General features: G+C 46.3%; 1 pseudogene; it reads right to left on the reverse strand.

Annotated features, from left to right (window-relative positions):
* Positions 1-24487: 24487 nt before the first annotated feature.
* LOC147086904 (histone H1-like) lies at positions 24488-25144 on the reverse strand (annotated as a pseudogene).
* Positions 25145-72089: the final 46945 nt, after the last annotated feature.

The following is a 72089-nucleotide window of genomic DNA, read 5'->3' on the forward strand; positions in this document are numbered from 1 at the left end:
TGAAATGTTAACTCTGTTCCTATTTCTCGCCACAGATGCTGCCTGACCTGCTGAGTAATCCCAGGATTTGCTGTTTAAATTTCAGTTTCCATCATCCACTGTATTTAGCTATTGTGAACAATGTTATTTTGACTGAACAAGACCCAGGAACAATGTAAATATAGATTTCCTCTTAACTGATTAATGGAGCATTAATAGAAACAAGAACATTGTACTGATGCTTGAAAAATGCAGGAAGCCAATTTAAGAGAAACCATTATTAGTTTATTCAGAAAGACACACAAAATACTTTGTTTAAACTGATAATGTACAATTTCGATTTGGTGTAAATGTTTGAATTAGGTGATTAAAAATTGAGAGCACAATTAAAGTTGTTGCCTGCTATTTAATTGGGAAATAATTCAAGACTCTTCGTGATAACAGCAGTGATTAATTTTGTGCAGAATGTTTGAGAGTAAAAACATGGAAGCGAAATGTGTAAATTAACATCTTCATGTCAACATATTAGTAAATATTTCCAAGTCAGTCTGATTGGTTCTCTTGTCCAGGAAGAATGATGAATATGTATTTGTGTTAAATCATAGCTTTTCCTGTTTTTTGTTTTTAATTCAGTGACACAAATTGCGTATTTGTTTTCTGCACTTGTGAATAAGTGCTGCATTTCTGAAATGTTACATGGGATAGGGTGCTGGTTCAAAAAGACCACGTTAATTAATGGAAGCGATTGAAGTTAGAAATACATATACCCGTTTTTGCTCAATTATTTTTAATACTGTGAACTAAAGAACGACAGCACTTTATAATTGTTGGTTGTCTGGTTGCAATTTGATTAATATTCTAATCACATATCTGGACGTACAGCACGTCAGCACCATAGGAAAGCCGCTGCTCCTGCTGCTTGTGCAGCCATAGCTATATTGACATGAGGGATCTGCTAATACGTTGAAAAATTTAATATTAATACAACCTGCACGAATGGATATGCCTCACTCAGCTCAACTTGGGCTTTTGGATTGTTTGTCGATGTGTAACAGAGTGACGTTTCTGAAGTGTTAATTTATTATTCTGCAGTTCTTATATATCCCAGTCTTTTCTGACAAGTATTTATTTAAATAGAGTTTGTACATGATGAACTAAAAATTAATTAACTCTACCGTAAACAAACTTGCTGAATGGGCATGTAAATGACAAATACATTTCAATATGGGTAACTGTGAGGTGGTGCATTTCTGTAGCAGGAATGTGGAGCCTAGCTACTCCTTGGAAAATGGGGTAAAATTTAAGGGGGGAAATGTTGGTTGGTTAGCGCCTCTTGTTCGTGCCTGTGAAGGGCACTACCAGAGCACTAGCAACTTAGTTCCCAAGCGCAGTGATTTTAATGCCGCTCACGAAATTGACCTGTTGTTCTGTGGTGGCGCTAAACACTACTGCCACGTTCACCTGTGCCCGAAGACCATGAAGTCATGCGAATGTGCAGCGCCCCGGTAGCACCCCAGACCGGAAAATTATTATCGCCCCCTGAATTAGCCCCTGCCACTAGGAATGACAGGTAATGGGGAACGTTTTGAAGTTGGGAAGGAGCTGCAAGACCGCTATTTTTAGGAGTGTGGTTCCTGCTTTTGCTTGTCAGCAAAATTTTTGGCTTAAGCAGGTTGAGTGGGAGAGAGACGTCTGGAGAGATTTAACACTGTCCTAAGGAGTTCTGGTCCTGACCAATCGCTTTCATGTTCCTATTTCTCTGAGCTTCGTATTTACCACATTCAGAAGATTTTAAATGGGGGCTGCATTAACTTGGGTCGTCGTCCTCCAGCTTCACCTTCGGAGACAGCAGTGGCGCAGAGAGGGGCAAACATGGGCAGAGGGAGGAGGGCCACCAGGCCTCAGCACAGGAGACCTTACCCTACTAATGGATTCTGGGAGCAATTCTCCTATATCCATTTGTGTGAGGATCAGTGCTTCAGAATGCTGAGCTTCAGCAAGGCGGTGGTCACTGTGCTCCGCCACCTCCTGCAACCAGATCTGCAGCCTTAGCTCCGGGCCATGGGGTTTCTTTCAGCAGCAGTGAAGGTAACAGTGGCTCTGAATTTATATTCCAGCGGCTCCTTCCAGGCTTCAACTCGGGACATAGCGAATATCTTCCATTTTGCTGTCCATTGCTGCATCCGGGAGGTCACAAATGCACTCTACAAAAGCAGAAGGGAGGACATCTCCTTCCCCATGACCCGGGACAAACAGTGCGGACATGCATGTGACTTTGCTAGGATACGGGCTTCCCCATGGTTCAGCGCCCCATTCACTGCAGCCATGTGTCATTGGGGGCACCGCATGAGAATGCAGTGTTACAAACCTAAAGGGTTTCCACTCCCTGAATGTCCAGTTGGTGTGCCACCACAGACAGCGCTTCCTCTCCTTCAATGCCCGCTTTCCTAGCAACAGCCACGATGCTTTCATCCTGTGCCAGACTACTGTCGCAGACTTCTTCCAACCACCTCATCAACCTCGTGAACGGCTCCTCAGGGACAAGGGTTATCCACTCTGCACCTAGCTGATGTCACCGCTCCGAAACCCCAAAACTTCTGCTGAGCTCCAATACAATGCGAGCCATAGCACCACCAGGAACCTCATTGAAAAGACGATCGGTGTCTTGAAACAACGGTTCCGGTGTCTGGACTACTCTGGAGGAGCCCTGCAGTACTGTCCCGAGCGAATCTCGTTTTTCTTTGTAGTGTGCTGCGTGCTTCACAAACTTGCAATTATGAGGACCCAGCCATTGCCAATAGGGATCGGTGCAATACCTCAGGAGGAGGAAGAGGGAGAGGAGAAGGAGAACGAGGAGGTGGAGGATGAAGAGGAGGATCTGCAGCACCAACGTGTGAGGGAGGCACTCAATGTTGCCTCAGAAAGGACCGTCCTTGAAGGCCTGATAAGACACAACCTCTGACGAATGACGGAGAAGATGGCTTCTGGGATGAAGAAGCACATCATCGCAAGTATCCCACAGCCGCTATTGCCGGGCAAAGCTCCAATGAGTCAAATCAGCAAAGTTGTAAAGTTCCAATAAATGTTTTTATTTATATAAGTGTGGTGATTATTTTTGTTTTATAAGAAGCATTGTAATTGGTTGCCTGTTTTCCTGCCTTGAGATATATGCTGTAAACTTATTGGTTAGTTGATTCCATGTGACCTGTGGTGGCCATCTTAAATTCAGTTTTCGACAGTTTGGTTGAGACTGGGTGCTCAACATGTACTTGCTGGTTTTTTAAGGTTAATAAAGCCTAGCTTTTGAAAGGCAATCTACTCTTTATTTCAATTTATTAACCTTTTGCTATAATGGAATGAGATCTTCGACCGGAACGATTTAATGCTGACCCTAATTCTGCAGGAGTGGATGATCAATGGAAACATTGGTATCGTACATTTAAAAACTTTTTGGGAGTGTTGGATCAGCAATCTCTAAATAAGTTGGATATACTAATCAACTACATTGCTCCGGATGTGTATAAGTATATTTTGGACTGTGAAACTTATGAATTGGCTGTTGCTACGTTGGAAATTTTTTTTGTTAAACCCAAAAATGAGGTATTTGCACGTCACCTTTTATCTGCCCGTAGGCAGCAGGTGGGAGAATCCTTGGATGCTTATTTACAAGCACTCCAGCGCCTTGGTGCTAACTGTAATTATAAGGCCGTGTCTGCAGAAGAACATAGGGAAGAGTCGGTACGGGATGCATTTATTAATGGATTACTGTCTAGATCAATTCGTCAGCGGTTATTAGAAAATAAGATCTTGGATCTTAAGAGTGCTTTTGAGCAAGCCTCTACATTGGATTTGGCTCAGAGAAGTTCGGATTCTTATGCTCTTTTTGATTGGCCTGCGACCGTGGTTTCAGCAGTTCCGGATGAAAGGGAGTTATGTGGATTTAATAGGAGTGGTTTACCAGATTCCGAAACAGTTTCTACTTCGGCAGCTGTTGCCTCTAGGATTAAGATGTGTTATTTTTGCGGGAACGCCCGGCACCCCCGTCTGAAGTGCCTTGTCCGGGAGGCTGTGTGTAGTAAATCCGGCAAGGGAGGTCATTATGCACGTGTTTGCAAATCGGTTGCCTCCTCTGCGACCATTCAGCCTTTAGATAGGGCGTTTATTGCATCAGTTTCTGCCGCCTTTTCCCATGGCCTAAACAAAGCTATAGTTATGGCCCAAGTTAATGGGTTAGACGTGAAGGCCCTTATAGATACGGGCAGTACTGAGAGCTTTATAAGTCTTCAGTATGTGAGGGAGAAGCGTTTGAAAATTTCGCCTGTTTCCTATCAGGTGTGTATGGCTCAGATGACTCTCACCTCACAAGTAGCTGGTTGTTGCCTTGTGAAATTAATAATCCTAGGTAATATGTATACTGATATACGCCTATCCGTTCTGCCTAATCTCTGTGCGGACATTTTGATTGGTCATGATGTGCTTCAATTACAGGAGTCCCTCAGTCTTTCTTTCGGAGGAACTAAGCCACCTTTGTCTATTTGTTGATTAACTTCTTTATTCATTTCTCCATTATCACTTTTTTCCAACTTGATGCCGGACTGTAAGCCAATTGCTACCAAGTCAAGAAGGTATAGCAGTCAGGATAAAGAATTCATTAATTCTGAAGATCAACGTCTTTTATCGGAAGGAATCATTGAACCTAGTTTTTCGCCCTGGCTGGCACAGGTAGTTGTCACCACTAATGAGAGACATAAGAAGCGAATGGTGATAGATTACTCTCAAACTATTAACAGGTATAATCAAATGCCTAAGATTGATGAGCTTATCAATAAAATATCTCAATATAAGGTTTTTAGCACTATTGACCTAAAGAGTGCTTATCATCTGATTCCTATCGCTAAGAGGAACAAACCATATACGGCCTTTGAAGCTGGCGGAAAGCTGTACCAGTTTTGCCGAGTACCATTCGATGTTACTAACGGTGTCGCCTGTTTTCAACAGGCAATGGATGCTTTTATAAGTGATAACTCTCTCTCTGACACCTTCTCGTATTTAGATGACATCACGGTGTGTGGCAAATCAAGGGTGGAGCACGATTTTAATCTAGAAAGATTCCTTCAAGTTGCGGAAAAAGTTGGCTTAACTTTCAATAAAGAGTAGTGCATCTTTTCGACCACCGAGGTAAATTTACTGGGGTATATTATCTCGGGAAACAAGATTAAACCAGATCCAGAACGGCTGCGACCACTGATTGATTTACCTTGCCCTACTAATTATAAGGCCTTGCAACGAGTTGTTGGACTGTTTTCTTATTATTCTAATTGGATTGCAAACTTCTCGCAGAAGATCCGGCCCCTTATTCGGGTTGAGACATATCCTCTATCATGGGAGGCGAGGATGTGTTTTGATAATCTTAGAAAGGATATCCTTGGAGCAGTTGTGCATTCTATTGATGAGCAGGTTCCCTTTGTGATTGAGACGGATGCTTCCGATTTTGCAATTGGGGCTACCCTGAACCAAAATGGAAGACCGGTGGCCTTTTTCTCACGTACTCTGAGCAATAGTGAGCAGAGACATTCATCAATAGAGAAAGAGGCGTACGCAATAGTAGAAGCACTGCGTAAATGGAGACATTATTTATCTGGGCGACATTTTACGTTAGTAACTGACCAAAAATCTGTGTCCTTCATGTTTGATGTCAAACATTTCGGAAAGATTAAGAATGATAAAATAATGAGGTGGAGGATCGACTTGGCATGCTACCATTTCGATATAGTCTATCGTCCGGGGAAGGATAATGTTGCCGCTGATGCGCTGTCGAGGGCTTATTGTTCTGTGTTTCACGGAGCTACGCTTATTAATCTTCATAATGCTTTGTGCCATCCTGGTGTTACGAGGATGATACACTTCGTATGCAGTAAGAATTTGCCTTTTCAGTTGAAGACGTCAAGCGGATGACTTTGTCATGCTCTGTCTGCGCCCGGTATAAACCGAATTTCTTTAAGCCTCAACGAGCTCATCTTATAAAGGCTACTTCTCCCTTTGAACGCCTGAGCGTTGATTTTAAGGGGCCTCTTCCTTCAACGACTCAGAATCGATATATATTTACTGTTGTGGATGAGTTTTCAAGGTTCCCTTTTGCTTTTCCTTGTGCAGATGTATCAGCTGCTACAGTTATTAAATGTCTGACTCAACTTTTTGTCATCTTTGGGATGCCTGCGTATATCCATTCGGATCAGGGAAGTTCTTTTATGTCTTCCCAGTTGAAGGAATACCTCCAGAGTCGGGGAATTTCTACTAGCAGAACTACCCCGTATAATCACCAGGGTAATGGACATTGCGAACGATACAATGGGGTGATCTGGAAGGCAGTTATGTTGGCTTTGACATCCCGGACCTTAAGAATACACAGTGGGAAATGGTACTGCCTGATGCCCTGCATTCCATTATATCATTGCTTTCAACGGCTACTAATGTGACCCCCCATGAAAGGCTCTTCAACTATCCACGGAGATCCACTATGGGATATTCGGTACCTTCATGGCTTACTATGCAGGGACCTGTGCTGCTCCGACGCCATGTTAGACTGTCAAAGTATGATCCTTTAGTGGAGGAGGTGAAGCTATTGGAGGCAAATTCCCAATATGCTCACATTCGATTCCAAGATGGGAAAGAAAGTACGGTTTCAGTTAAAGACTTAGCTCCTTGTGGTGGCCAGCCCTCTCCTGAGGACATTAACAATAGCCATAATTTAGATAATGTTAATGTCGTCACAGATACTACGAACATTTCCAATCCTATTGCAGACACTTACAATTCTCTTAGTCTGCCTCTGATGGATGTTCATGACCCTCCCAGTCTACCTTCTAATTGGACTTCCAGTCCAGAAACCGTTGATAATCGGGATATTGATAGCCTCCCTGCAGAAGATGTTTCTGTGTCTCCTGGTGTGGGAGGGCAAGGAACTCCACCAAGGCTAAGAAGGTCGACACGAACAAGATATCCGGTCGACCGATTAAAAATGGACTTTAAAATAATTAATAATTTAATAGTAAAATTTTAAAATTGTTGAAGGCATTATACATGTATTGCTCTAGTCATAAATAACTAATTGTAAACTGTAAAGGCTACCTAGGTTGAATTATATTTTAAAAGGAGGGGCGAATGTGGTGATTATTCTTGTTTTATAAGAAGCATTGTAATTGGTTGCCTGTTTTCCTGCCTTAAGATATATGCTGTAAACTTATTGGTTAGTTGATTCCATGTGACCTGTGGTGGCCATCTTAAATTCAGTTTTCTACAGTTTGGTTGAGGCTGGGTGCTCAACATGTACTTGCTGGTTTTTTAAGGTTAATAAAGCCTAGCTTTTGAAAGGCAATCTACTCTTTATTTCAATAAGAAACTGTGCCTTATTTATTCAGGACAAACAATTAGAAACAAACAAAACAGTTCTTACTATAACCAAACTCGTTCAAGAGAAGCGTTGAAACAGTAAACCAATATATTCAGCTGAACATCAAAATTTCCCACAAACATACACCCCATTTATTACATAATGTTTAGTTTTCGGCTTTCGAGGCTGATCTCCATCCCTTGCACACTTCCATCCTTCCCACCCTACAGCTCCTCCGTAATGTGGCCCAGTGGCTGCAGCAAGGCTGGTGGAAGTCATCTGAATGTCAGATCCAGAGACTGCAGATGGCCTTGAAGGACGCCCTTGAACAGCTCTGGGCCTGGAGGGCTCGGCTGCAGACTGCACCAATACTGCATTGGCGGCAGCAGTTTGGGCTGGCTTTGTTACAAGCCGTGCCAAGTGCAATGGGGGAAGTGGCAGTGGTGGGATCAGGAATGCTGTCATTCTGAGAGAGGAGAGCTCCTTCCTGCTCCACCGACACACTGCCACTCCCGCGGGGCAGTACATCCGCATCTGGAGCAAACTGGGCACGCACAAATTGCTGGCCAAGTGGTATCATGAGATCCGCGGTGGATTGTTGCTGACACAAAGAGGATGACAGCAGTATGAGATTGGATAGCACCAGCCAATGACTGAATTGAAGCACTAAGCCATTGTGTTGCATCGGCCTGTGCTGCAATGGATCCTGCCACCTCACCAATTAAACGAGGCATGGGATCTGGCTGCCCACGTTCTCCCTGCAATTCAACCATCCTCTGCAACGAGGCAAGGACGGGTTCTAGGTTTGCACACAGAAGAAAGCTGCGCTGGTGGCGGACTCCTCAACGCTCCTAACCAGAGCATTCATGCTGTTGGGCACCCTTGCCAGTGCACCCATGAACTCCATGTCTATGTTCATTGCCTGCGTATTCATGGCCGCTATATCGAAGTCCAAATCTGAATCCTGTGAAGCAGAACTCGCACGTGCACTCACATAATAGGGAGGTGGACCACGAACTCCCAGCCCCCATGGCATTGCTGCAGCCTGCTGGAACCCAGCGCTTCACCCACATCAGATGCTCAGCCCCTGCTACCCTCCAGCGAATGTGAGGCCCCACTGTCGGAGGTGTCGCCTTTGGGAGATGCAGGCAGTGAGGCGCAGGCTTCCTCTTCCTCTTCCCCTGGTGCGTCGCTGCCACTGGCAGGCTGAGAGACAGGCTGGTCCGCTGGTGATTCACTATCTGAAAGCAGGAAGGTACAAGAGTTGCTTTAGTGTGAGGGCTGGGGGTCTGGCAGGAATAAAGGACTGGAGGCAGTTAGTTAGATTGAAAGTGTAAATGGCTGGTGTTGTGAAGGGGAGGTGGTATGAGAGAGGAGAGTAAGAGGATTAACAAGGAAAGAGTCTGATAGTGGCAGCAGTCAAACAACAACAACTGCAAAAGCACTAAAGTGACATCACAACCAGGGAGGGAGCTGATTGGCAAGAAGGATCTGGTGAGTATTTCTACAGTCTAGTCTTTGAAGTAAAAGTAAGGTCTCTAGTTTAGAGTAAGAAGTTTTTAAAGGGAAGTAAGCTGCCTAGTGTAATTATTATTTTTAAATTTAAAGGAAGTAAAGGGATCAAGTTAAGAGTAGGACATGGCAGGGCAGCTCGGCTGCGTGGAATGCTCCTCCTGTGCTGTGGGATGTCCGGGACACCTTCGGTGCCCAGAGTGAACGCATGTGCAGGAAGTGTCTCCAGCTGCAGCTACTCGAAATCCGCGTTTCGGAGCTGGAGCTGCGGCTGGAGTCACTCTGGAGCATCCGCAGAGCTGAGATCTTCGTGCATAGCAAGTTTAAGGAGGTTGTCACACCGCAAATAAAGGGTGCACAGGCAGACAGCGAATGGGTGACCGCCACACAGAGTAAAAGAACTAGGAAGGTAGTGCAGGAGTCCCCTGGGTCCATCTCCCTCTCCAACAGATATAAAGTTTTGGATATTGATGGGGGAGACGGGTTCTCAGGGGAATGAAGCAAGTGCCAAGTCCGTGGCACTACGAGTGGCTCAGCTGCACAGGAGGGGAAGAAAAAGGGGGGAGAGCAATAGTGATAGGTGATTCTATCGTTATGGGAAAAGATAGATGTTTCTGTGGCTGCAAACGTGACTCCAGGATGGTATGTTTCCTCCCTGGTGCCAGGGTCAAGGATGTTACTGAACGGCTGCAGGGCATTCTGAAGGGGGAGGGCGAACAGTCAGAAGTCATGGTTCACATTGGTACCAACGACATGGGTAGAATGAGGAATTAGGTCCTGCAACATGAATTTAGGGAGCTAGGTTGCAGATTATAAAGCAGGACCTCAAAGGTTGTAATCTCTGGATTACTCTTGTGCTCGTGAGTATAGGAATAGAAGGATAGAGCAGTGAATGCGTGGCTAAAGAGTTGGTGCAGGAGGGAGGGCTTTAGTTACCTGGATCACTGGGTCTGTTTCTGGGGAAGGTGGGACCTGTAAAAGTCGAATGGGTTGCACCTGAACCGGAACAGGAGAGTTTCTTGCGGGGAGGTTTGCAAGTGCTGTTGGGGGTTTTAAACTAAATTGGCAAGGGGATGAGATACGGAGTGGAGCTATAGTAGGGGGTGATGTACAGCCAAATTTAGAGGAAAAAGCAAGTCAGCCTGGAAGGCAGAGCAATTATGTAACGGCACAAGGGAGTATGGCAAGGCTGATTGGCATTTATTTTATTTCAAGAATTCTTGCGAGTAATGCATATGAATTGAAGATGCAGTTGAACACATGGGAGTATGATATTGTTGCTATCACAGAGAAATGTTTGAGGGAGGGGCAGCCCCAAACAGTCAGGGGGATATAGATCCATAGATATGTCGGCACATCTCAGAGAAATGTAGAAATAATAGGAGATTTCAACTTCCCCAATATTAACTGGAGTAGTCATAGTGTGAAAGGCTTAGAGGGTGTGGAATTCGTAAAGTACATCCAGGAGAGATTTTGTGTCAGCATGTAGAAAGTCGTACAAGTGAGGGTGCGGTACTGGACCTAATTGTAGCAAATGTAGCCGGGCAAGTGGTAGGAGTGTCAGTAGGAGAGTATTTTGGTGACAGTGACCAAAAATTGGTGAGATTTAAGGTAGTCATGGAAAAGGACAAAGGTGGACTGGAAATAAAGGTTCAAAATTGGGGAAGGCCGATTTTAATATGATTAGGCAGGATCTGGCAAAAGTGGACTGGGATCAGCAACCTGTAGGAAAATCCTCATCAGAGCATTGGGAGACTTTCAGATAGGAAATAGAGAGAGTACAACGCCAAAATGTTCCCGTAAAGTTCAAGGGTGGGACCAACAAGCCCAGGGAACCCTGGATGTCATGGGATATACAAGAATGGATTAGGAAAAAAAGGGAGGCTTTTGGCAGATACAAAGGACTAGACACAGTGGAAGCCCTCGAGGAGTATAGAAAGTGCAGGGGGGTACTTAAAACAGAAATTAAGTGAGCGAAGAGGGGGCATGAAAAAACACTTTGCGGCCAAATAAAGGAAAACCCCAAGGTGTTTTATAAGTATATTAAGGGCAAGAGAATAACCAGGGAAACAGTAGGGCACATTGGGGATCAAAGTGGCAATCTGTGTGTAGAGTGGCAAGATGTGGGTGAGGTTTTAAATGAATAATTTGCATCTGTGTTCACTATGGAGAAGGACGAAGTAGACATTGAAATCTGTGATATATTTGAACTAATTAGTGTTGAGAGGGAGGAGGTACTAACTGTTTTAGCTGGCTCAAGAGTGGATAAATCCCCAGAGGAGATTGCAGGGGCACTGACACATATATTCCGATCCTCTCTGACCACAGCGGAGGAGCCAGAGAACTGGAGGACAGCTAACATCGTACCACTATCCAGTAAGGTTAGTAGGGATGAACCAGGCAATTACAGGCCATTGAGCCTAACATCAGTGGTAGGCAAATTAGTGGAAAAATGTCTTAGGGACAGAAAAAGTCTCCACTTGGAGAGCCAAGGATTAATCGAGGATAGTCAGCATGGCTTTGTTACGGAGAGATCATGTCGAACAAATTTAATTGAATTTTCGAGAGGGTGACTAGTTGCATGGATGAGGGTAGTGCAATTGATGTCGTCTACATGGACCTCAGTAAGGCTTTTGACGAAATCCCGCATGGGACACTTGCAAAAAGATAAGGACCCATGGTCGACAGGGCAATTTGGCACATTGGATCCAAAATGTTCTTATTGGCAGGGGGCAGAGGGTGATGGACGAAAGTTGTTTTTGTGATTGGAAGCCTGTAGTGATCGGTACTGGGTCCTTTCCTGTTTGTAGTGAACATTAATGATTTATTAATGAATGTAGCAGGTATGATCAGCAATTTGGGAGATGACACGATAATTGGCGGAGTGGTAAATAGAGAGGAGCGAAGCCTTGGGCTTCAGGATAGACGGGTTGGTCAGATGGGCAGAACAGTGGCGAATGGAATTTAACCCTGAACAGTGAGAATTGATGCATTTAGGGAGGACTAACAAGCCAAGACAATATACAATGAATGGTAGGACCCTAGGAAGGACAGAGGATCAGAGGCACCTTGGTGTGCATGTGCATAGATCCCCGAAGGCAGCAGGACAGGTAGATTAGGTGGTAAAAAAAGCATATGGGATAGTTGCCTTCGTTAGCCGAGGCATAGAATATAAGAGCAGGGAGGTTTTGATGGATCTGCACAAAACGCTACTTAGGCCACAACTGGAATACCGTGTGCAGTTCTGCTCGCCAAACTATAGGAAGGATGTAATTGCATTGGAGAGGGTTCAGAGGAGATTCACCAGGATGTTACCTGGGCTGAAGTGCATCATCTATAAAGACAGACTTAACAGGCTGGGTTTGTTTTCCTTAGAGCTGATTGAGGTGTACAAAATTATGAGGTGCATGGATAGGGTAGATAGAAAGGAACGTTACCCCTTAGTAGAGGGGTCAATAACCAGGGGGAATAGTTTCAAGGTAAGGGGCAGGAAGTTTAGAGGGGTTTTGAGGGAAACCTTTTTCACCCAGAGAGTGGTTGGAATCTGGAACTCACTGCCTGAAAGGCTGGTAATGGCAGGAACCCTCACAACATTCACGAAGCATATAGATGAACACTTGAAACGCCATTGCATAAAAGGCTACGGGCCATGTGGTGGAAAATGAGATTAGAATAGATAGGGCCTGGTGGCGAGCGTGGACACGATGGATGGAAGGGTCCCTTTCTGTACTGTATAATTCTATGACTCTATGACTCTATCTATAGCACATTGTTGCTGTCGCCAAGGACGTCGACCTCACCACCGGCCGCAGCGCCCAATAACTGACTCGCAATGAGTCTGTGGACTATCCTCCCATCTGCTGTGTCTCTCCCTGGTTATGCGAAAGTTTGTCCAGCAAGAAAAAAGGACAACATGTGAGTGAGTGTGCAGCCATGAGTTTAGAAGATGTGGTTACCGTAGTTGAATAGCCGTTAATGTGTGCAAGGCGCAGGATGAGCATGTGAGGTTTATGAGATGGCTATCATTGTTGGATGAGCTTTTGGTATTTTGGGCATTTGGGTATTTACACCGTCTGTGCACAGAGTGAAGTTGGGATGGAGAGATGTACAGGTATTGAAGAGCAGAGACTCACCCTGACAACACGAGTGAGGTTGTTGAACATTTTACGACACTGTGTATGTGTCCTCGGCACCATTCTCCATGATAGCACATGCTGGGCTTCCTCCCTCCAGACTCTTTTAAACTCAAGGGGCAATGGCCACCTGCCTCTCGCTGGAGAGAGCACTGCCTGTCCCTGTTCAACTGCACCAACCAGAGCCAACAAAGCTGGTTGCTAAAGCGTCGAGCACTCTCCCTGGCCTCTGAGTAGCCATCACAATCGTTTCAGCAAACTCAATGAAGTTTGCTGACCGATATTCAACGCTGCAATCAGTAGGGTGTGGCTGTGCAGCAAGATGGACCGCCCTCTTTAATGACTGGACGGCAGCAGTGTGTCTGAGTTTCAGGGTAATATGCTTCGCCTGAGCTCAAGTAGCGTTCTGAGGTTACGGCTCGCTCCCCGATCGCTCCCGACATTAGCGCCCTAAGCGTGGTGTGCAGCGCTTGATTTAGCATGCAACTCTCCTCCAGGGGTGATGAACACGAATTCCACGGAAGAAAAGTCGCACTCTACTGAGCTTGTGGCCGTTCAGTATCAAAAAATTAGGGGGCACATTGTTGGGGAGGAGCTGAGGCTATTAGGTGAGGTGGGAAGGAGCTGAGGATATTAGCCGGGGTGGAAAGGAGCTGAGGATATTGGTGGGGTGGGGAGGAGCTGAGGATATTAGCCGGGGTGGAAAGGAGCTGAGGATATTGGTGGGGTGGGGAGGAGCTGAGGATATTAGGTGGGGTGGGGAAGAGCTGAGGTTAATAGGTGGGGGAGGAGCTGAGGACATTAGGTGGGGTGGGGAGGAGCTGAGGATATTAGGTGGGGTGGGGAGGAGCTGAGGTTAATAGGTGGGGGAGGAGCTGAGGACATTAGGTGGGGTGGGGAGGAGCTGAGGGTATTAGGTACGGTGGGGAGGAGCTGAGGATATTGGTGGGTTGTGGAGGAGCTGCGGATATTATGTGGGGCGGGGAGGAGCTCAGGATAATAGGTGCGTTGGGGAGGAGCCGAGGATATTAGGTGCAGTGGGGAGGAGCTGAGGATATTAGATGGGGTGGGGAGGAGCCGAGGATATTAGTGCAGTGGGGAGGGGCTGAGGATATTAGGTGGGGTGGGGAGAGGCTGACGATATTAGGTGGAGTGCGGAGGAGCTGAGGATATTAGGTGGGGTGGGGAGGAGCTGAGAATATTAGGTGGGTTGAGGGGGAGCTGAGGATATTAGGTGGTGTGGGGTGGAGCTGAGGATATTAGGTGGGGTGAGGGGGAGCTGAGGATGTTAGGTGGTGTGGGGAGGAGATGAGGATATTAGTTGGGGTGGGAAGGAGCTCAGAATATTATGTGCGGTGGGGAGTAGCTGAGGATATTAGGTGGGGTGAGGGGGAGCTGAGGATATTAGGTTTGGTGTGGAGTAGCTGAGGATATTAGTTGGGGTGGGGAGCATCTGAGGGTATTAGTTGATGTGGGAGGAGCTGAGGATATTAGGTGTGGTGGGAAGGAGCAGATGTTATTGGTGGGGTTGGGAGGAGTGGAGGATATTAGGTGGGGTGTGCAGGAGCTGTGGATATTAGATGGGGTGTGGAGGAGCTGAGGATATTATGTGTATTGGGCAGGATTTGAGTATATTAGTTGGGGTGGGGAGGAGCTGAGGATAATAGTTGGGGTGTAGAGGAGTTTAGGATGTTCGATGCATAAAGTCACAAAGAAAGGCTGAAGAAGACAGGGGAGCAGTTCTGCAATGTGAAATAAATAATATCTTCGCCAAATTCTTCGAATTGCAGTAGTACGAAGTGACAAACTAGGAATTTACTTTACAACAGATCCTCAGATATCTGGTCAAATTCCAAAACCACACAGTTGTAGATGGCTGCCTTTATTAATTATTATTGTTTTTTATTCAATAAACTGTTGCTTTGCTTCAAATATTGAACAGACATTTCTCACAATGACATCTCACAACAGACATTAGAAAACATACAGACGGCGCAGTTAAGTGGCAAGTGAACTTTAACATAGATGAATGCGAGGCGATTCACTTTGGTAGGAAAATAAAAGTATCATGAGGGAAGTGCGATTGATGTTGCGTATGTGGACTTTCAAAAGGCGTTTGAAAAAGAACCACATGACAGTCACAGTCATACAATTGTAGCCAATGGGATTAATGGGATAGGGCAGCAAGGATACCAAATTGGCTAATGGTCAGAAAGCAGAGAGTCGTGGTGACGGGTTGCTTTTCAGACTGGAGGGAAGGGAACAATGGTGTACCCCAGGGGTCGCTATTTCTGATATATTTCAAAGATCTAGAGTTGGGTATACAGGGCATATAAGCTCGGAAATGTAGCACACAATGAGGAGGATAGAAACAGACTCCAGGAGGACATAGACTGATTGGTCAACATGAACGCATAAAAATAGGAGCAGGAGTTCGCCATTTGGCCTTTCGATCCTGCTCCACCATTCAATTCGAACATGGCTGACCTTTGCTTAAAAAGCCAGTCATGTAACTACTGGTAACTGATCCTCATTCCTGCATATTAAGGTATCTCCTTACTCAGTTTATTGGCGTATTTTGCATCAACAGAATAAAATATAATTGGAGCCGAAAGCACGAACCTGAATGCCAAGCAAATTTGGCTGCGTCTTCACCCTTATTAACTGTTCCTCAGGCTGGAGGTTTTGAGATTTTCAAAGACGTTCCTGACATGATCCTACAATTCTCTGATGGCGTTTCTTTCCGAATCCAATCCCTTTGCTTAGAGCATAACCCGAACTCTGATTCAATTAGTCAGACACTTGGCAGATTCTATTTAACGCAGAGAATTGTGAAGTGAAAAATGAGAAGAGGCAATGTGTACTCAATGGTACAATTTTAAAGAGAGTGCAGGAACAGCGGGACCTAGGCATGTATGTACACTAATCCTTGAAAGCGGCCGGAAAAATTGAGAAGTATGTTAATAAAGCATACTGGGTCCTTTGCTTTATTAATTAGCAGTAGAGCACAAAACCAAGGAAGTTATGCTAAAACGTTATAAAGCACTGATTAGGCTTCAGCTGGAGTATTGTGTCCAATTCTGGGCTCCAAACTTTAGGAAAATGTCAAGGCTTTGGAGCGTGTGCAGAAGCGAAGCACTAGAATGGTACCAGGGATAAGCGACTTCAGTTATGTGGAGAGACTGGAGAAGCTGGGGTTGTTCTGATTAGAGCAGAGAAGGTTAAGAGGGGATTTGATAGAGGTGTCAAAAGAATAAATAGATTGAGTAGAGTAATTAAGGAGCAACTGTTTCCAGTGGCAGTGGGGTAGGTACCAGAGGGCACAGATTTAATGTGATTGGAAAAGAAAGAGAGACAACATGAGGAAGCTTTTGTTTTACACAGCGAGTTTTAGTGATATGGTATTCATTGCCAGAATGGGTGGTGGTAGCAGATACAATATTGGGCCAGTAATTCCGGTCCCAACACGTGAGTATGGACGGGGTACTCACGCGTGGGCCCATTGGAAGTGCCGGATTTCAGCATGCACAGCGCATGCGCGGGAAACCGGCATTTCCTCCAAGCAGTGCGGGGCATCTGGCCCTGCGCGCACGCGTTGAACTTCCTTCTTTTTGACAGCTTTGCCCATGTGCAAGGGCCTGAACTTTTTACACATATAAAAAGGAGGTGTAAAGACTGGATTCTTGAAGGTAAGTGGTCTATTATTTAAAATTATTACATTTTTTCCACAGCTTCATTGTTTTTAAGGACTTTACAGTAAGGTAAATTTATTTTTAGACCCGATTTCTTAAAAAAATATCTTTTTCAAAAATGTTATTAATTGGTTAAAATAGTTTTTTTAAATGATTTATAGTTTATTTAATTATTGGGATCTTTTTAAAATTTTATTTAAAGTTAAACTAGTCTTTTGGGTGCCCGTACTTTTCATGAGTTTGACAGTTCTTACTATCAAACTCATGAATGAAGTTTCCCCTCCCCTGATTGGCTGCACAGTGCTCAGTTGATCCCAGCCGGTACATCGCACTAACTATGCCGCTGGATCAGGCAAGCACATCGCGCCAACATCTGAACCGGGCCAGTGACAGGAATTCCAAGCAGGCCCAGGCTTCTGATGTCAGCGCACCGGGTGAGTGCACATCGGGGGATTGCATGCGCGGCAAGCACACAATCCTAATTTCTGGCCCAATAACTTTCAAAGGGGATTTTGGAAAAATACTTGAAACAAAACAAAATACTGGGGAAAGAGCAGAGGAGTGGAATAGTTCTACCAAAGAGAAGGCACATGTACGGTGGGCCGAATGGCCTCCATCTGTGCTGTATCGTTCTATAATCACCGATAACTTAGAAAATACGAAATGGAGCGTGGCAGAAGAACAAATGGCTCCAGGGCTACAGGTGAAAAAATAATTAAATACAGCACCACTGAACAGCAAATCAATTAAAATGCTAACAAGGCATTGGGGTTTATTTCTAAGGCGATAGAATTCAAAAGAAGTGAAGTTGGTCAATGTTGGGGAGTGGTGTTTCACAAGGATCGGTGTTGGGAAGACTTTTGTTCACCATTTACTTAAACAATTAGGACTGAGGAATCAGAAGTGCAATTTCAAACATTGTGGATGCCACCCAAATGGGGGTTTATACTTAATACAGAGAAGGACTGCGACAAAATACAGGAAGACGTTATTAAACTGGCAAAATGGGCGTGTAACTAGCAAATGAAACTCATATGGAGAAATATGAGGTAGTGCCTTTTATTAGGAAGAATACGGGGGTCACATACTCCTTGGAAAATCAGTTCCAAACGGGGTTGAGGGACAGAGGGATGTGAGGGTACAGTTACATAAATCACTGAAAGTTGCAGTGCAGATTGATATGGCCATAAATACAAAGAGAGCACTCGGGTTCAATTCTAGAGGGATAGAATTGTAAAGAATAGAAGTTATGATAAACTTGTATAGAACCTTGGTTGGACCACATTTGGTGCAATGTGTACAAAATTCGATAGATTCTGGACCAGTTCCCATGGATTGGAGGGTAGCTAATGTTACACCACTATTCAAAAAAGGTGGCAGAGAGAAAATGGGGAATTATAGACTGGTATGCCTGACATTGGTAGTGGTGAAAATGCTAGAGTCCATTATAAAAGATGTAATAGCAGAGCACTTGGAAAACAGTGACATGATCGGACAAAGTCAACATGGATTTACAAAAGGTAAATCATGCTTGACTAATGTACTGTAATTTTCTGAAGATGTAACTGGTAGAATAGATAAGGGAGAACCAGTGGGTGTGGTGTATTTGGACATTCAGGAGGCTTTTGATAAGGTCCCGCATAGACATTAGCGTGTTGATTTAAATCACAAGGGATTGGGGGCAAGGTACTGAATTGGATAGAGAACTGGTTGGCAGACAGGAAGCAAAGAGTTGGAATAAACGGGTCTTTATCTGAGTGACAGGCAGTGACTAGTGGGGTACCGCAGGGATCGGTCCTTGAGCCGCAGCTATTCACAATATATATTAATGATCTAGACGAGGGCACGAGATATAATATATCCAAGTTTGCAGATGACACAAACCTGGGTGGGCGTGTGTGCTGTGAGCAGGTTGCCGAGAAACTGCAGTACGATTTCGACTCGTTGGGTGATTTGGCAGATGCATGGCAGATACAGTATAATGTGGATAAATGAGAGGTTATCCACTTTGGTGACAAAATGGGAAGGCAGATTATTATCTGAACGGCAATAGATTGGGAGAAGGGGAAGTGCACCTTGGTGTCCTTGTGCACCAGTCCCTGAAGGTAAGCATGCAGGTGCAGCAGGCGTTTAAGAAGGCAAATGGTATGTTGGCCTTCGTAGCGAGAGGATTCGAGTACAGGAACAAGGATGTCTTGCTGCAGTTGTACAGGCCCTTGGTGAGACCACACCTTGAGTATTGTGTGCAGTTTTGGTCGCCTTATCTGAGGAAGGATAATCTTGCCATGGAGGGAGTGCAGCGAAGATTCACCAGACTGATACCTGGGATGGCAGAAATGACGTATGAGGAGAGATTGGGTCGATTGGGCTTTACTCGCTGGGGTTTAGAAGGCAGAGAGGGCATCTCATTGAAACTTATAAAATTCTAACAGGAATAGACAGACAAGGTGCAGGAAGGATGTCCCCGATGGCGGGGGACTCCAGAACCAGGGGTCACAGTCTAAAGATAAGGGGTAAGCCATTTTGGACAGAGATGAGGAGGAATTTCTTTACCCAGAAGGCGGTGAACCTGTGGAATTCTCTACCACAGAAGGCAGTTGAGGCCAATTCATTAAATATATTCAAGAAGGATTTAGATATATCTCTTAAGGCTAAAGGGATCAAGGGATATGGGGAGAAGGCAGGCACGGGGTACTGAGTTTGAATGATCAGCCATGATCTCATTGAATGGCAGAGCAGGCTCGAGGGGCTTAATGGCCGACTACTGCTCCTATCTTCTATGTTTCTATCGTCTTCATTTTATAAGAAGGACATACAGGGGCTGGTGAAGGTACAAACAGTATTTACTAGAATTAAACCAGAACTCAGAGTTTATATCTGTCAGAAAGACTGAACAGGCTGAGGCTGCTTTCATTAGGAAAGGGAAGACTGGGGGATAATCAGATAGTGTTCTTTGAGATTATGAAATACTTTGATAGTGTAGATTAGAGAAGATGTGTCCACTAGCAGGAGAGGGCAATACTTGGAGTCATAGATTTAACATATTCATTAATAAACCTAATAGGGAATTCAGGAGAAAGCTATTTACCAAATGAGTGGTCAGAATGTGTAAGTTGCTACCACGAGGAGCAGTTGATGCGAATAACACAGACACATTTAAAGGGGAGCGAGTCAAGCACATGAGGGGGAGAGGAATAGAACGAAATTTTACTGGTTTTGATTAAGGAGGGTGGATGGAGGCTCGTGTGGAGCATGGACACCAACATGGATATTTTCAGTCAAATGGCCTGTCTCCATGCTGTTAATATGTTGTAAATTGTATTAAACATGTATAGGACCCGGGTCAGGTCACATTTAGAGAACTGTGCATATTAATCGTCTCCATAATATAAAAAGGACATAGAAGAACTGGAGAAAGTGCAAATAATACTTACAACAATAACGTGTATTTATATAGCGCCTTCAACATAGTAAAATTACCCAAGCGATTCACAGGAGCGTCATTGAATAAAACCTGACCCTGAGCCACATAATGAAATATTAGGAAAGATGACCAAAAGCTTAGTCAAAGACTTAAGTTTTAAGTTTATTTATATTCATTGATGGGATGTGGGCGTCGCTGGCTAGGCCTGCATTTAGTGCCCATCCCTAATTGCCCTTGAGAAGATGGAGTGAGCCGCCTTCTTGAACCGCTGCAGTCCATAGGGTGTAGGTACGCCCACAATGCTGTTAGGAAGGGAGTTCCAGGATTTTGTCCCAGCGACAGTGAAGGAACGGCGATGCAGGTCCAAGTCAGGGTGGTGTGTGGCTTGGAGGGGAACTTGTAGGTGGTGATGTTCACATGCGTCTGCTGCCCTTGTCATTCTAAGTGGTAGAGGTCGCGGGTTTGGAAGGTGTTGTTGAAGGAGCTTTTGCGAGTTGATGCAGTGCATTTTGTAGATGGTACACACTGCAGCCACTATGCGCTGGTGGTGGAGGGAGTGAATGTTGAAGGTGGTGGATGGATGGCCAATCAAGCGGGCTGCTTTATCCTGAATGGTGTCGAGCTTCTTGAGTGTTGTTGGAGCTGCACTCATCCAGGCAAGTAAAGAGTATTCCATCACACTCCTGACTTGTGCCTTGTAGAAGGTGGAAAGGCTTTGGGGAGTCAGGAGGTGAGACACTCGCCGCAGAATTCCCAGCCTCTGGCGTGCTCTTGTAGCCACAGTAATTATATGGCTGGTCCAGTTCAGTTTCTGATCAATGGTAACCCCCAGAATGTTGATAGTGGGGGGTTCAGCAATGGTAATACCATTGAATGTCAAGGGGAGATGGTTAGAGTCTCGCTTGTTGGAGATGGTCATTTCCTGGCAGTTGTGTGGTGCGAATGTTACTTGCCACTTGGCAGCCCAAGTCTGAATGTTGTCCAGGTCTTGCTGCATATGGACAAGGACTGCATCAGTATCTGACGAGTCTCGAATGGTGCTGAACACTGTGCAATCATCAGTGAACATCCCCACTTCTGATCTTATGATGGAGGGAAGGTCATTGATGAAACAGCTGAAGATGGTTGGGCCTAGGACACTGCCCTGAGGAACTCCTGCAGTGATGTCATGTGATTGAGATGAATGACCTCCAACAACCACAGCCAACTTCCTTTGTGCTAGGTATGATTCCAACCAATGGAGAGTTTGCCCCTTGATTCCCATTGACTTCAGTTTTGCTAGTGCTCATGATGCCACTCTCGATAAAATGCTGCCTTGATGTCAAGGCAGTCACTCTCACCTCACCTCTTGAGTTCAGCTCTTTTGTCCATCTTTGGACCAAGGCTGTAATCAGGTCAGAAGCTGAGTGGCCCTGGTGGAACCCAAACTGGGCGTCAGTTAGCAGGTTATTGCTGAGTAAGTGCCGCTTGATAGCACTGTCGACGACACCTTCCATCACTTTTCTGATGACTGACAGTAGACTGATGGGACGGTAATTGGCTGGGTCGGATTTGTCCTGCTTTTTGTAGACAGGACATACTTGGGCAATTTTCCACATTGGCGGGTAGATGCCAGTGTTGTAGCTGTACTGGAACAACTTGGCTAGGGGCGCAGTTAGTTCTGGAGCACAAGTCTTCAGTACTATTGCCGGAATGTTTCAGGGCCCATAGCCTTTGCAGTATCCACTGTCTTCAGCCGTTTCTTGACATCACGTGGAGTGAATTGAATGGGCTGAAGACTGGCATTTGTGATGCTGGGGACCTCAGGAGGAGGCCGAGATGGATAATCCACTCGGCACTTCTGGCTGAAGATAGTTGCAAATGCTTCAGCCTTGTCTTTTGCACTCACGTGCTGGGCTCCACCATCACTGATGATGGGTGAAACTAGAACTGGGGGCATAGTCTTAGAATAAGGGGCTGCTCTTTCAAAACTGAGATGAGGAGGAACCACTTCACTCAGAGGGTGGCAGGTCCATGGAATATGCTGCCCCAAAAAGCTGTAGAAGCTACATCATTACATAAATTTAAAACAGAAATAGACAGTTTCCTAGAAGTAAAGGGAAAAAAGGGCTATGGGGAGCGGGCAGGAATTTGGACATGAGTCTAGGTTCTGATCGATCATGGCCCTGTGGGTAGCGGAGCGGGCCCAGGGGACGTGTAGCCTGATCCTGCTCCTATTTCGTGTGTCTAATTCTGTTAGATTCAGGAGATGGTTCTGTGATAGTAGATTGGCGGTTAGGATCATATCAGCCATGATCTTATTGAATGGCAGAGCAGGCTCGAGGGGCCGATTGGCCTACTCCTGCTCCTATTTCTTATGTTCTTATGTTCTTATTGAGAATGGGGATATTTCTGGGGCCTCCTCCTCCTGTTAAATGTTTAATTGATCACCACCACTCACGACTGGATGTGGCAGGACTGCAGAGCTTTGATTTGATCCGATGGTTGTGAGATCGCTTAAATCTGTCTATCGCATGTTGCTTCCATTGTTTGGCATGCAAGTAGTACTGTGTTGTTGCCTCACCAGATTGACACCTCATTTTTCGGTATGCCTGGTGCTGTTCCCGGCATGCTCTCCTGCACCCTTCGTTAAACCAGGGTTGATCTCCAGGCTTGATGGTAATGGTAGAGTGAGGGATATGCCGGGCCATGAGGTTGCAGATTGTGGTTGAATACAATTCTGCTGCTGCTGATGGCCCACAGCGCCTCATAGTAGCATCTTAAAGGAGTTGGTAGATTTAGAGAAGCAGAGAGGTTCAGGGAGGGTTTCCTGAGCTTAGTGCCCAGGCAGCTGAAAGCACAGCGGCCAATGGCGGAGCGGTTATAATCGGGGATGTGCAAAATTATAGATTTGGAGGAGAACGTAGAACTCGGGAGTGTTGAGTGGCTGGTGGAGCTTGCAGAGGTAGGGTGGGCGAGGCCATGTAGGGCTTTAAAGGCAAGGATGTAAATTAAAAAATGGTGGCATTGCCGGAACGGGTGTCACTGTAGCTCAGCGAGCACAGGGGTCGTGGTTTACGGGGATCTAGTGTGGGTTAGGTTATGGGCAGCTTTTGATGAGCCCAAGTTATGGAAGGTGGAAGATGGGAAGCCGGCCAGGAGAGAGTTGGTGTTCTCAAGTCTAGAGCTAACAAAGACATCGATGATGGTTTGAGCAGCAGATGAGCTGAGGCAGGGGCATAGTTCCGTGATGTTATGGAGGTGGAAGTGAGTCATCCTGGTGATGGAGTGAATATCTGGTCGGAAGATTATCCCGTGGTAAATACGACACCAAGGTTGCAAACAGCAAACTGCTGATGAGGAGAGGGATGGAGTCGATGGCTTGGCAATGGAGTTTGTGAAGTGTCAATAGCTTCGGTCTTACATATATTTCGCTGGATGGCACCAGAACTGAAAGTTTGCAGCTATCGGGAAAGATTAAACAGGTTGGGACTTTCTGCTATAGAAGAGAGGAGACTTAGATAAGGCCTGATAGAGATCTTGAAATTAGTGAATGGATTGGAAACGGTAGATGAGGAGAGAAAGCGCAGTGTGAGAGAGGCGGGGAGGGGAGGAGACAGACTGAGAGATTAAACAGGGAGAGCGGGAGGGAAGGAGACAACTTCAAGAGTGACAGACACAGCAGAGAGCGGCCTCTGATCTTCCACCACCACCTCCAGCTTTCTGTAACCGCCAATTTCAAACCGTTTATCGACTGTAGAACAGAAACACAGCGCTCCGCACAAACCCTTACAGACTCGGACTTCATATTCAAGGGTTTCCCGAAACCACAATCTTTTAAATAAGGTCCTGTTACAATTAACAATCAGTAATATTCCCGCCTATATACAGTCACTTCGATCACAAGTCGACCAGTCTCCTTCCATGTCAATCTCTGACCTTATTCCATCTCCCCACACTTCACCACACAGACGGGTTCAGCAGTTTACAAACACCTTATTCCAGCTGATTTGGAGAATCTCATGTGATGGGGTTTGAGTTGTGACGCGGGGTGTCTCCGCCAGAGTTACCGTCTCACAGAGACTCTCACCCTGAACCTGTGAACTGAAAATGACCCTGAACTGAGACTGGAGCCGAACACCCCCCAGTTAGAGTGAGGCCCGGCCCGGACATCCCATTCTCTCTGTGGGGGAGGGGTGGGTGCAGCGAATGTCAGCGAGTCACCAGGAAGCCGGGGTTCATTTGAAATTATTTCAATCTGGAATCTGAGCCCGGCCCCTGGACATGGATCATCTGATTCCGCGATCAGCTCTTTTTGGAAAGACGTGGGTGGCTCTGAAACGAGCCTTTGGGTTCAGATGTTTACAAGTTGTCCTTTTTACTTTCTTTTGCTCGCTGCTTTGGGAGACTTTGCTCATTTGGGCTTGGCCTTGGGTTTTTCCAACTTCTTGGCCGCCTACACCATTCCGCCTGTGGCCTTCTTGGGGCTCTTGGGCTTCTTCACTGCCGCCATCTTCCCAGCCGCCGCTTTCGCTGTCTTTTTGGACCTTGGTGCTTTCTTGGTGCTCGTTTTCTTGGCTGTTGGTTTCTTGGCTGGAGATTTCTTGGCTGTTGGTTTCTTGGCTGGAGATTTCTTGGCTGCTGGTTTATTTACTGCAGATTTCTTGGTTGCCGGTTTCTTCACCTTCTTTCCCTCTTTCCGCTGGGATTCCTTCTTAGCGAGCCTGAAGGAACCCGAGGCGCCCGTGCCCTTGGTCTGCTCCAGGGAGCCGTTTTCCACTTTCCTCTTGATACTTAACCTGATCTGGGAACTTAACTTCAGCACATCGACGCCGTTGGCAGCCACAGCCTTCTTTACCGCGGCCAGGGACATCCCCTTGCGATCGCTGCCACTCGCCACAACCTCGAGGACCTGCTCGCCCAACGTGGGACCGGCTGGCTTGGAGCGGGGAGCCGTCTTCTTCTTCTTGCTGGGAGACTTGGTTTGAGCGGCGGCGGCAGGAGGAGCCGTTTCGGCGGCTGCAGTATCAGACATGTCGGCGACTCTGTAGAAAATCTCTCTGACAGTCAGAGCTGGGTCAGAAATGAAACGAGAGGCGGCGACACAGAGCAACTTAAAGGCAGCGAGCGGACGGGGCGGAGACATCCTGCTGCCAGCTCCCGGCCCCTCCAGCCTCTCCGTGTTTCTCTCTCCTCATTAACTCTCCGATTCCAATTAAACTCGGGCACTCCACATTCCCAGACTGGCCTCTTTCTGTCTCAAAGACCGGGATGTTTGCTGTCGCGAAAGTTTCATCAGAATTAAAGGCAGCAATTTCCATTTATAGCCATTTCATTGCTGCACTGATCGCGCTCTCTCACCCCATCGCCGACATGTTCTCTGTTTTTTGACTGAAATTTTAAATCAAATAAAGCTTCACGTTTAATTCCCACTTCAGGGCTGAGCAGGGGGGCATGGCGATCCTATGACAGGGAAATCTTTGAATTTTATAGAAGAGGGTCTCTGAAATCAGGCGATGAGAGCAGACACACAAACACAGTGACATTAGTCTAATCCACCCGCCTCTTTAACACACTCTCGCTGACACAATGTTCACTCTGCTCATTCACAGCACAATCTGTTCCCAGATTTACAGTTCACAGGACAGGTTTTCCTCTCCGCTCGGCCTGTGCTGCCGATTCTCGGGGTTAGTTGGAGTTTCCCAGCTCAGTCAGTGTTAAACACTCTGAGGCCGGCGCTCCTCACAGTGTCTGTTCCCCAGATTCAGGGGCAGGAGCCAATCACAGCTGTGGCTGTGTTCACTCATATCTGGTTTGAAGGTATATTGTTCATCGGCAGAAATATGTTTGATTTATATGAAAGTAGAAATGAATTGATCATCGCCCCTCTAGCCTCTCTCTGTCTCTCTCCCCTCCGATAATGAGGAACAGAACAGAGCAACTGGTGTCCTGTGCATTCCATTTTCAACACCCAGGGACAGCAACCAGAGAGAGAGAGACAGAGAGACTGTATCAGTCTGAATGTTCGTACTCTGAGCCAGGCGGTCCACGCACTCTCTGTTACCGAGATTTAGGGAGGAACGTGTCACAGTTTGGCTGTGTCGATGCTAGCCTGCTTTTAGACGATAGTAATATTCGCAGAAATAATGTGACATTCTGTTCACCACACATGCCTTGAAGTCGTTTTCAATAGACCGAAAACTGAGAGGTTCAGCATCGATCCAGATATAACAAGCAGGGCTGGGGGATATAGGGACTGGGGATTGATACTGTACACTAGGCATTGAGGCAGACACATGAGATGAGTCGCTTATATCCCGGTCACTGTCTGATGAACTTTTAGAAATCTAGATCAACAAACACTACCGCGCGTTGGCTGTTCAGATTCTTTACATACACAAATATATATGCAGAGGGGAAAAAACACAAATAACCTTCAACATAACACCGGCCGTCGTTGAACATGTTTGAGGGAGCTGAATAGAAACGGGACTTGCTGACAGTATAAATATGGAAGGGGTTTTAATTCTTGCCGGCATTCCAGTTATGAGATTGTGGTGAACGCAGAATCTGATTGGATGCGTAAAGAAGCCAATCGCAGAGAACAAAGGAAATTGACAACATTGCCAATAAACCAATCACAATCCTTTCCTTCATTCATCCCTCATTAGCAAAGCTCTGTGGGACGGACTGTGGGGCTGCTCGGAGCAGCGTTTACTTCAATTGTTTCCTGATACGGACTGAGACGAAGGTTGACGATAAGAAATCCGCTGCCAAGAAGGGCGCCAAGAAAATCCAAAAGAAACCGGCACCGAAAAGCAGCAAGAGGCGCAGAAAGTCGAGGAAGGAGAGTTACTCCATCGACATCTACAAAGTGATGAAGCAGGTTCACCCCAACACCCGCATCTCCTCCAAGGCCATGAGCATCATGAACTCGTTTGTGAACGATATTTTCGAGGGCATCGCGGGTGAGGCTTCCCGCTTGGCCCATTACAACAAGCGGCACACCATCAGCTCCCGGGAGATCCAGGCCGCCGTGCGCCTGCTGCTGCCCAGGGAGCTGGCCAAGCACGCCGTGTCGGAAGGGACAAAGGCGGTGACCAAATACACCAGCTCCAAGTAAAACTCCACGCTGTCCTGAAAGAAGAAACTCCAAACACTACGGCTCTTTTAACAGCCACCCACAATCTGTCTGAAAGAGCTACACAAACTCATCTCCCTTTAGGCTCAATTTACTGTAATTATTTCCTTAAGGAATGTGTTTGAGAACGTTTGATGTTCCAGCTGTAGATTTAGTTTGGAATCTTCAGATAAGCAGTTTCACTGGCCGGATCGACCTTAGTGTCGTTGTTGTATTTCCCGCTCAGTAAACTACAAACACGGTCCCTGGTCGCTCTTTCCCTTTGATCTCAGACCCATTCACTTGCAGCGCCTTCCGACGAATTAAAAGCTTGTTTTCGAGATGAGAATCGCATTTCAGTCACCTCAATCTCTGTAAAAGCATTTTCATTTTTTTTCAATGCCAGTTGTGGTCAATCATTTTATTAACCCGAGACTTCCTGCAGTGTAACAACCCAGAATGGGGTTTCGTAGAGACCAGAACGCGGGCAGTTTGAACACTGCAGGGCTCACAGCAGGACTCCCAGTTCTGGTTTCACTCCCGCAGCAGCGCCTGTGCAAAGATTCGATCGATAATCTGTGAATCCTCACTTTTACAAAATTTGAGCTGGAATGTGTCCCGTTACAGAATCAATGGGGAATTAATCCCGCCTGTGAAAGTGCGATATTCAACCCGAAATTAATCCTGATTGTAACAGCCTGGAATTTGCAAGGGAGAGATGAAATAAGATAAAATGAATTTTTAAAAACATGGTGAAAGCTTTGGCTAATGGTATATTTATTAACTTAATTCGCTCGTTTAGGAAAATAATTGGCGGACTTTTCGAATCTTAAAAATGGTTGGCGGTCTGACTGTTGGGGACAGTTATTTCCACACACTTATCATTGGTGGGAAAAACAGACTGTGATTGGTCACCGGAAAACACCAATGAAATGCACCACAGAGAGACCAATCACAAGTAGGCTGTCTTCATTCCTCCAGAAGGTATAAGAAGGGCCGATGTGGGCAGAGACTTTCATTCTTTCTCTGACCGTGTTGATTGTGAAAATGATCTGGGGGTCCTGGTGCATGAAACACAGAAGGGTAGTATGCAGGTACAGCAGGTGATCAGGAAGGCCAATGGAATCTTGGCTTATATTGGAAGGGGGATGGAGTATAAAAGCAGGGAAGTCTTGCTTCAGTTATACAGGGTACTGGTGAGGCCACACCTGGAATACTGCGTACAGTTTTGCTTTCTGTGATAAATCCATTAAATGCAACAAGGACTCAAAGAGGCGATATCGTAGAATTAACACGAGTACTTTATTAACAACTGGGAAACACGTTTACAGACAGCCTGCATCAGCATCCTGGCATTCCACCTTGTGCTGACCTAACAGGAAGCAAACCTCTGACATTAGTAGCAGCATTGGCTACAGCACCACCTGGAGGATAACCTTAATCATAACATCCCAGATTACTATATCCCTCCCCGCTTGAGATTTCAGTGTGAATTTCTTAACAAACAGCCATTGCTGAGGGTCAGATAAGGAGTCTCCATTCATCATGTTCCATACTTGACGAATGTAACAGTTCAGTATCAATCTCTCTGGTGGCTTGCGAGCCCTTTGTGAACGTGTAACAGTAAAGTCCCTGCTTGTTTGTGGTGAAGCCACCAGCTGCTCCTGAGCAGTGCTCAGAGTATCTGACACTGCAACAATGGTTTCCTCTTGACGGATAGGTTCCTGTGGAATTATCTCTGTCCCTGGTGGTGGCACCACAGATGCACTTGGATGACTGGGGGCAACCCTGTCTTCAGTCATTGCATCTGTAACCTTCAATTCAATTTCCCCTTGTCTGGGAAGTATCTGATCTACATGTCTGCGTATCTACCATCTCCCAACAAAACCTTGTATGATACTGGACCTGTCATTGAGTCGATGAAGCCAGGAATCCACTTTGGTCCATAAGTGAAATTCTTGGTAAGGATCGCATCTCCTTCTCCAAAACTTCGGCTCTTTGTTCTTTGGTCATGGTTCTCTTTTTGTTTGTTTTGTCTGTTTTCCATTTTCCTTTTTAGTTCTGGGTGGACAAGGTCAAGAGTGGAGCGTAGTCTACGACCTAATAACATCTCAGCAGGAGAGAGTCCTGTGGTGGATTGAGGTGTTATTCTGTAGCTGAACAGAACCCGTGACACTTTGGCTGCTAAACTCCCTTTTGCACTTTTTTTCATCATCTCCTTAAATGTTTGTACGGCTCTCTCCGCAAGTCCATTCGAGGACGGATGATATGGAGCTGAGGTCACCTGCATTATGCCATTTTTTCCCAAGACCTCTTTTGTCTCTGTACTCACAAAACAAGTGGCATTGTCACTCACCACGATCTCCGGTCGCCCTTGATTACTGCAGCTCCAACACAGGCAGTCTATAGTAGTAGTGGTGGAAGGAGAATCTACAGGATAAACATCCATCCATTTGTAATGTGCATCAATGATCATGAGGAACATCTTCCCCATGAATGGACTCGCATAATCTAAGTGCAATCTTCCCCATGGTTTATCCAGCCACTCCCAGGGGTGGAGAGGAGCTGCTGCTGGTGCCTTCCGATGTTCCTGACAAGTGCTGCATGTCTTGACTAGATTTTCTATCTCCTCATCTAGCTTTGGCCACCACAAGTAACTCCTAGCCTAGGCTTACATACGCAAGACCCCAGGATGACACTAGGATAGACTGTCGTGCTGGCCGTGGAATAATCACTCGTGCTCCCCACAACACGCAACCATCCTGCACACTCAGCTCTGTTTTCCTGACACTGTAGGGTGAGAAGTCTGCCCATTCCGGATGCTGTGGCCATCCCCTCACCACATTTTCTCGAACTCTAGACAGTACTGGATCTTTACCTGTCCATGTTCTTACTTGCTCTGCAGTCACAAGTGCCGTGTCAGTGTCCTCCAATATCAAAACTCTGTCCTCTGGAGCTGCATGGGTAGGTGTGCCTGGCAGTGGAAGATGGCTCAAGGCATCTGCGTTCCCATGGTACTTGCCCACCTTGTAGACGATGACATACTCATATGCCCTCAAGTTCAGTGCCCACCTCTGGATCCGGGGTGACACCATCTGTGGAACTGCTTTCATTTCGTTGGAAAGAGAGAGAAGAGGTTTATGATCCGTGCATATGGTGAACTTCCTGCCATATATGTACATGTGGAACCTCTGTAACCTAAACATTACTCTTTGTCTAACTGGGAATAGTTTATTTCCGCTGGTGTTAGAGTTCGGGACATAAATCCTATTGGTCTTTCAGTTCCATCTTCCATGCAGTGTGAAAGAACTGCCCCCACCCCTTAAGGTGAAGCATCACAAGAGAGAATAATGTCTTTCTCTGCATTGTACTGAAACAGCACATCCGACGACAGCATCAGTTTCTTGGACTGTTCAAATGAAACCCCCTGCTCCTCTCCCCACTGCCACTGTGTCTCCTTGTTCAGTCGTTTGTGAAGAGTTGCTAACACCGTTGACAAGTTTGGTAAAAATCTCTTATAATAGTTCAGCAGTCCCAGGTAAGCTTTTAACTCAGCCACATTTGTAGGAGCAGGGGCGTCCTGCAGTGCTTGTACCTTCTCCTTGAGTGGATGGAGCCCGGTGGCATCCACTCTGTGTCCCAGGAACACCGCCTCAGTCCCCAGGAAAGTGCACTTACTCCTCTTCAGCCGGAAACCTGCCCTCTCCAATCTCTGTAGTACCTCTCTCAGAGGGCTCAGATGCTCCTGGTCGGTTCTTCCCTTCACGAGAATGTCATCCAGATAGATGGAAACATGTGGAACCCCTTGCAGTACACATTCGATTGTACTCTGGAAGATAGCTGGACTAGATGAGACACCAAACGGTAAGCAGTTATAAGTAAACAAGCCCTTGTGTGTATTTATGGTGACATACTTCTTTGATTCGTCATCCAGTGTAATCTGCAAGTAGGCATGACACATATCCAACTTTGTGAATTTCTTTCCTCCAGCCAGGTTTGCAAAGAGATCCTCTGTTTTGGGAATAGGATACTGCTCCAGTTTGGACACCCGATTGACTGTCAATTTATAGTCTCCACAGAGACTTACCGAATTGTTCGGTTTTTAACACAGGTACTATGGGAGCTGCCCTTTCCGAACATTTCACCGGCTCCAGTATGTTCTCTCTCAATAGACGGTCAAGCTCAGCCTCTACCTTTGGCTTCATGGCATAAGGCACAGGTCATTGTTTAAAAACCTTGACGGTGCCTCCTTGCCTACATAAATCTTAGCTGGGGGGCCATTAAATGTGCCAAGTTCCTCCTTGAACACACTCTCATGTTCACTCAACACTTCTTGCAAAGTCAACTGTTTGCCGCATCTATTTGATGTACTGCTCCCCAGTCTAATTTAAGTTCTTTTATCCAGCCCCGACCTAACAGGTTTGGTCCGGTACCCAATACTATAACTACAGGTAGCTGTTCCACTGTGTCCCTGTGTTGCACAGTTACCTTAGCTGTACTTAATCTCGCTACTCATTCACCTGTATACGTTTTAAGATGCAGGGAGCAAGGCTTTAACTCTGGAACCTTTGCACGGTTCCACAATTTTGAGTACTCTGCCTTGTTCATTATGGTCACGCCACACCCTGTATCCACTTCAAAGTTCACCTTAGAGTCATTTACTGTCAGTTGCAATGTGATAGGAGCCTCTTTTGGAAAGTTCTCTAACACGCTATACATTATGAACATGTCCTCTTCTTCCTCAGCTTCCCCGCTGATGTGGTGTGCTCCATGTTTTTTCACTTCTCTCCCTTAGTTTTGCTGTCTTCCCCCTTTTGGTTTGGATTCCACCACAGGTGATTTCGCCCTGCAAGCTCGTTTTATGTGTCCTTGTTTCCCACACGTGTAGCATTTTTCCTCCAGAAACCAGCATTCAGTCGCCAGGTGATCGCCCTTGCATTTATAACATGCCTTCACAATTTCACGTTGTGGTCTCTGACGCATGTTCAACTTGTGCACAACAACCTGACCTGCAACTTGCGTAGCATTAGCCCTGTCTGAACCCTGTATTGGTTTTACATCTCGGTTCACTGTTCCTGTGGCTTGTGCAAGTTCCAATGCTTTTTCATAATTAAGTCCAGTCTTGGATAATAATCAACGCTGCATTCGGTTATCCAAAATTCTGCAAACTAGCCTATCTCACAGCATTTCCTTCAGGTTGTTCCCATTATTGCAATCTTGTGCTAATTAACGTAACACTGCTACGTAGTGCATTACGCTCTCTTCCTCTTTCCTGTTCCTTGAATATCAAAAGCAGAAACCTTTCCTACGGTGGCAGCCATGCTCTCTTCCAGCTTGTAGCTAACTTTAGCTCGTGATTTTGTTGTTTAAATGTCCCGGCAGACTTTTCTTCTTTATGCAGCGTCCTTAAGTTGACTCGTCGCCAAATGTGATAAATCCATTAAATGGAACAAGGATTCAAAGAGATGATATCGTAGAATTAACATGAGTACTTTATTAACAAATGGGAAACACGTTTACAGACAGCCAGCATCAGCATCCTGGCATTCCACCTTGTGCTGACATAACAGGAAGCAAACCTCTGACCTTAACATGAAGCAAAACTCTGACCTTAGTAGCAGCATTGGCTACAGCACCACCTGGTGGATAACCTTAATCATAACATCCCAGATTACTATACATTCCATATTTAAGAAAATATATACTTGCTCTCGAGGCAGTTCAGAAAAGGTTCACTCGATTGATTCCGGAGATGAGTGGGTTGATTTATGAGGAAAGGTTGAGTAGTTTCGGTCTCTACTCATTGGAATTCAGAAGAATGAGAGGCGATCTTATCGAAACATATAAGATTGTGAGGGAACTTGATCGGGTGGATGCGGTGAGGATCTTTCCACTGATGGGTGAGACTAGAGCTAGGGGGCAGACTCTTAGAATAAGGGGCTGCACTTTCAAAACTGAGATGAAGAGAAACTTCTTCAGAGGGTAGTAAATCTATGGAATTTGCTACCACAGAGAGCTGTGGAAGCTGCGACATTAAATAAATTTAAAACGGAGATAGACAGTTTCCTAGCTGATAAGGGAATTAGAGGTTACAGGGAGCGGGCAGGGAAGTGGACGTGAATCTAGGTTCGGATCAGCTATAATCCTATTGAATGGCGGAGCAGGCCCGAGGGGCCATATGGCCTACTCCTGCTCCTACTTCTTATGTTCTTATGTTATGTTTATCATTACAGTCCATCCACTGACTTTCCTGAAACCCTTGAATTTCACAATCCCCGACAATATCTGTGCAGGAAGCAAACTTCAGAAGGAGAATAATCTCACAAGTTGGCCTCTTGTCACAGCAGCTCGGTTTAACCTATTGTGACGTGGAAAGCCCCGGTTCCCCGTCACACCATCTGTCTGATGTATAAAAGCTGAATGGAAACAGGACACTGAGCGCATGGACACCCAGGAAGACTAAAAGAGCATTTCACTGTGAGGGGAGAATACAGGGTCCGGGCCAAAGAGTCACTTGTAACCCCATAGTCCTTATAATTCTGAAGCTATTCCCCACCCCAATATATCCCCGCTCCCGGTCCCAGGGCCCTGTTCTCTCTCTGAGGAGGTGGGTGGCTCTGAGAAGAGCCTTTGTTTTGTGCCCTGGATGTTGTCACTAAGTACTTTACGGTGGCGCTTGGCTCCGCCTTTTCCCAGTCCTTTGCCTCCTCTACCTCTTCCAGCTATGACGATTCCTCACAGGAATATAAACTGAATGTATTTATGAAGCCAGCCCGGATCTGATTGAGAAAGGCAGAGTGTGAGAGAGGCTGGGAGGAGACAGAATCAGAGTGACAGGCTGAGCAGAGACAGCGTCCTCTGAGCTTCAGCTCCGCCTCCAGCTTTCACGCTTCAGCATTTAAATATTTGCCTGCACCTCCCCCTCTCCCCGCACAAGCGACAGGAAGGGCCCATGCGAGCTTCCCTCCCCCAGCTCTACGAGCGGGTGCTGTTTGCTTGGTGCTCGGCTGATGATCGCTGAACACATCATGGAGCGGAGATATCACGGGCCGAGTATGGGAGCAAACAGCAGCCTCTTCACAGCAACACATCGCATTGGGACTGTGTCCGCAGATGGGCTTTGAGTCGGGGTAATTTCAGCGGCAGATTGGAACAGGAACTAGTTCCGCAACATGGAGTGAGTGGGGGAAGGGAGAGGCCATTCTCGGGCTGTGTGTGTACAGTGCAAGGTAACAAAGAAAGTAAATCACCTCGCTCTTTCAAATCATTGCTGCTTTCTTCCCAAAAATCAGTAGTGAATGTTCCTGAATCGGTTCAAGTCTCACCGTGTCTGTTGTTCTAGGGCAGCGAACAGTGGAAAGTCAGCCTGACTGTGAGGATGTGGGCAGTTTCACAAAGTGCATTTATTTCAGGCAGCAGGTGAGATGTGTGAAAGATCACATTTCAAAAATCGGTTATTTTTTCGGTGCGTTGTGATCTCCAGAAACGTATTGCTGGAGATGGGGAGGTACATTGTTAATCCCCCAGATTGACCAGGATCCGGGTTCTGTGGCAATCTGTTAATTACACAGGCCCTCAACTCGCTTTCAATAGACTGAAAACAATTGTTTGTACTGACCAGGTGCCTGTGGTTATATTCCAAGAAGCGTTCCTGAACTTTATATGTCGTCCCTTGGGAGTGGGAGGTATAAACCAGGACTATGCCAATCGGATGGTGTCATTCATGATCCAGTGCTTGGTTTGTGTTGTGTCTGGATGCTGATAACTTACTATAGAACCGTCCTACACACCTGGTGTGGTGAATCTTAGTGCCGCGGTGCTGCAGTGAGGTCAGACAATGTAACTTTGTATCGCGGTTGCACATACCAGAAACTGACAGGTACATGACAAAATCCCATTCACGTACCAGAAACAGACAGGTTCAGGACAAAACACAACTCACATACCAGAAACTAATAGGTACAAGCAAAATCCCACTTACACACCAGAAACTGACAGAAACAGGACAAAATTCCAGTCATATTCCAGAAATTGACAGGAACAGGGCAATACCCCTTTGACGGACAAGAAAATGACAGGTACAGGACAATATCCTATTCACATACCAGAAATTGACAGGCTCAGCAGAAACCCACTCACATATCAGTTACTGGCAAGTTCAGGACGAACATTCACTCACATATCAAAATCTTATAGTTAAAGGTCAAAACCCCACTCTTATAACAGGTACAGATAGGTACAGAGCAAAACTCCACTCATAGAGTCATAGAGTCATACAGCACAGATAGAGGCCCTTCGGCCCATCGTGTCCGCACCGGCCATCAAGCCCTGTCTAATCTAATCCCATATTCCAGCATTTGGTCCGTAGCCTTGTATGCTATGGCATTTCAAGTGCTCATCCAAATGCTTCTTAAATGTTGTGAGGGTTCCTGCCTCCACAACTCTTTCAGGCAGTGAGTTCCAGACTCCAACCACCCTCTGGGTGAAAAAGTTCTTTCTCAAATCCCCTCTAAACCTCCCGCCCTTTACCTTGAATCTATGCCCCCTAGTTATTGACCCTTCTACTAAGGGAAAAAACTCCTCAGTATCCATCCTATCCATGCCCCTCATAATTTTGTACACCTCAATCATGTCCCCCCTCAGCCTCCTCTGCTCCAAGGAAAACAAACCCAATCTGCCCAGTCTCTCTTCATAGCTGAAGCGCTCCAGCCCTGGTAACATCCTGGTGAATCTCCTCTGCACCCTCTCCAAAGCGATCACATCCTTCCTGTAGTGTGGCGACCAGAACTGCACACAGTATTCCAGCTGTGGCCTAACCAGTGTTTTATACAGCTCCATCATAGCCTTCTTGCTCTTATATTCTATGCCTCGGCTAATGAAGGCAAGTATCCCATATGCCTTTTATACCACCTTATCCACCTGTTCTGCCGCCTTCAGGGATCTGTGTACTTGCACACCCAGATCCCTCTGACCCTCCGTCTTGCCTAGGGTCTTACCATTCATTGTGTATTCCCTTGCCTTGTTAGTCATATCAGAAACTGACAGGTACACGAGAAAACCAGTCACATACCTGAAACTGCCAGGTACAGGACAAAGCCCCACTCATATACCAGTTACTGATAGGTACAGGACAAAACTCTACTCACATATCAGAAATAGAGAGGTTCAGGACAAAACTCCACTCACTTAACAGAAACTGACAGGTACAGGTCAAATCCTCACTCACATGCCAAAACTGACAGGTACAGGAGAAAACACCACTCACATAACAGAAACTGACATGTACATGACAAAACCCCATTCACGTACCAGAAACAGACAGGTTCAGGACAAAACACAACTCACATACCAGGAACTGATCGTTACAGGACAAAAAACCACTCAGGTACAAGAAACTGACGTTAACAGGTAAAACACAAATCACATACCAGAAATTGACAGGTACTGGACAAAAGCCCATTCGCATACCAAAAACTGACAGTTACAGGACAAAGCTCCACTCATATACCAGGTAGAGGACAAAACCCCACTTAAGTACCAGAAACTGACACTAACTGGATAAAGTACCTGCATATACCAGAAGCTGACAGGTACAGGGCAAAACCCCTCTCACATATCAGATACTGACAGGTACAGGGCAAAACCCCACTCACATATCAGATACTGAGAGGTACAGGACAAAATCCCACTCACATATCAGATACTGAGAGGTACAGGGCAAAACCCCACTTACATATCAGATACTGACAGGTTCAGGGCAAAACCCCACTCACATATCAGATACTGAGAGGTACAGGGCAAAACCCCACTCACATATCAGATACTGAGAGGTACAGGGCAAAACCCCAGTCACATATCAGGTACTGACATTTACAGGACAAAACCCCACTCACATATCAGATACTGAGAGGTACAGGGCAAAACCCCTCTCACATATCAGATACTAAGAGGTACATGGCAAAACCCCAATCACATATCAGATACTGAGAGGTACAGGGCAAAATCCCTCTCACATATCAGATACTGAGAGGTGCAGAGCAAAACTCCACTCACATATCAGATACTGAGAGGTACAGGGCAAAACCCCTCTCACATATCAGATACTGAAAGGTACAGGGCAAAACCCCACTCACATATCAGATACTGAGAGGTACAGGGCAAAACCCCACTCATATATCAGATACTGAGAAGTACAGGACAAAACCCCTCTCACATATCAGATACTGAGAGGTACAGAGCAAAACACCACTCACATATCAGATACTGAGAGGTACATGACAAAACCCCAATCACATATCTGATACTGAGAGGTACAGGACACAACCCCACTCACATATCAGATACTGAGAGGTACAGGGCAAAACCCCTCTCTCATATCAGATACTGAGAGGTACAGGGCAAAACCCCTCTCACATATCAGATACTGAGAGGTACAGGACAAAACCCCTCTCACATATCAGATACTGAGAGGTACAGGGCAAAACCCCTCTCACATATCAGATACTGAGAGGTACAGGGCAAAGCCCCTCTCACATATCAGATACTGAGACGTACAGGGCAAAACCCCACTCACATATCAGAAACTGAGAGGTACAGGGCAAAAACCCTCTCACATATCAGATACTGAGGGGTACAGGACAAAACCCCTCTCACATATCAGATACTGAGAGGTACAGGACAAAACCCCTCTCACATACCAGATACTGAGAAGTACAGGAAAAAACCCCTCTCACATATCAGATACTGAGAGGTACAGGACAAAACCCCACTCACATATTAGATACTGAGAGGTACAGAACAAAACCCCTCTCACATATCAGATACTGAGAGGTACAGGACAAAACCCCTCTCACATATCAGATACTGAGAGGTACAGGACAAAACCCCACTCACATATCAGATACTGAGAGGTACAGGGCAAAACCCCACTCACATATCAGATACTGAGAGGTACAGAGCAAACCCCACTCCCATATCAGATACTGAGAGGTACAGGACAAAACCCCACTCACATATCAGATACTGAGAGGTACAGGACAAAACCCCTCTCACATATCAGATACTGAGAGGTACAGGGCAAAACCCCACTCACATATCAGATACTGAGAGGTACAGAGCAAAACCCCTCTCACATATCAGATACTGAGAGGTACAGGATAAAACCCCACTCACATATCAGATACTGAGAGGTACAGGACAAAACCCCTTTCACATATTGGACACTGAGAGGTACAGGACAAAACCCCACTCACATATTAGATACTGAGAGGTACAGGACAAAACCACACTCACATACCAGAAACTGACAGGTACAGGACAAAACCACACTCACATACCAGAAACTGAGAGGTACAGGGCAAAACCCCTCTCACAGATCAGATACTGAGGTGTACAGGGCAAAACCCCACTCACATATCAGATACTGAGAGGTACAGGACAAAACCCCTCTCACATATCAGATACTGAGAGGTACAGAGCAAAACCCCACTCACATATCAGATACTGAGAGGTACAGGGCAAAACCCCACTCACATATCAGATACTGAGAGGTACAGGGCGAAACCCCACTCACATATCAGATACTGAGAGGTACAGGACAAATCCCCACTCACATATCAGATACTGAGAGGTACAGGCAAAACCCCTCTCACATATCAGATACTGAGAGGTACAGGGCAAAACCCCTCTCACATATCAGATACTGAGAGGTACAGGGCAAAACCCCACTCACATATCAGATAATGAGAGGTACAGAGCAAAGCCCCACTCACATATCAGATACTGAGAGGTACAGGGCGAAACCCCTCTCACATATCAGATACTGAGAGGTACAGGGCAAAACCACACTCACATACCAGAAACTGACAGGTGCAGGACAAAGCCCCACTCTCATCCCAGAAACAGTTAGGTACAGGACAAAAAAGCCACTCACATACGAGTTACTGAAAGGTACAAGACAAAACTCCACTCATATCTCAGAAACTAACAGATACACATGAAAACCACACTCATACCAGTAACTGCCAGGTACAGGACAAAGCCCAACTCACATAACAGGAACTAATAGATACAGGACAGCACCACACTCAATTATCGGAAACTGACAGGTAAAGGACTAAACCACACTCAATTATCAGAAACTGACAGGTACACCAGAAAACCCTACTCACATACCAGAAACTGACAGGTACACGTCAAAACCTCACTCACATACCAGAAACTGACAGGTAAAGTACAAAACTCCACTCACGTACCAGAAACTGACAGGTACAGGACAAAACCCCACTCACACTCCAGGAAATGATAGATACAGGACAAAACCCCACTCAACTACCAGAAAATGAGAGGTACAGAGCAAAACCCCACTCAATTAACAGAAACTGACCGGTACCGGACAATACCACACTCACATACCAGAAACTGACAGGTACAGGAAAAAATAACACTCACATATCAGAAACTGCAAAGTACAGGAGAAAACCCCACTCACATACCAGAAGCTGACAGGTACATGACAAAGCACAACTCACAAAACAGAAACTGACAGATAAAGAACAAAACCCAACTCACATAACTCAAACTGACAGGTAGAGGACAAAACCCCACTCACATACCAGATACTGACAGGTACAGGACAAAACCCCACTCACATTCCAGAAACTGACAGGTAAAGGACAAAATCCCTTCACATAACAGAAACTGACAGGTGCAGGACAAAATCCCACTCACAGAACAGTAACTGACAAGTAGAGGACAAAACCCCACACAAATACCAGAAACTGACAGGTAAAGGACAAAACACCACTCACATAATCACAACTGACAGGTACAGCATAAAAAGGCCACTCGCATACCAGAAACTGACAGGTAAAGGACAAAACACCACTCACATAATCAAAACTGACAGGTACAGCATAAAAAGGCCACTCGCATACCAGAAACTGACAGGCACTGGAGAAAAGCCACTCACATACCAAAAACTGACAGGAACAGGACAAAATCCCACACATTACAGAAACTGACAGGTACAAGACAAAAGCCCACTTACAGACGAGTAAATGACATGTACAAGACAAAACATTTTCACATACCAGATCATGAAAGGTACAGCACAAGCAAAATCACATATCAGTAACAGGCAAGTACAGGACAAAACCACACTCACATATCAGAAACTGACAGTTATAGGTCAAAACCGCACTCACATACCAGGAACGGACAGGAAGAAGACATAACCTCATTCACGTACCAGAAACAGACAGGTTCAGGACAAAACACAACTCACATAACAGAAACTAACAGTTACAGGCAAAATTTCACTTACATACCAGAAACTGACAGAAAGAGGACAAAATTCCAGTCATTTTCCAGAAACTGGCAATACACCACTTATAGGCAAGAAAATGATAGGTACAGGACAATATCCTATTCACATACCAGAAATTGACAGGATCAGCACAAACCCACTGACATATCAGTAACTGTCAAGTACAAGACAAAACCTCACTCACATATCAAAAACTTACACTTACAGGTCAAAGCCCCACTCATATACCAGGTACTGATAGGTACAGGAGAAAATCCCACTCACATCCGAGAAGCTGACAGGTACAGGACAAAACCACACACACATAAAAGAAACTGGCAGGTACAGGACAAAAGCCCACTCACATACCAGTAACTTAAAGGTACAGGACAAAACCTTAACTCATATATCAGAAACTGACAGGTACACGAGAAAACCACACTCACATACCAGAAACTGACAGGTACAGGACAAAGCCCCACTCTTATGCCAGGACAAAACTCCACTCACATATCAGTAATTGAGAGGTACAGGACAAAATCCCACTCACGAAACAGAAACTGACAGTTGCACCATGGGTGGCTCTGCTGCACAGGCTGGGAGGAAAAAGAGTGGAAGAGCTATAGTGATAGGGGACTCAATTGTAGGGGAATAAATAGGCGTTTTTGCGGCCGCAATCGAGACTCCAGGATGGTGTGTTGCCTCCCTGGTGCAAGGGTCAAGGACGACTCGGAGCGGCTGCAGAACATTTTGGAGGGGGAGGGTGAACAGCCAGTTGTCGTGGTGCACATAGGCACCAACGATATAGGTAAAAAACGGGATGAGGTGCTAAAAGCAGACTATAGGGAGTTAGGAGGTAAATTAAAAAATAGGACCTCAAAGGTAGTAATCTCAGGATTGCTACCAGTGCCACGTGCTAGTCAGAGTAGAAATAGGAGGATAGTTCAAGTGAATACATGGCTAGAGGAATGGTGCCAGGGGGAGGGATTGAAATTCATTGGACATTAGAACCAGTTCTGGGAGAGGTGGGACAAGTACAAATCGGACGGTTTCCACCTGGGCAGGGCCGGGACTGATGTCCATGGGAGTGTGTTTACTAGTGCTGTTGGGGAGGGTTTAAACTAAAGTGGCAGGGGGTTGGGAACCTGAGCAGGGAGACAGAGGAAAGGGAAACAAGGAAAAAAGCAAAAGACAGGAAGGAGAAAAACAAAATTAGAAGGCAAAGAACTCAACGGTTTAAATCAAACAAGGTCACAGTAAATAAGAATTCATATAGGTCTGAGAGCATTATTAAAACAAGCCTGAAGGCTTTGTGTCTTAATGCAAGGAGCATTCGGAGCAAGGTGGATGAATTAGATGTGCAAATAGAGGTAAACGAATAGGATTTGATTGGGATTACAGAAACATGGCTCCAGGGTGGCCAAGGCTGGGAACTCAACATCCAGGGGTATTCAATATTTAGGAAGGATAGGCAAAAAAGAAAGAGAGGTGGGGTAGCATTGCTGGTTAAAGAGGGTATTAACACAATTGAAAGGAAGGATATTAACTCTGATGATGCGGATTCTGTATGGGTAGAACTGAGAAATATCAAGAGGCAGAAAACGTTAGTGGGAGTGGTATATTGACCTCCAAGCATTAATACGGTTGGGGATGGCATTAAAAGGGAAATTAGAGAAGCATGCAGTAAGGGCACAGTAGTCATCATGGGTGACTTTAATTTATATATAGATTGGGCTAACCAAATTAGTAAAAATACTGTGGAGGAGAAATTCCTCGAATTTTACGGGATCGTATTCTGGAACAATATGTCGAGGAACCAACCAGAGATCAGGTCATCTTAGACTGGGTATTATGTAATGAGAGAGGATTAATTAGCAATCTTGTTGTACGAGGCCCCTTGGGTCAGAGCGATCATAATGTGATAGAATTCTTCATTAGGAAGGAGAGTGAAGTAGTTTACTCGGAGACTAGGGTCCTGAATTTAAATAAAGGAAACTACGATGGCATGAGGTGCGAGTTGGGTAGGATTGATTGGGGAATGTCACTCAAAGGGTTGACGGTGGATAGGCAATGGCAAACATTAAAAGACCGCACGGATGAACTACAGAAGTTGTTCATCCCAGTTTGGGATAAGAATAAAACAAAAAGGGTGGCTCAACCTTGGCTAACAAGGAAAATTAGGGATAGCATAAGATCCTAGGAGAGGGCTGGAAAAAGCGGTAACCCTGAGGATTGGGAGCAGTTTAGGATTCAACAAAGGAGGACAAAGGGATTAATTAAGAAGGGGGAAATAGAATATGAAAGTAAGCTTGTAGGGAACATAAAAACTGACTAAGAGCTTTTATAGATATTTGAAGTGAAAAAGATGAGTGAAATCAAGTGTAGGTCCCCTGCAATCAGAAGCAGGGGAAGTTATAATGGGGAACAAAGAAATGGCTGACCAATTAAATGCATATTTTGGTTCTGTCTTCACAAAGGAGGACACAAATAATCTCCCAGAGATGTTGGAGAACATAGGGTCTGATGAGAGGGAGGAACTGAAAGAAATCAGTATTTGTAGGGAAATGGTGTTCGTGAAATTGACGGGATTGAAGGCCGATAAATCCCCAGGGCCTGATAATCTACATCCTAGGGTACTTAAGGAGGTGGCCCTAGAAATAGTAGATGCATTGCTGATCATATTCCAAAATTCTCTGGAATCTGGAACAGTACCTATGGATTGGAGGGTAGCTAATGTTACCCCACTATTCAAAAAGGGTGGTAGAGAGATAGCAGGGAATTACAGACCAGGAAGCCTGACATCGGTCATGGGGAAAATGCTAGAGTCCATTATGAAGGATGTAATAGCTGAGCACTTGGAAAACAGTGACAGGATCGGACAAAGTCAACATGGATTTACAAAAGATAAATCGTGCTTGACTAATCTACTGGAATTTTTTGAGGATGTAACTGGGAAAATAGATAAGGGAGAACCAGTAGATGTGGTGTATTTGGACTTTGAAAAGGCTTTTGATAAGGTCCCGCATAAGAGATTAGCATGCAAAGTTAAGGCACATGGGATTGGGGGCAAGGTATTGACTTGGATAGAGAACTGGTTGGTGGACAGAAAGCAGAGAGTAGGAATTAACGGGTCTTTTTCCAAGTGGCAGGCAGTGACTAGTGGTGTACCGCAAGGATCGGTCCTTGGACCCCAGCTATTCACAATATACATTAATGATCTAGATAAGGGAACTAGATGTAATATCTCCAAATTTGCAGATGACACAAAGCTGGGTGGGCGTGTGTGCTGCGAGGAGGATACCGAGAAACTCCAGGATGATTTGGACAGGTTGGGCGATTGGGCAGAAGCGTGGCAGATGCAATATAATGTGGATAAATGCGAGGTTATCCACTTTGGTGTCAAAAACAGAAAGGCAGACTATTATCTGAATGGCAATAGATTGGGAGAAGGGGAAGTGCAACGAGACCTGGGTGTCCTTGTGCACCAGTCGCTGAAGGTAAGCATTCAGGTGCAGCAGGTGGTGAAGAAGGTAAATGCTATGTTGGCCTTCATAGTGAAAGGGTTTGAGTACAGGAGCAAAGATGTCCTGCTGCAGATGTACAGGGCCTTGGTGAGGCCACACCTTGAGGACTGTGTGCAGTTTTGTTCGCCTTATCTGAGGAAGGATGTTCTTACCATGGAAGGAGTTCAGTGAATATTCACAAGGCTGATCCCTGGGATGGCAGGAATGATGTATGAGGAGAGATTGGGTCGATTGGGCTTATACTCGCTGGAGTTTAGAAGAATGAGAGGGGATCTCATCGAAACTTATAAAATTCTGACATGTCTGGACAAACTAGATGCAGGTAGAATGTTCCTGATGGTCGGAGAGTCCAGAACCAGGGCTCATAGTCTAAGGATAAGGGGTAAGCCATTTAGGACAGAGATGAGGAAGAATTTCTTCACCCAGAGAGTGGTGAACCTGTGGAATTGTCTACCACAGAAGGCGTTTCAGGCCAAGTCTTTAAATATATTCAAGAAGGAGTTACATATATTACTTAGAGCTAAACCTATCAATGGATATGGGGAGAAGGCAGGTACGGGGTACTGAGTTTGGATGTTCAGCCATGATCACATGGAATGGCGGAGCAGGCTCGAGGGGCTGAATGGCCTACTCCTGCTCCTATCTTCTATGTTTCTATGAAACACAACTCACATAAAAGAAACTGAAAGGTACAGCCAAAATCCCACTTACAAAGCAGAAACTGACAGGTACAAGACTAAAGCCGACATACAGACAAGTAAATGATATGTACAAGACAAAAACCTTTTCATATACCAGATAATAAAAGGTACAGCACAAGCAGAATCACATACCAGTAACAGGCAAGTACAGGACAAAACCCCACTGACATATCAGAAACTTACAGTTACAGGTCAAAACCACATTCACATACCAGAAACTGACAGGTACAGGACAAAACCCCACTCACAAATCGGAAAATTACAGTTACACGTCAAAATCGCACTCACATATGCAGGGCGGCATCTTTTACATGGTTTACGGTAATTTACCTGACCAGCAGCCTTTGCCTGCACTGTGAACCAATTCCAAACAGTGGTTTCGAATCGCTAAACCCACCCTTCCAGTTCTGACTGGAGGAACTTATAATTAATGATATATAAAAAAGGACAAAATGGTCTCAATGCGAGAAAATCAAACTTTATTAACTAAAGAATACAACACCACACGATCAAAGGATTAAAGAAACTACACCACACGATCAATGTAAATTTGCTTAACAGGGGAAGGCAGACGGCAAAAACGAGGGATAAATGGCTACAATGTAAGTCTTACAATCTTAGCAATTTCCCTTAAATTACCACCCCTCTAACTCCTTACTAGATTGCCTTGTTGAGGAGTCAGAAACCTGCTCACCTGTGGTCCAAAGAGTAAGAGCGAGAAGAGCTGACCTGCAGTCCAAGGAATAAGAGAGAGATATGCTTCTGAGAAGCTATCTTAATACCTGGGTGCTCCTGCTGTTTTGGCACTGAAAAGGTCTGTGTGCAAATTCGCGCTGAAAAGTTTGAATACACAAGAGAAAGACCATGATTGGCTGATTCAAACGGGCTATTTCCCAGTCGCCAAACTGCTCCCATTGTCTGGAATGGGTGATTCAAATGAAGCTTTGAGTGGTTTGAATGTGTCTTCATTCTGGGGCGGAAATGTTCCCGCCCACATCCGGAGTTTTCTGGGCTAAAACAAAGGGATCCTACCGCCCCATTGTCGAGTAATGGGTGATTGAAATCCATTCAGTTTAAACTGTTCCCTTCCTCAGTTTGAGTGTCTTTTTCAACAGTCTGTGCTGAGCCTTCGAACCATCTCCATTCACCCTGATGGGTTTTGAATGGGGTTGGATTACTATGTAAACAGAAACCGATTCTCTTGTGGTCACTCGAAACCGCAGCCTAAGTGAATAATCCTTTATGTCAACAAGGCAGTGGTTTCAGTAAACAAACATCGATTGTCAGCAGGGAAGGGAAACTCCCTTTTTGATTGACAGAATCTGACTGCCACTGCTTGATCCTCCCACTTTTGACAGACCTGCACGAGCTGCTTCCAAGCCACTTTGTCCTTGGACATGCTTTTCTGACGGCCATTTTTAAACCCCTTTCCAATTTACCAAACTCAAGGGTACAAATTTTAATAAAATGTACTGTCTTAAATTGTGCAAATTTTTCCACAACATTCCTTGATTCCGGTGTTGTCCACGTGCTGCCCATCTCAAAGCAGCCTTTTGCGGTTCTGGGCACGTTTTAAAACATTGTCCAACCCAGAGACAATTTAAAATCACGCACAGTCTCCATCCACGATGTGGATTAATATCTCCAGTATCTTCGGGGCTGAGGGATTTTGCAAACACTTACGCACACCAAAAATTGACAAGTACAGCACAAAACCCCACTCACATACCAGAAATTGAGAGGTACAGGATAAAACTCCACTCACATACCAGAAAATGACAACTGCAGCACAAAACCCCACTCACATACCAGAAGCTGACAAGTAGAGGACTAAACCACACTCTCATAACAGAAATTGAGAGTTAAAGGACAAAACCCCACTTACATATCAGAAATGGACTGGTACAGGAAAAAAAACCCACACACATCCCAGAAGCTGACAGGAACAGGAAAAAACCACATTCACATAACAGAAACTGACATGTAAAGGACAAAAGCCCAATCACATACCAGAAACTGACAGTTACAGGGTAAAGGCCCATTCACATACAAGAAACTGACAGGTACAGGACAAAGCTCCACTCATATACCAGGTACTGATAGGTTCAGGACAAAACCACACTCAGGTACCAGAAACTGACAGTAACTGGATACAATACCTCACACATATCAGAATCTGAAAGGTACAGGGCAAAACCACTCTCACATATCAGATATTGACAAGTACAGGACAAAGACTCACTCACATACCAGAAACTGAGAGTTAAAGGACAAAACCTCACTCTCACACCAGAAAATGACAGGTACAGGGCAAAGCCCCACTCTCATACCAGAAACTGTTACATACAGGACAAAAAACCAACTCACATACCAATTACTCAAAGGTAGAAGACAAAACTCCACTCTTATATCTGAAACTGACAGGTACACACGAAAACCACACTCACATACCAGAAACAGCCAGGTACAGGACAATGCCCAACTCACATACCAGGAACTGATAGATACAGGACAAAGCCCCACTCAACTACCTGAAACTGAGAGGTAGAGGACTAAACCACACTCAATTATCAGAAACTGACAGGTACCAGACAACACCACATTCACATAGCAGAACCTGACAGGTACAGGACAAAACATCACTCACATAACAGAAACTGACAGGTAAAGGACAAAAGCCCACTCACGTACTGGAAACTGACAGGTATGGGACAATACCCCATTCACGTACCAGAAACAGACAGGTTCAGGACAAAACACAACTCACATAACAGAAACTGAAAGGTACAGGCAAAATCCCACTTACAAAGCAGAAACTAACAGGTACAGGGCAAAATCCCAGTCACGTACCAGAAGCTGACAGGTACAGGACAATACCCCACTCACATACCAGAAGCTTGACAGATACAGGAGAAAACGACACACACATAACAGAAACTGATACGTATAGGACATAGCCCCACTTACTGATAGGTATAGGACAAAGCCCCAATCACGTACCAGAAACTGATGGGTACAGACAGACCCCTGCTGACCCATGAGAAACTGACAGGTACAGGACAAAATCACAATCACATACCAGAAACTTACAAGTACAGGACAAACCCACCACTCACACACCAGAAACTGGCAGGAACAGTAAAAAAACACACTTATATACCAGAAAATTACAGGCACAGGAAAAATCACAAATAACATAAGGGAAACTGTCAGGAATAGGTAAAAACCTCACTCACATTCCAGAAGCTGACAGGTACAAAACAAAACTCCACTCACATAACAGAAACTGACAGGAACAGGACAAAATCCCACACATTACAAGTCAAAAGCCCACTTACAGACAAGTGAATGACATGTACACGACAAAAACCTTTTCACATACCAGATACTGAAAGGTAGAGCACAAACACAATCACATATCAGTAACAGGCAAGTACAGGACAAAACCCCACTCACACATCAAAAACTTGCAGTTACAGGTCAAAACCGCACTCACATACCAGGAACTGATAGGTAAAGGACAAATTCACACTCACATACAAGAAACTGACATTAACAGGTAAAACTCCAATCACATAGCAGAAATTGAGAGGTACAGGACAAAACCCCATGCACGTACCAGAAACAGACAGGATCAGGACAAAACACAACCCACATACCAGAAACTAACAGGTACAGGCAAAATTCCACTTACATACCAGAAACTGACAGAAACAAGTCAAAATTCCAGTCATATTTCAGAAACTGGCAGGAACAGGGCTATACCCCACTTACAGACAAGAAAATTACAAGTACAGGACAATATCCTATTCACATTCCAGAAATTGACATGTTCAGCACAAACCAACTCATAGATCAGTAACTGGCAAGTACAGGACAAAACCTCACTCACATATCAAAATCTTACAGTTACAGGTCAAAATCCCACTCATATACCAGGTACTGATAGGTACAGGAAAACAACCCACACTAATCTATCGGAAACTGACTGGTACTGAATAAAACCAGATAGCATACAAGAGATCGATGTGTACAGAATAGAACCAACATTCACAGACCAGAGACTGACTGGTAGAGTAAAATCTAAAATTCACGTATCAGAAGCTGCCAGTTACAGGGTATCACCCACACTCTCTCATCAGAGACTGACAGGTACAGAGTAAAACCCACATTCACCATCCAGAGACTGACAGTTGCAGGTTGAATTACAAACTGACACAGAGTATCGGAGTGTGACAGACTCAGAATGAATCCCACATACACGTGCAATACCAGAAAATGATAGACACAATTAATCCCACACAGACATTGATTATTAAAGACTGACTGGTTAGGAATGAATCTCACTCTCACACAAAGTCCAGAGACTGACAGAGAATTTACCTCACTGTCATATAAAGGACTAGACATTGAGAAATACAGAATCAATCACACAATGACAGGAGTTTCAGAGACAGATATACAGAATGAGAGGTACAGAATTAATTTAACTCTCACACACTGTATCTGAGACTGAAATATACAGAATGAATCCCACAATTAGATACTCCACCAGAGAGTGACAGATACTGAATTAATCTAACTCTCGCATACAGAATCATAAACTGACAAAGAGAGAAGGAATTTCACACAAACTCAGGGAATCAGAGACAGACAGGTACAGAATGAATCCCACACTTTCATACAACAGAGACTGACAGATACTGAATTAATCTAACTCTCGCATACAGAATCATAAATTGACAAAGAGATAATTAATTTCACACTAACTCAGGGAATCAGAGACAGACAGATACAGAATGAATCCCGCACTTTCATACAACACCTGAGACTGACAGATACTGATATACTGAATTAATCTAACTCTCACATACAGATTCAAAACGGTAACACTAACTTATTAAATGATCGAGACAAAAGTATACTCACACTGACAGAAAGTAGAACAGACTGACTGATAATCAATGAATCTCACTCTCTCACATAGTATCAGGGACTGACAGATAAAAAAATCTACCTCATTTTCACTTACAGTACCAGACACTGACAATACATAATCAATCACACACCAGCACAAATTTTCAGAGACGGACATACAGATTGATTCTCAGTCACACACATTACCCAGACTGACAGATACAGATTTAATCTGAATCTCAAATGTTATCCAGAGATTGACAGTTCCTGAATCAATCTCTATCTCACATACAGTATCAGACTCACAGGTGCATAATACATCCCAATCAAAGATACCGTACCAGAAACAGCCTGTCTTTGGTATTGTATGTGATTGTTATATGCAATCTTTATCTCTTAGACTTTGATACACTTTGTCAGTGTTTGTTAAATTCTGGATTTGTCAGTTTCTGGTTCAGTATGTGACAATGAGGTGCATTCAGTATCTGTCAGTCTCACGTAATGAGTGAGAATGAGAATAATTTGTTACTTCAATCTCTGATACTGTGTATCGGTGTGTGATTGATTCTGTATTGTCAATGTCTGGTGCTGTATGTGACAATTAGGTAGATTTTGTATCAGAGACAGGCAGTTATAGAATGATTCCCAAATTCATATGCCGTGCCAGAACTGAATGATATTGAATATATCTCAGTCTCATATACAGTATCAGAGACTGACAGATACAGAATTAATCTGATACTAACAGAGTATCAGAGTCAAACAGATACAGTACCAGAAAATTATAGAGAAAAATGATCCCCACTCTGACACAGAGTATTAAATACTGACTGATACAGAATGAATCTCACTCTCAAACATATTACCATGGACTGAGAGATACAGAATATATCTCACTGTCACATAGAGTATCAGACACTGACTAACACAGAATCAATCCCACACTGACACAGATTATCAGAGACTGACAGCTATAGAATTTCATGCTCACATATGGTATCGGAGACTGACAGATACATTGCATGAATCACACACTCACATACTGTACCAGATAGTGACAGAGACAGAATAAATCCCCAACTGACAGATATAGAATAAATCTCAATCTCACATACAGTATATCAGATTGGCAGAGAGAGAGGATGAATCTCACACTGACAGCGTATCAGATGGCGACAGACCCAGAATTAATACACACTCGCTCACAGCCTAAGAAAATGATAGCGACAAAATTAACCGCACATTAAAGACTGATTGGTACAGAATGAATCTCCCTCTCATATACAGCACCAGAGATTGTCAGATATATAATTACTCTAACTTGCAATTACAGAACAGAGGCTGACAGACAGAGATTGAATCTTACAGTAACACAGAGCATCAGAGGGCCGGCAGATACAGAATGACTACACAATCACATGCAGTATAATTGATTTACAGATAGATCCAGTCCCACACACAGATACAGTACCAGATACCAGCAGAAATGGAATTAATCTCAGTGCCAGAGCCTAATAGATGCAGTAAGAATCGCACTTTCATAAACCGAGTAAGTAGCAGATTCATGCGGAATTCTTCGCTGATAGACAGTACCAGAGACAGACAGGTTCAGCTCTAATCCAACAATAATATGCAGTCCCAAAGACTGACAGATACAGAATGAATCTCACACTCACACTCAGTACCAGATACTGACACCTTAGACTTAGACTTGCACACCATCCCAGTGAATGACAGATATAGAATGAATCTCAGACTTGCACATCCCAGTGACAGACTGACACAGAATTAATGTCACACACTCGTACACTACCAGAGAATGACTGATTCCAAATGAATTCCAACACTGACACATGGTACCAGAGTCTGACCGTAACAGATGGAATCCCGCACTGACACATGGTATCAGTGACGGACAGGAAACAAATGGGTCCCACACTCACATACTGTAACAGAGACTGAGATTGAGAATGATTCCCACATTTACATAAATCACCAGAGAATGAATAATACAGAACTATTCCAATACACACATTCACAGTACTAGAGACTGGCAGATACTGAACTAAAGTGGCGGAGACCACACCGCAAGGCGAGAATATAGTGCACTGGTTGAAGGAAGTACAATTAATTGCTGTCACGTCCGGAAGAAGCACTTGGGACCCCGGATAATGGTCTGGGATTTGGTTAATGGGAAGATGAAGCTTCCTCTGCTCTTGCAATGACCTTTCTGACCTTTCACTGCCCAGATCGACCTTAGCGTCGTTGTTGTATTTCCCGTCCAGTAAACTACAAACACAGTCCCTGATCGCTTTCCCTTTGATCTCAGACCCGTTCACTTGCAGCTCCTTCCGACGAATTAAAAGCTTGTTTTCGAGATGAGACTCGGATTTCATTCACCTCAATCTCTGCAAAAACATTTTCATTTTTTTCAATGCCAGTTGGGAGTCAATCCTTTAATTAACCCGAGAATTACTGTAATCTAACAACCCAGAATGGGGCTTCTTAGAGACCAGAATGTGGTCAGTTTGAACACTCTGTCCCTCTTCTTTTCTCACAGCAGGACTCCCAGATCTGGTTTCACTCCCGCAGCAGCGCCTGTGCAAAGGATCGATCGATAATCTGTGAATCCTCACTTTTACACAGATTGAGCTGGAATGTGTCCCGTTACAGAATCAATGGGGATTTAATCCCACCCGATACAGTTTGAAATTGAACCCGAAATTGATCCCAATTGTAACAGCCTAGAATTTGCAAGGGAGAGATGGAATAAGACAAAAGGAATAAAAAACTGTCCGGAAATCTTTGGCGAATAGTTCATTTATTAACTTAATTCGCTGGTTTAGGAAAATATTGGCGGGCTTTTTGAAATTAAAAAATCGTTGGCGGTCTGACTGTTGAGGACAGTTATTTCCGCACCCTTGCCATTGGCGGGAAAAACAGACTGTGATTGGTCACCGGAAAACACCAATGAAATTCCCCACAGAGAGACCAATCACAAGTTCGCTCTTTTCATTCCTCCAGAAGGTATAAGTAGGGCAGATGTGGGCGGAGTTTATCATTATTTCTTTCAACGAGTGAATTGTGGAAATGTCTGGAAGAGGAAAAACCGGCGGTAAAGCTCGGGCCAAGGCCAAGTCTCGATCATCCCGGGCCGGACTGCAGTTCCCTGTGGGCCGTGTTCACAGGCTCCTGCGAAAGGGCAACTACGCTGAGCGTGTGGGTGCCGGAGCCCCGGTCTACATGGCTGCTGTGCTCGAGTATCTGACCGCTGAAATCCTGGAGCTGGCCGGTAACGCGGCCCGCGACAACAAGAAGACCCGCATCATCCCCAGACACCTGCAGCTGGCCGTCCGCAACGACGAGGAGCTCAACAAGCTGCTGGGAAAGGTGACCATCGCTCAGGGCGGGGTGCTGCCTAATATCCAGGCGGTGCTGCTGCCCAAGAAAACCAGCACTGCCAGCTCCAAGATACATAGATACATAGATACATAGAAGATAGGAGCAGGAGTAGGCCATTCGGCCCTTCGTGCCTGCTCCGCCATTTAATGAGATCATGGCTGATCCTTTAATTCAGTATCCCGTCCCCGCCTTCTCTCCGTAACCCTTAACCCCTTTTGCCCGTAGAAATATATCTAATTCCCTCTTAAATATATTTAATGAGTTGGCGTACACTGCCCTCTGTGGCAATGAGTTCCACAGGTTCACCACTCTCTGAGTGAAGAAATTCCCCCTCATCTCTGTCCTAAATGGTTTAGCCCTTATCCTTAAATTATGTCCTCTAGTTCTGTTCTCACCCGCCAAGGGAAACATTCCTTCTGCATCCAGTCTGTCTAGACCTGTCAGAATTTTATACACTTCTATGAGGTCCCCTCTCAATCTTCTAAACTCCAGTGTGTACATCCCTAAACTACATAGTCTCTCCTCATAGGTCATTCCCGCCATTCCTGGTATCAGCCTGGTGAATCGCCGCTGCACCCCCTCCATGGCAAGAACATCCTTCCTCAGATGAGGCGACCAAAACTGTACACAGTACTCGAGGTGTGGTCTCACCAGTGCCCTGTACAGCTGCAGCAAGGTATCCCTGTTCCTGTATTCTAACCCTTTTGCTATGAAGGCCAGCATACCGTTTGCCTTCTTGACCGCCTGTTGCACCTGCATGCTCGCCTTCAGTGACTGGTGTACAAGAACACCCAGGTCTCTCTGTACTTCCCCCTCTCCCAATCTATTGCCATTTAAATAATAATTTGCCCTCCCGTTCCTGCACCCAAGGTGGATAACTTCGCACTTGTCCACATTATAGTGCATCTGCCATTTATCCGCCCAATCGCCCAGTCTGTCCAAATCGCTCTGGAGCTTCCTGGTCTCTTCCTCTGAGCCCACCCCACCTCCTAGTTTAGTGTCGTCTGCAAATTTGGAAATGCTGCATCCGACTCCCTGATCCAGGTCATTAATGTAAATTGTGAACAGCTGGGGGCCCAGGACAGATCCCTGTGGTACCCCACTTGTTACTGCCTGCCATTCAGAAAATGAGCCGTTTATTCCAACTCTCTGTTTTCTATCTGACAGCCAGTTCCCTATCCACGCCAAAACTTTCCCCTTTATCCCATGAGCCTCAATTTTCCATGCTAATCTTTTATGTGGGACCTTATCGAAGGCCTTTTGGAAGTCCAGGTACACCACATCTACTGGCTCTCCCCCATCTATTCTACCAGTTACTCCCTCAAAAAATTCCAATAGATTAGTCAAGCACGATTTACCCTTTGTAAATCCATGTTGACTCTGTCCTATCCTGTCCCCATTTGCTAAGTGCTCCGCTATTTCATCCTTAATGATGGACTCCAGCATTTTGCCCACAACTGATGTAAGGCTTACAGGTCTGTAATTACCTGCTTTTTCCCTACCCCCCTTTTTGAATAGTGGGGTAACGTTAGCTACCCTCCAATCCATCGGCACTGTTCCCGAGTCTAATGAATTCTGAAAAATCATCCTTAGTGCATCCGCTATCTCTAGGGCCACCTCCTTCAGTACCCTAGGATGCATGTTATCAGGCCCTGGGGATTTGTCCACCTTCAATCCCTTTAGCTTCCTTAACACCATATCCTTAGAGATATTGATTTGCGTCAGTTCCTCCTTTGCCAATGTCCCTATCTTTCCCGATATCCCAGGGAGGTTTTTTGTGTCTTCCTTCGTAAAGACTGACCCAAAGTATGCATTTAGTTGATCTGCCATTTCCTTATTTCCCATTATATATTCCCCCGTATCTGACTGCAATGGACCAACTTTGGTTTTCACCAGTCTTTTCCTTTTGATATATTTATAAAAGCTTTTGGAGTTAGTTTTTATATTTTCCGCCAGCTTATTTTCGTAAGCTATTTTGCCCCTCTTGATCATGCCCTTTGCCCTCCTTTGCTCTATCTTAAACTGTTCCCAATCTTCCGCTCTGGCGCTTTTTTTGGCTATTTTATACGCCCTATCTTTGGATTTTATGCTGTCTCTAATTTCCCCTGTTATCCACGGTTGAGTCACCTTTTTAGATTTCCTTTTATGCCAGATTGGTATAAACAATTTTTGCAATTTTGTCATTCTATCTTTAAATGTTTGCCATTGTTTATCTACCTCCAGTCCTCTCAGGAACGTTGTCCAATCAGACCTACTCAGTTCCCGTCTCATGGCATCATAATTCCCCTTGTTTAAATTCAGGACCTTAGTCTCTGAGTCAATTTCTTCGCTCTCCATTTCGAGTGAGAAATCGATCATGTTATGATCGCTCTGACCCAAGGGTCCCCGTACAACAAGATTACTGATTAGTCCCTTCTCATTGCACAGTACCCAGTCCAATATAGCCTGTTCCCGAGTTGGTTCCTCGACATATTGATCCAGATAACCATCCCTTAAACACTCAAGGAATTCCTCCTCCTCATTATTTTTACTGATTAGGCTAGTCCAATCTATATGTAAGTTAAAGTCACCTATGATGACAGCTGTGCTCTTATTGCACGCTTCTCTAATTTCCCTCGTGATGCCCTCCCTAACCTCTATTTTACTATTTGGAGGCCTATATACCACTCCTATTAATGTTTTTCGCCCCTCGCTATTTCTTAGCTCCACCCATATAGATTCTGTATTAACTGAGTTAATATCCTTCCTTTCAATTGCATTTATCCCCTCTTTTACTAGCAATGCTACCCCTCCTCCCTTTCTTTTTTGTCGATCCTTCCTAAATACTGAATACCCCTGTATGTTAAGCTCCCAGCCCTGCTCACCCTGCAACCATGTTTCCGTAATCCCAATTAGATCATAATTATTAACCTCTATTTCCACAGCTAATTCATCTACCTTGTTCCTGATGCTTCTCGCATTAAGGTATAAAACCCTCAGGCTTTTTTTATGCTCACATTTTTTATGAATTAGTTTGGCCCTTTGTTTTTTGTTCCTCACCCTTTTACCATTTATTTCTGTCTGCCTTTCACTTTCCTCTATTTCACTACATAGGTTTCTAGCCCCCTGCCATACTAGTTTAAATGCTCCCGAACTGCTTTATCAAAAATTACCCCGAGAACATCAGTTCCATCTCTGCACAGGTGTAGACCGTCCCTTTTGTATAGGTCACACCTACCACAAAACTGGTTCCAATGCCTCAAAAATTTAAAACCCTCCCTCTTACACCACTGCTCAAGCCACGTATTTAGCCTAACTATCCTGTTCTCTGTACTCTTACTAGCACGTGGCACTGGTAGTAATCCAGAGATTACTACCTTCGAGGTCCTACTTTTTAGCTTGGCTCCTAACTCCCTAAATTCTACTTGTAGGACCTCTTCCCTTTTTTTAGCTACGTCGTTGGTACCAACATGTATCACGACAACTGGCTGTTCCCCCTCCCCCTCCAGAATGTTCTGCACCCGCGCCGAGACATCCTTGACCCTTGCACCAGGGAGGCAACATACCATCCTGGAGTCTCGGTCGCGACCACAGAAACCCCTATCTATTCCCCTTACAATCGAATCCCCTATTACTATAGCCCTGCCACTCTTTTTCCCTCCCTTCTTTGCAACAGAGCCAGTCATGGTGCCATGAGCCTGGCTGCTGGTGCCTTCCCCCGATGCGTCACCCCCCCCGACAACAGTACCTAAGACGGTGAACCTGTTGCTAAGGGAGACAACCCCAGGGGATTTCTGCACTACCTTCCTGCCCTTGCTCTGCCTTTTGGTCACCCATGTACTGTCTACGCTGGCCTTAACCTGCGGTGTGACCAACTCACTAAATGTGCTATCCACACCCCTCTCAGAATCGTGGATGCTCCAAAGTGAGTCCATCTGCAGCTCAAGGGCCGTCATGCGGTCCCACATGAGCTGCAGCTGGACACACTTCCCGCACACATAGTCGTCAGGTACACAGGAAGCAAGTAAACTGGACAAGATTCAATCTAATAACCCAAAGGCTCTTTTCAGAGCCACCCAATTTATCTGTGAAAGGGTTGTTTACTGTTCAGCCATTCTCGGCTATGAACAGGACATGTAGAACTGTAAATCCACAAACATTACAGCGGGTTTGTTGTTACCGAATATTCAGATCAGCGATTCAATACAGAGGGGGGCTGGCTTCAGAGAAAAACAAAACACACGGAAACTTAACGTGAGACCGGCCCTAATTAAACACATTGGGAGAGCCGAATATGAACGCATGTTAAGAAACGATTATTAAGCCAGTGAGCGGTTGATGGGCGAACCGTTCCTTATTGGGCCAATAATTCCATATACATCCTGAGCACATTGATCCATACTAACTTTTCCCCTTTTAATTTGCAGACATAGAAACATAGAAGATAGGAGCAGGAGTAGGCCATTCGGCCCTTCGAGCCTGCTCCGCCATTCAACGAGATCATCAACGAGAGCATCGAACCAGAATTACAGCTCTGGTTAATATGAAATATTCCAAATAGTAACTACCTCTCCCCGCAGTAAGAGTTGATTTTAAAAGTGAGATTCAGACTTCAGGCACCTCGTTCTCTCTCGATGATCAATCCCGGTATGTGGAGTTGGATCAGTGCTCCCACTTATAGTTTCCTACTGGGCGGGTGCAGTCAGTTTACTGGGCAGATCACTCACATTTAAACCTAGACCATACCCAGACATTCACTGCCCCCCCTTTATAAATCTCAATTACATTAACACTGCAAGAGCAGCACGCTGTGTGCACAGTCCAATTTGCCTTGCGCCGATCGCAACTCTTTCCTTTGCCGATTTGGTGGCTCTTAAAAGAGCCGTTGTTGTATTTGGTGCTGAAGTCTAGAGCCGGGCAGGGTGAGTTTAGGCGCGCTCCCCGCGGATGCGGCGGGCCAGCTGGATGTCTTTGGGCATGATGGTGACTCGCTTGGCGTGGATGGCGCACAGGTTGGTGTCCTCAAAGAGCCCCACCAGGTAAGCCTCGCTGGCCTCCTGCAGGGCCATGACGGCCGAGCTCTGGAAGCGCAGGTCGGTCTTGAAGTCCTGAGCGATCTCCCGCACCAGGCGCTGGAAGGGCAGTTTGCGGATCAGCAGCTCGGTGGATTTCTGGTAGCGGCGGATCTCCCTCAGAGCCACAGTGCCGGGTCTGTAGCGATGGGGTTTCTTCACTCCGCCCGTGGCTGGAGCGCTCTTCCGGGCCGCTTTGGTCGCCAGCTGTTTGCGAGGAGCTTTCCCTCCGGTCGATTTGCGCGCTGTTTGCTTGGTCCTGGCCATTTTCTGAACCGACCTCAACACAATCTGGATCACACGGACTGTTAATGCGGAATCTGCAGTGTGTCCGCCTTGTTATACTCAGTGAGGGACCGCCCCGAGCACTGATTGGCTGGAAACCGGCGCCCACCCACTTCAAACCCAACTCTGACCAATCAATGAAACGCTGGAAACTCAGGCCCCGATTGGCTGAGCTGTGATTAATCGCCCATTTCAAAAAGTCCGCCAAATTTAGTGCAGAAAATAACCGTTTTGAGACAAATCGATTTTATTCTGCACATATTGAAAGGATCATTGCCAGAATCATTGAAGGTTTTAAATGTACCTTCCTGGGCTTGGTGCTTTAGGGCCCTTCCCATTGCCCGCACTCTGGGCTGTTGATGCTGACAGGAGCGGGGAAAGGGACCCGCGCCAATCTCCCGCTCTTCCACTCGATTCCTCTCCCTCTCCTCTCCAGCCCATTCAGAATTTCCCTCCGCCCGTCCCATTGTGACGTTAGCCGCCGCTTTCAGGGGAGAGGATCAGAATTCAGTCGCTTCTCTCTGTCCCCGTGGAGCCTGTGAGAAGGCCTTGGCCAATAATCTGTCATTGGGTAACTGTGCAGTCAGCGATCTGATACTCGGCACATTTTAGATTGCTGAATGGAGACTTATTGGCGCCGGTTACAGATAAGAGGCTGACAAATTAAACCTGTTCGTAGAACAGCGCCAGGAATTACTGACGGTGAACGCAGAATAACAGAACAAAATGACGGAAATTTTAAAATCATTCCATTGAAACTAGACTTTAGATTAATTCGCTTCTTTCCAGCACTGGAATTGGCGGGCTTTTTCAAAATCAAAAAAAAGTTCAAACATGTCGACAGGCCGACAATGTCAACCAATGATGTGCTTACTTTCTAATCTGTGGCTCTGTGATTGGTTACGAAATGGGATTGTGGAGCGGACCCCCAATCAGAAGTAAGGTCGGGTTAGAGCGGCTCAAACTGCGGTAATTTCAGGTCCCCGAATGACTGAACTGAAATTTCACAATTTCACAAACCCTGTCAGTATCAGGGCCGGACACCACCGTCTGGCTGCAAATTCACAAGTTGGACTCTTTTCAGTAACCCACTCAACGGCTTATGTCCGACCAGCCAACTAATTATTAAATTATAATCATTACAGTAAAACTGCACAATGGAGAAATGTGTAGACGCGATGTGGCTGTACACGGAGGGGAATGTTCCGTCTGAGGAAATAACTCTCCATAAACCTGGTGCAACCGAAAGCGAAATTCAAAGATTACAGAACACATCACATATCTGTTAATAATATTTCTGACCACAATCTATTTTTGAGAACAATCTACCCCAGCTCCCGTTCCCAGGTCACTGCTCTCTCTGTGAGGCTGTGGGTGGCTCTTAAAAGAGCCTTTGTGTTGAGTTTGGTTGAAAGGGTCGAGTTGTTCAGCCGCCGAATCCATAGAGAGTGCGGCCCTGCCGTTTCAGAGCGTACACCACATCCATGGCAGTGACCGTCTTGCGCTTGGCGTGCTCAGTGTAGGTGACCGCATCCCTGATCACATTCTCCAGGAAAACTTTCAGCACCCCACGGGTCTCCTCGTAGATCAGACCCGAGATTCGCTTGACACCGCCACGGCGAGCCAGGCGGCGGATGGCTGGTTTGGTAATGCCCTGGATGTTGTCACGGAGTACTTTACGGTGGCGCTTGGCTCCGCCTTTGCCGAGTCCTTTGCCTCCTTTGCCTCGTCCAGTCATGATGATTCTTCAGTCAAACTTCTGCTGAATGAGAAACAAACTGTTTGTGGCTGCTCTTATATACAGCCGACTCCGACCTGACTGAGAAAGCGCAGAGTAAGAGAGGCGGGGAGGGGAGGAGACAGAGTGAGAGATTAAACAGAGAGAGCGGGAGGGGAGGAGACATCCTGCTGTCAGCTCCCGGCCCCCCCAGCCTCTCTGTGTTTCTCTCTCCTCATTAACTCTCCGATTCCAATTAAACTCGGGCACTCCACATTCCCAGACTGGCCTCTTTCTGTCTCGAAGAACGGGATGTCTGCTGCCGAGAAAGTTTCATCAGAAGTAAAGGCAGCAATTTCGATTTACAGCCGTTTCATTGCTGCACTGATCGCGCTCTCTCACCCCATCGCCGACATGTTCTCTGTTTTTCGGCTGAAATTTGAAATCAAATAAAGCTTCACGTTTAATTCCCACTGCAAGGCTGAGCAGGGGGGCAGGGCGATCCTATGACAGGGAAATCTTTGAATTTTACACAAGATTGCCTCTGAAATCCGGCGATGAGGGCGGACACACAAACACAGTGACATTAGTCTAACCCGCCCGTCCCTTTAACACACTCTCGCTGACACAATGTTCACTCTGCTCATTCACAGCACAATCTGTTCCCAGATTTACAGTTCACAGGACAGGTTTTCCTCTCCGCTCGGCCTGTGCTGTCGATTCTCGGGGTTCGTTGGAGTTTCCCAGCTCAGTCAGTGTTAAACACTCTGAGGCCGGCGCTCCTCACAGTGTCTGTTCCCCAGATTCAGGGGCAGGAGCCAATCACAGCTGTGGCTGTGTTCACTACTATCTGGTTTGAAGGTACTATATTGTTTGCAGGCAGAAATATGTTTGATTTATATGAAAATAGAAATGATGATCTCACTGCCCCTCTAGCCTCTCTCTCTCCTCCTCCGAAACTGAGGAACTGAACAGAGCAACTGGTGTCTGATGCATTCCATTCTCAACACCCGGAGACAGCAATGAGAGAGAGAGAGAGAGATGGTGTCAGTCTTAATGTTCGTACTCTGATACAGGCGGCCCAGGCACTCTCTGTTAGAAAGGTTTAGGGGCAGGAACGTGTCACAGTTTGTCTGTGTGTATCCTAGCCTGCTTTTAGAATATAGTATTATTCACAGAAATAGTGAGACATTCTGTTTACCACACATGGCTTAAACTCGGATTCAATAGACCGAAAACTGAGAGGTTCAGCATCGATCCAGATATAACTGGCAGGGCTGGGGGATTTGCTGACTGGGGATTGATCTTGTGCACAAGTCACAGAGACAGACACATGGGGTGACAGACTCACCGGCCCGGGATCTTGTCTGGGTGTCCTTGTGCACCAGTCGCTGAAGGTAAGCATGCAGGTGCAGCAGGCGGTTAAGAAGGCAAATGGTATGTTGGCCTTCATAGCGAGAGGGTTTGAGTACAGGAACAAGGATATCTTGCTGCAGTTGTACAGGGCCTTGGTGAGACCACATCTTGAGTATTGTGTGCAGTTTTGGTCGCCTTATCTGAGGGAGGATGTACTTGCCATGGAAGGAGTTCAGCGAAGATTCACCAGACTGTTACCTGGGATGGCAGGAATGATGTAGGAGGAGAGATTGGATCAATTGGGCTTGTACTCGTTGGAGTTTAGAAGAATGAGAGGGGAGCTCATTGAAACTTATATAATTCTGACAGGACTGGACAGACTAGATGCAGGAAGGAAGTTCCCGATGGTCGGGCAGTCCAGAATCAGGTGTCAGAGTCTAAGGATAAGGGGTAGGCATTTTAGGACAGAAATGAGGAGAAATTTCTTCACCCAGAGAGTGGTGAACCTGTGGAATTCTCTACCACAGAAGGCAGTAGAGGCCAATACATTAAATATATGCAAGAAGGATTTGTATATATGATATACCTATCAATTCCTCCAATAAAAGGCGAAGAGTTACGAAGGTGACTAAAGGTTTTTATTGACTAAATAACAGAGCCCACTCTCGTGGGTGATCCGATCCAAGCAGGAGGAACACCAGCCAGTCGCTCACCTTTATACCTGGCCTGGTGGGTGGAGCCAAGGCGGAGTCGGCAGTGGTCATCCCAGGTATAGCAGTGTGGCAAGAGGCGACCTCGTACCGTGATGCAATAGTGGTCAGTGATACAGTTATAACGAACAGTGGTGAACAGTGCTAACTACTAACAGTGATACGATAGTGAACGTGGTTTACCACATTCACCCCTTGTTTAGAATTAAGTCCGGCGGGGTGAAGTGTACTACCAATTCTGGTAGGTCAGTCTGTCCGGAGGCTTCGTAAGCCTCTCCGATCGCCGCAGCGGTGGTGTTGCCTTATCCGGTGCTGGTGCCTTATCCGGTGTTGATGCTGGTGTTTGCGTGGTCGGCGAGGGCTCGTGGGGTTCCGGCATGTCGTCTACCTGGGCTGAGGTTGGGGGGGGGGTGGTGGCAGTGTTTCCGGATCGGCTGAGGGTGCGAGGTCTCGTAGGGAGACAGTGTCCTCCCGCCCGTCTGGGTACGCCACGTAGGCGTACTGGGGGTTGGCGTGCAGGAGGTTCACCCTCTCGACCAGGGGGTCCGTTTTATGGGCCCTCACGTGTTTCCGCAGCCAGACCGGCCCCGGGGCGGTCAGCCAGGTTGGTAGAGTGGTTCCCGTAGTCGACTTCCTGGGGAAAACGAACATTCGTTCATGGGGGGTGGTGTTAGTGGCCGTGCAAAGTAATGACCGGATGGAGTGCAGCACTGTCGGGAGGACTTCTTGCCAGCGGGAGGTTGGGAGGCCCTTAGACTTTAAGGCTAAGAGGACGGCCTTCCATACCGTCGCGTTCTCTCTTTCCACCTGACCGTTACCTCTGGGGTTGTAGCTGGTGGTCCTGCTTGCTGCAATACCTCTCTCTAGGAGGAATTGCCGGAGTTCCTCGCTCATGAAGGAGGAGCCCCGGTCGCTGTGTATATAGTTCGGGAACCCGAACAAGGCGAAGAGGGCATTCAGGCACTTAATGACCGTGCTACTGGTCATGTCGGGGCAGGGGAAGGCAAAGGGGAAACGGGAGTACTCATCAACGATGTTGAGGAAGTACACATTACGGTCAGGGGACGGGAGGGGCCCCTTAAAGTCGATGCTCAGGCGCTCGAAGGGGCGGGTGGCCTTGATCAGGCTTGCTCGGTCCGGCCTATAGAAGTGCGGTTTGCACTCCGCACAGGTCTGGCAGTTCCTGGTCATGGTCCTGACCTCCTCGATGGAGTAGGTCAGGTTGCGGGCCTTAATGAAATAGTAGAGTCTGGTGACTCCGGGGTGGCAGAGCTGGTCGTGGAGGGTCTGAAGCCTATCGATATGCGCGCTGGCGCATGTCATTCGTGAAAGGGCATCAGGGGATTCGTTCAGCTTGCCTGGCCGGTACAAGATCTCATAATCGTAGGTGGAGAGCTCGATTCTCCATCTCAAAATCTTGTCATTCTTGATTTTGCCCTTCAGCTTGTTATTAAACATGAAAGCCACCGAACGCTGGTCGGTGAGGAGGGTAAATCGTTTGCCTGCCAGGTAGTGCCTCCAGCGCCGTACTGCCTCCACGATTGCCTGGGCCTCTTTCTCGACCGACGAATGTCGGATCTCGGGGCCCTGTAGGGTCCTTGAGAAGAAGGCCACTGGCCTCCCCTCCTGGTTTAGGGTGGCGGCTAAGGCAAAGTCGGATGCGTCGCTCTCCACCTGGAAGGGGATGGACTCGTCCACTGCGTGCATCGTGGCCTTGGCTATGTCTCCCTTAATGAGGGAGAAGGCCGCGCATGCCTCCTCCGTGAGGGGGAAGGAAGTGGCTTTCAGGAGGGGTCTGGCTTTGTCCGCGTAATTGGGTACCCATTGGGCATAGTAGGCGAAAAGCCCCAGGGTTCTCCTAAGTGCTTTAGGGCAGTGGGGGAGGGGTAGCTCCATGAGGGGGCGCATTCTTTCTGGGTCGGGGCCGATGATTCCGTTCTCCACTACGCAGCCGAGGATGGCAAGGCGCGTGGTGTTAAACACGCATTTCTCCTTATTGTAGGTGAGGTTCAGCCGTTGGGCCGTACGGAGGAATTTCTCCAGATTCGCGTCATGTTCCTGCCGGTCGCGGCCGCAGATAGTGACGTTATCTAGGTAGGGGAATGTAGCCTGCAGTTCGTTCTGGTCAACCATCTGGTCCATCTCCCTTTGGAAGACCGAGACCCCATTAGTGACACCGAAGGGGACCCTAAGGAAGTGGTATAGGCGCCCATTCGCCTCGAAGGCGGTATACTGGCGGTCCTCAGGGTGGATAGGGAGTTGGTGGTAGGCCGACTTCAGGTCGATGGTCGAGAATACTTTATACTGTGCAATCTGATTGACCATGTCAGATTTGCGGGGGAGGGGGTATGCGTCCTGCTGGGTATATCTGTTTATGGTCTGGCTGTAGTCGATGACCAGGCGGTTTTTATCGCCAGTCTTTACTACGACCTGGGCACGCCAGGGGCTGCTGCTCCCCTCGATAATGCCCTCTTTCAGGAGGCGCCGCACCTCAGAGCTAATGAAGGCTCTGTCCCCGGCGCTATACCGCCTGCTCTTGGTAGCGACGGGTTTGCAGTCAGGGGTAAGGTTTGCAAACAGAGAGGGTGGCGGGACCTTGAGGGTGGAGAGGCTGCAGGTGTTACGCGGTGGGCGGTTTAACGTTTGCTGGTTGTTGACTGTGAGTGGGGGGAGGGGTCCACCGTATGCTAGGGTTACGCTTTGGAGGTGGGATTGGAATCCAGCCCTAGTAGGACGGCAGCTCAGAGATGGGGGAGGACGAGGAGTTTAAAGTTTTTATACTCCGTGCCCTTAACCGACAGGGTCACGACACAATAGCCGCTGATGTCCGTGGTGTGGGACCTCGATGCCATCGAGATTCGGCTGTGCATTGGTAGGACAGAGAGGGAGTAGTGGCTCACCGTGTCTGGGTGGATGAAGCTCTCCGTGCTTCCGCTGTCGAACAGGCAGGTCGTGGCGTGGCCGTTCACTTTGATGTCCATCATTGACTTGGACAGATGGTGCGGGCGGGCTTGGTCCAGGGTGACGGAAGCTAGTGTGTAGCTGAACGAGTCGTTGTCATCTGCGGGCGAGGCGGTCGGGCGTGGTGAGTAAAATGGCGTCTCCCACGAGGTAGGGCAAAATGACGGAGAAGATGGCTGCCCCCGTAGCTCACATGAGGCACTATTGGGGTCGGTTGCCTTAATCAAAGATGGCCGCCCCCATGACTCATGTGTGGGGATGCTGGCCTCAGTTGCCCTAAACAAAGATGGACGCCCCCATAGTTCGCATGCGGCACTGCTGGCCTCTGAGGATCCGCTCCTGCGGGCCTTGGAGAAGTGGCCTTTCTTCAGGCAGGTTTTGCATATGGAGTTCTTGGCTGGGCAGCGCGACCTCGGGTGCTTCTCCTGGCCACAAAAAAAACAGCCGGCGGCCCGATCGCGGATGCCCGATGTCGGGGCCGGTGCCGGGGGTGGCGGGGCCGGTCAGGTCCGGGACGCCGACGCAGAGGTAGGTCCCGGGGGCGGCGCTGGGAAGGGTGCTGTGGTAGGGGTCGGGCCCGAGTCCCAGGGTCGCGAGCAGTACCTGGTGAATGCTTGCTGATCTTGGTGGGCCACTTCCAGGGAGATAGCGAGGGCTTCAGCTTTTTCCATGCTGAGGTCTTTAGCTTCCAGCAGTCTTTGCCGTGAGTACTCGGACCGTAGGCCTTTCAGGAATGCGTCGCGGATATTATCTTCAGTATTTTCGGCTGCCGACACCGATTTAAAGTCAGAGTTCCTGGCGAGTGCATATAGCGCCTGTGAGAATTCGGCTACTGATTCTCCTGGCTGTTGCGGCCGTGATCTTAGGAGGTGCCTAGCGTACATGTAGTTTACCGGGGTCCAGTACTTCTGTTTCAGCAGGTTGATGGCGGTCTCGTAGGTAGTCATGTCCTCGATGAGAGTGTATACTCTCGGGCTCAGTTGTGCCTGCAGGACACTTAGTTTGGATGCCTGAGGGACGCTGGATTCTCTCAGGTATGATTCGAAGCAGACCAGCCAGTGTTTAAAGTCTGCGGCTGAGTTTGCTGCTCGTGGGTTCAGGTCCAGGTACGGCAGTCTGAGGGCTCACAGCCAAGCTGGCTGGTGTGGCTGTGCTCCTGGGAGCTGCGCTGGTGGCTCCTCCGCCGGTTGTGACTCGTTGTCGGACATCATTAAATTTAGTCAATAAAATTGATATACCTATCAATTCCTCCAATAAAAGGCGAAGAGTTACGAAGGTGACTAAAGGTTTTTATTGACTAAATAACAGAGCCCACTCTTGTGGGTGATCCGATCCAAGCAGGAGGAATACCAGCCAGTCGCTCACCTTTATACCTGGCCTGGTGGGTGGAGCCAAGGCGGAGTCGGCAGTGGTCATCCCAGGTATAGCAGTGTGGCAAGAGGCAACCTCGTACCGTGATACAATAGTGGTCAGTGATACAGTTATAACGAACAGTGGTGAACAGTGCTAACTACTAACAGTGATACGATAGTGAACGTGGTTTACCACAATATATTTCTTAAGGATCAAGGGGTATGGGGAGAAAGCAGGGACTGGGTACTGAACTTCGATGATCAGCCATAATCGCATTGAAGGGCGGAGCAGGCTCGAGGGACCGAATGGCCTACTCTTGCTCCTACCTTCTATGTTTCTATGTCTGGCATCTGTTGCCTACACACCAAACAGAGACAGGCAGAGACTGATTAAACTCCCCACTTGTAGTGTATGTGCTTTAAGTCAGAACTACTTTTTACACCTCCTGTATAATGTAGTACCGGCAGTAATCACACTGGTATATAAGCTGTGCGCATGCCTCTGTACCCCAGTCTAGAAATGACCCTCCTCCAGTAAAGACCTATTTTTTTTTTATGTACAGCATCTGTGTAATTATTTATCCACTGAACCACGGATGTAACAGTGGTGACGAGTGTTCATGCGAATCTACCTGCAACATAAAAAAAAATAGTTGAGTCCAGGAACATGGGCGTCGACCGCAAGCAACCGCCCAGCAGGCAGGCAGAGATCCAACTTCGCTGGGGAGGCTGTGGTTCCCCAGCCACAATGAGCAGTAAGAGACCAACGACAGGTGCAGAGCAGACCCTTCCCGAGCAGCGGCGGCTGGAGCCGACCGATGGCAGAGAGAGAGAGCCGGGCAGCGTCGACGGGGTACGAAAGAGGGTGAAGAGAGCAGGGCGCAGCCGGGGATTGATCACCGAGTGGCGTTGAGGAAAAATACTGCAAACCGGAGAGAGAGAGAGAGGGTAAGAAACAGCCGGGTTCTAGACTGAGCAGCGTCGACAAATATCAAGAGAAGAATGCGCAGAGCAGAGCCAGGGATCACGGGCTGATCAGGGTCTGCGGGGCGAAGCAAGGGGAGACACGGAGAAGCATGGAGAGCGCGGGATGTGCCATTGAGCTGTAGAGAAGCAGGGAGAGCGCAGGAGGAGCCACTGAGAAGAAGGAAGAGTGCGGGAGACGCCATTTTGTGAAGCCGCAGCGGAGAAGACGGGCGAGCACAGGAATGAAGGAAAGCACGGGAGACGCCATTTTTGCCAGCGGAGAAGAAGGGGAAGCACGGGAGGCACCATTGGGGATAGTTAACGCACAGCCAAGGATGCCGAAGAGTGGCAGTATCTCTACATTCGATAATGAAGTCGAAGATTGGGAGACATATGTGGAACGTATTGAGGTGTACTGCAGGGCGAATGAAGTGCCAGGTGCTAATAAAGCATTGTTCTGTTAAATTCCATGCGTACAAAAACTTATGGGTTACTGCGAAATCTAATAACCCCAGAAAAGCCGGTAAACAAGAATTTTGAAAGCATAGTAGAAATCCTACAGGACCACTTAAACCCCACACCGCTGCTGATAGCAGAACAATTTAAGTTGCATAAAAGGAACCAACACAAAGGCGAAAGCAATGCTGAGTACCTAACGGAACTGCGCAAGCTATTGAAATACTGCCAGTTTGGAGCGGGACTAGCAGACACGTTAAGGGACAAGTTTTTGTGTGGGCTACAAAGTGAAGGAACCCAGAAATGGCTTCTATCAGAAAAGGACCTTACGCTGGACAAAGCTTTCAATATGGCAGTATCACACGAAGCAGCCACAAGGGGCACTGCAGAGGTACAACGGAGACCGCAAGAATATGGCACCAATTAAATGACCTATGGAACAGGGAAGTGCTATCGCTGTGGCAGAACAACACATGACCAGAAAGATTGTTGGTTCAAGGACCAAGTGTGCAGACAGTGTGGGAAAGCAGGACACATAGCAAGAGTCTGCAGGTCTGGGAAGAAACCCAACAGTAAGAAATCTCCACAGGAGAAGTACAAAAAGTTACACCAGGTGATGGACAGTGGTTCAGATGAACAGAAAAGTGACACAGACTCCGGAAGCAAGGAGCTGGTTTGTCTGAAACTACATAATGTAACTGAAATGGAGGATCACCAGACTATCTGGGTTACACTCAAGATAGATGGAGTCCAAGTGGAAATGGAATTGGACACAGGGTCAGCTCTAACAGTCATAAATCAAAGAGACTACAAGCAGCTATTTTCACACATACCCTTGAAAGCTACAGAGATTGTCTTGAAGACATATACGGGGCAAAAAGTCTACCCCAAAGGAAAAATAAGGGTGAAAGTGACATATAAATGTCAGGAAATATTTGAAATGGTTATATATGTATTGCCAAATGGAGGACCACCACTGCTAGGACGTGAATGGATCCGGAAGCTACATTTAGATTGGCATTCCATACATGCACTGAAGGTGGAGGCCAAAAAGGATGACGATGTCACATCTGGACAACTGTCAAAAATGCTAACCGACGCAAAAGAAGTTTTCCAGGAGCGACTAGGAACACTAAAAGGAATAACAGCAACAATTAAAAAAGAGGATAATGCAAGTCCAAAGTTTCTGAAGGCCAGACCAGTGCCTTATGCGATCAGACCAGCGGTTGAAGCAGAGCTGGAAGTGTTGAAACGTTCAGCAGTACTGTCCAAAGTGGACTGGAGCGAGTGGGCTACACCCATCGTTCCTGTAATGAAGAGGTCGTTGAGTAATGTGCCTGGGGGACCAAAGAATGTCCGCATCTGTGGGGATTTTAAGGTGACAGTGAACCCAGTCCTTCACACGGTGCAATATCTGCTTCCACGAATTGAGGATATTTTCGCCTCGCTATCTGGTGGTAAACGCTTCACCAAAATTGATCTAGCCCAGGTGTACTTGCAAATGGAGGTAGAAGAAGCTGCGAAACATTACCTTATGATCAACACCCATAAAGGTCTCTATCAATACAACCGGCTGGTGTTTGGAGTAGCCTCGGCTCCGGCTATCTGGCAAAGGGCGAAGGATCAGGTCCTGCAAGGGATTCCAGGGACCCAGTGTTATTTGGACGACATCTTGGTCACGGGCGAAAATGATGGTGATCACCTTGCTAACTTGGAGAAGGTGCTCGCCAGATTAAAGGAATATGGGCTACGAGCTAATCGCCACAAGTGCGAGTTTTTCCAGAAACAGATCTCGTATTGTGCCCACGTCATCGATGAAGAGGGGTTACATAAGTCCCCTGACCAGATTGAGGCAGTAGTCAAGGCTCCAGCACTGGAAAATGTGTCACAACTGAAGTCGTTCCTCGGGCTGGTAAACTATTACCACAAGTTCTTACCAAATTTGTCTGCAGTATTACACCCACTGAACATCCTACTGCAAACAGGGGTACCATGGAAGTGGAATGACGAACGTAGACGAGCTTTCTAGAAGTGTAAAGGATTGATCACATCAAAAGAGGTGCTGGCCCATTTCAACCCAGCACTACCAATTCGTTCAGCATGTGATGCATCCCCCTACGGCATTGGAGTGGTGCTGTCGCACAAATTCCCAGATGGGTTGGAAAGGCCAGTAGCATTTGCGTCTCGGTCACTAACCTCAGCCGAGCGCAACTACGCCCAGATTGACAGGGAGGCCCTCAGCCTAATATGGAGAGTAAAAAAATTCAACCATTATCTGCATCGGCAGAAGTTCACCTAGCTGACTGACCACCAAACACTTGTCTCCATCTTTAATCCTAAGAAGGGCGTGCCAGTAATGACTTCACAGCGGTTACAAAGATGGTCCCTGTTTCTAGGGGCGAATCAATATGAAATAGAATATAAAGGCACGAAACAGCATGGGAACGCTGATGGGCTATCGCGCCTGCCACTGCCTATGGTGGAGGAAGCACCAGCAGTGGACCCGATCGAGATATTTTATTCATCGATAATTGAATGATTGCCAGCAAGAAATGCGGATATAGAGAAGGTGACCAGCAATGATCCGACGCTGTCACGGGTATATGAATTGACGGTGAGGGGATGGCCAACACTTGGTGACTCACTATTGCCAGCATTCTCATCCAGAAGAGAACAGCTGTCAGTATGCCAGGGGACAGTGATTTTTGGATCCAGAGAGGTGATTCCACCCAAGTTAAGGGAGAGGGTGTTAAAGGAGCTACATGAAGGTCATCTGGGGGGAGTGAAAATGAAAAGCCTTGCTAGGGCTTATGTGCAGTGGCCAGGAATCGATCAGCAAATCGAAGACCTAACTAAGAGCTGCTTAGGATGCCAAAAGGTCCAAAATGCACCACCACATGCCCCTCTACACCCATGGGAGTGGCCCTCCTCTCCATGGCAACGGGTGCACATTGATTTCGCTGGTCCATTCATGGACTCAATGTTCTTAATAGCAGTGGATGCTCATTCAAAGTGGCCTGAGGTGATAAAGATGTCTTCAACCACTACAGAGAAAACGATTGCAGTCCTACGGACCATATTTGCCAGAAACGGTTTGCCAGAGCAGATCTGCTCTCATAATGGACCACAGTTTGTGTCCGACGAGTTCCAAAAATTCATGAAAAGGAATGGGGTAAGGCATTACACATCCGCCCCGTATCATCCAGTCACCAATGGATTGGCTGAGAGGTTCGTACAAACCTTTAAGAAGGCGATAAAGGCCATGTGCGATGAGGAAATTCCACTACAGCATAAGATGGACAATTTCTTATCAGCCTACCGAAACGCGATGCATGCAGTTACCAACCAGACCCCAGCCATGATGTTCTTTAATCGAAGGTTGTGATCTCGTCTGGACTTGCTCAGACCAAATGTGCGAAGAAATGTTGACGACAAACAAATCCAGCACATCAACGAGAAGCCGACAATAAGCTTCAATCTAGGGCAGCCAGTCTTGGCCCATGACTATCGAACAGAGAAGTGGCAACCCGGAATGATATGTACAAGGTAGCGGCCATTAATGTACACAGTGGATGTCGGGGAGAACATTGTGAGAAGTCACGTCGATCAGATCTTAGCGTCCCAGGAAGGCGTCAACCCCATGTCTCGAGTACCTGGGGATGAACCCGACATACTTCAGACCCAGTAGCAGTGGAACCCGATGAACTACCCGTTGAAAGGGGTCAGAATCACCTCTGCACCAAGAACAAGAACCTCCGGAAAGGCACTATCCTGAAAGGGTCAGGAAGCCGCACCAAAGACTGAATCTATAAATGGACTTTTGTTATTGAATGTACATGTAAAAATGTAATTGTTATTTGAATATTAAGGGGGTATTATTAATATAAAAAGGGAGGAATTGTCGTGTATGTGCTTTAAGTCAGAACTACTATTACAGCTCCTGTATACTGTAGTACCGGCAGTAACCACACTGGTATATAAGCTGTGCGCATGCCTCTGTACCCCAGTCTAGAGATGACCCTCCTCCAGTAAAGACCTGTGATTTGTTTATGTACAGCATCCGTGTAATTATTTATCCACTGAACCACGGATCGAACACCACTCACCAGCAGTTCAGTGTCTGAGATTGACAGAGCCTGTTCCTCTCCATTGTTCC

The sequence above is a fragment of the Somniosus microcephalus genome, unplaced genomic scaffold (assembly GCF_052327205.1).
Source record: "Somniosus microcephalus isolate GS21.2 unplaced genomic scaffold, FLI_Smic_1.0 unresolved_chr7, whole genome shotgun sequence".
NCBI classification, from domain to species: Eukaryota; Metazoa; Chordata; class Chondrichthyes; order Squaliformes; family Somniosidae; genus Somniosus; species Somniosus microcephalus.